General features: G+C 41.1%; 3 protein-coding genes across 3 annotated transcripts; 2 read left to right on the forward strand and 1 right to left on the reverse strand.

Moving 5' to 3' along the window:
* Nucleotides 1-7154: 7154 nt before the first annotated feature.
* LOC124133144 (neurogenic locus notch homolog protein 3-like) lies at nucleotides 7155-18135 on the forward strand. Its single transcript, XM_046497402.2, has 9 exons — nucleotides 7155-7266; nucleotides 7822-7894; nucleotides 8629-8820; nucleotides 10114-10260; nucleotides 12130-12243; nucleotides 12830-13012; nucleotides 14557-14706; nucleotides 16079-16192; nucleotides 17491-18135. The coding sequence occupies exons 2-9, from the start codon at nucleotides 7825-7827 to the stop codon at nucleotides 18057-18059; spliced, it is 1539 nt and encodes a 512-aa protein (XP_046353358.2). The 5' UTR covers nucleotides 7155-7266; nucleotides 7822-7824; the 3' UTR covers nucleotides 18060-18135.
* A 12833-nt stretch (nucleotides 18136-30968) lies between these two features.
* On the forward strand, nucleotides 30969-33944 carry LOC124133109 (toxin CSTX-20-like). The gene is made up of 2 exons (XM_046497360.2): nucleotides 30969-31118; nucleotides 33289-33944. The coding sequence occupies exons 1-2, from the start codon at nucleotides 31071-31073 to the stop codon at nucleotides 33721-33723; spliced, it is 483 nt and encodes a 160-aa protein (XP_046353316.2). The 5' UTR covers nucleotides 30969-31070; the 3' UTR covers nucleotides 33724-33944.
* A 10777-nt stretch (nucleotides 33945-44721) lies between these two features.
* On the reverse strand, nucleotides 44722-46453 carry LOC124133145 (prokineticin-2-like). Its single transcript, XM_046497403.2, has 2 exons — nucleotides 46327-46453; nucleotides 44722-45205 (listed from the first exon to the last, which is right to left on the reverse strand). Exons 1-2 carry the CDS (start codon nucleotides 46438-46440, stop codon nucleotides 44831-44833), a joined length of 489 nt encoding a protein of 162 aa, XP_046353359.1. The 5' UTR covers nucleotides 46441-46453; the 3' UTR covers nucleotides 44722-44830.
* Between the last annotated feature and the right edge of the window lie 10521 nt (nucleotides 46454-56974).

Here is a 56974-nt window from a genome sequence, read left to right on the forward strand (position 1 = left end):
TCTTTAAGATGGTGAACACTAGATTTTGAGCCTTTACCTTTAATCCTTTGTATCATATTCCAAACTTTAGACATCGGTGTTCGGGAATTTATTTTAGATACATAACTGCGCCAAGATTGGCGTTTATTTTGTTTGAAAGTACGACGAGCTTTTGCATTTAAAATTTTGAATTTATTTAGGTTGTGGACAGTTGGGTGATGGCGGAAATATTTCTCTGCCTTTTTTCTAGCTTTCCTAGCTTGTTTACAATCGGTGTTAAACCATGGTTTTCGTATATGTAGAATTTTAGAGGACTTTGGTATACATTCTTCAGCAATTGCATTTAAAACGTCAGAAAAAGCCTGCACAGGATCATCAACATCACTAAAACATCCAGGTCTGAGTTTATTTGTGCATAATGTCTGAAATAAAGACCAGTTAGCTTTTGTAAAATTCCATCTCGTTGAAGGTGGAATATCAGATGGAATGATTGCTTTAATGATAGTTGGAAAATGGTCACTTCCACAAAGGTCATTGTGGACTGACCATTCAAATTCGTTGAGAAGGTTAGAATCAGTTATAGACACATCTAGAGAAGAGTAGGTTCCAGTTGCAGGATGCAGATAAGTGCTCGAATCATCATTAAATATGCATAGGTCATTATTGGAGATAAAATCCTCAATTATTTTACCTTTGGTGTTAGTGTGTGTACCACCCCAGAGTGGGTTGTGGCCATTCAGATCACCCATGATTACACAGGGCTTGGGGAGTTGATCATAGAGATCTTGAAGGTCAGACAACTGAAGAGCTGATGAAGGCGGAAGATACAAAGAGCACAGAGTAAAAGCAATGTTCAAGGTAAGTCGTACTGCAACGGCTTGGAGATTGGTGTTAAGAATAAGAGGGCTATGAATAACATCATTCCTAACAACAATTGACGATCCTCCAGTGGCCTTATCCCCAGGAGGAGAAAAAGAATGAAATGCCTGAAACTGACGTAAATTAAAATGATCGGTCCGTTTTAGATAAGTTTCCTGCAGGCAGAATGCTGATGGTTTGAAATCCTGGACTAACAGATGTAGTTCATTGAAGTTAGTCCTCAGTCCTCTACAATTCCACTGTATAATGTTATGGGAATAACCTATCTCTTAGGTGGATTTATGGGGGATCTACCCCGTACTTTCTTGGAGGGCGACAGGCTGTGTGCCCTGGGATGGATGTTTTCAGACACATCCATGTCTTCAAGGGATCCAAACTTATTAAATAGTTGGATCTGGTTAATTGACCCCTTAGAGGCTCTTCCACTTTGACATTGTTTTGAATGATCTGTTCTTTGTTTGATTTTGGTTTTGACAATTGGCATCACATTTGTTACAGATTGAGTTTGTTGAGCGGGCTGAGAAGAGAATTGTTCCTGAGACAGAGAAGATGACTTTGCATGAACTGGAGAGAGAACTGGTGTATTAGAATGGTAATCTGGAGTTTGAGTGGACTGTTCTTGTGAGTATACTTGGGGTGTTTCTGTGTGCACCCACGTCAAGTCTGTCTGGCAGTTTATTATTGCAGTAGTTAATTTTGGGTTTGTTTGGGATACTGTTCTGGTGATATTTGCATAAGATTCTTTTAATTCTGGAGCCTGGACGAGTTGTTTTGCATCAGCAAAACTTATATTTCTGGTAAATTTGATTTTATTAATTTCCATTTGCTGTTTCCAGATAGGACAGATTTTGGAGAAGGAGGAATGATTCCCGGAACAGTTTGTGCATTTTTTAAAGTCGCTATCACAGTCATCAGTTGTATGTGTTTTCTCACCACAGTGGGCACATGTGACAGACAACGTGCATGTGTTGACGCCATGACCATACTTTTGACATTTGAAACATCTTAAAGGATTGGGGATGTAGATGTCAACATTTATATTACAGTAACCTGCCTTTATTGATTTTGGAGCATTTGGAGATGAAAAGGAAAAGAGATATGTATTAGTTGGTACAAGTTGTGAATCTTTACGGGTTGTGAACCGTTTGACATACAGAACACCTTGGTCTCTCATTTCAAATACTATCTCAGATTCAGTCATGTCTGTGAACAAGTGGTCTCTGTCTCTCACAATTCCCTTACTAGTGTTGAGCGTTCTGTGAGCGGTGACAACAACTGGAACGCCGACAAATGAAACAGTTGACAGAAGGTTCGTGGATTGTGATTTCTTACTACATTCTATTAGTATGGACCCTGATCTCAACCGTTTGATGTTTTTAACCTCGCCTGCAATACCATGAACTCCCTTAGAAATTGCAAAGGGGTTCAGCTTGAGAGGAGTCTTGTCAGTTGTCTCAATCACTAGAAATCGTGGCCAATATTCTATGGATTTTGAAGGACGTTGGTCATCATCAGTATCAAGTGGACGTTTTGTTTTTTTGGAGGGGGTTTCATAATCCATGTTGAGTTTTTTGTGTTTCATCATCCGAGCTCCCCACCCACCATGGAGTATCATAACGACAATGCTAAGAACAAGTGGATTTCCTACTTGCAGCACCAGGGATACAAGGATGACATACTCAAGCAGAAAAATCAAAAGTTAATTTTTCCACCAGATTTGCCCATGAGCCACCGCCTTCTGGGCATAGGACTCTAGGCAAATAACATACTTGAAATGCATATATTTGAGATACATTTATTTGAGAAACATACATTTGAAATTGAATTGAGTCAACATTTATAACTAACAGGGCCAAACCTCAAGTTGAACATAATTCCAAAAATATCATGTGTGCAAATACAATTATTAATGCACAGGGCTCGGCATGACCAGCCGATTGATAGGACCGGGCCCATCCTACCACCCGTCTAGGCGAAGTAAGGGTCAAAGTGGTATATTGGGCAAAGGAACGCTAATCCTGGAACCAGTGCCCTCAACCACCAGAATCCCGTCCTCCGCCGACACAGGGGCGCAACCCACGGCAAACAGGTTGCCCAATTCGGTCGCCTTGTACGACCAGCAATGGGGTGCTGTGGAAATATTCTACCCCGGTTCCACACGGGGGAAGAGCTATTAGCGTTACCCAGCACTCACCACGAGGAGGTTGCTCTTCACGAGTGCCAGGTGACGTAAGACAACCTGACGATCCCCTGCATGGGACGTCACACGTGGTCGGGACGTCACACGTGGTCGACCTGTCCAAGGGCGATCAGCAGTGGTACCCGTTTGCTGTAGACGCGTCTGTAAATCATAAACTGTCCGTCGACTACAACCCATCGTCCTTGCGACTTCAGCTATGGACGTTCACGTTGCACATTTGAAAGGCGTGGCATGACAAATGGCCCTAAAGACTTTTGTTTTCTTGTGTTTTTCTTTTTTTGTTAATGACTGCTAACACGTATGGCTGAAAACACGTGCGGTATTATGACCACGTGACCAGTTGCACGTGAAAAAACACTTTTGCCACTATAGTGCTGTGCACATGATTTTGATCGATTCACCTGCTCAAAAACGTGGCCATTACTGTTTAAATACACAAAAGGGCCTACAATGATAACTGGTCAAAATGTTAAAATTTTAGGATTGTGAAGTTTTTAATTTGGTTCAGTATAGTTTGATATATTTCGAAATTATTTCATTCAAGTATTCCATGCACAGGGCATGGCATGACCAGCCGATTGATAGAAACAGGCCAATTCTACCACCCGTCTAGGTGAAGTAAGGGTCAAAGTGGTGTGTTGGGCAAAGAAACACTGTTCCTGGCTCCAGTGCCCTCAACCACCAGAATCCCTTCCTCCACCGACACAGGGGCGCAACCCACGGCAAACAGGTTGCCCAATTCGGTCGCCTTTTACGACCAGCAATGGGGTGCTGTGGACACATTCTGCCCCAGTTCCACACGGGGGAACAGCTATTAGCGTTACCAAACACTCACCACATGGAGGTTGCTCTTCAGGGGTGCCCAAGAAATATCAGCCTGGCATTCAACAGACATGACAGATTGAGAAGTTGTGCGTGTCACAGCTGCTGAGTAAGTCACAGCTGTGGTGGGAGAGACAGAAGCCATGACCAAACGCTTAGCTTCTTGAAAGGTAATGTTTTTGTCATGTTTCAGCTTTACAATTTGAAGTTGAATTTTAAATTTAGGGTGGGACTTTGAGGCTGCCACATGGTCACCAGAGCAGTTTGCACAATAAGGGTTTTTCGTAAATCTAGTTTCCGTATTGTGGTCATCTTCACGACACTGATGACATATCTTGCAGGATTGAGCACAGTGCCTGAACTGCTGACATTTGTAACACCGAAGTGGGTTTGGAATGTATTGATCCACTTCGATGTTAAAATATCCTGCTTTGATACTTTTCACAATTGCCTTCAAAAAGTGCCTTAGAAATGGCAATAGGATTCAATTTCAAAGGTGTACCATCAATGGTGGAAACCACTAAAAATCTACCAGAAGAACACTTCAGGATGGTAGTGTTTTCATCCGAGGAATCTTCCAAAGAACGTTTGGTTGTTGTTTTTGGTGCCATTTTGAGTTTGTATATGGTTCACCATCCCAGCTCCCCACCCACCACGGAGTATCACAGGGACAATGCTATAAGCCAGTGGATCTCGAACTGGCAGCACTAAGGATACTGGAATGGTATACTCAAGCAGACGAATTAAGTAAAATTAATTAACCTCCCAGATTGGACCATGAGCCTCCGCCTTCTGGGCATGCGAGACATGTGAATGATTTGTCAATCAAAAAATCAAGTTTTGTTACATAAACAAGTGGTCAAGACCTAAAGTATAAAGGAAATTCGAATTCAAATTTTGTGCAAATACAAATAATGCACAGGGCTCGACATGACCTGCCGATTGAAAAGACCGGGCCCACCCTACCACCCGTCCAGGCGAAGTCAGGGTCGAAGTGGTGTATTGGTCAAAGGAACAGTATTCCTGGATCCAGTGCCCTCAATCACCAGACTATCGTCCTTCGCCGACAAAGGGACGCAACCAACGGCAAACGGGCTGCCCAATTTGGTCGCCTCATACGACCAGCAATTGGTTGCAGAGGACACATTCTACCCCGGGTGCACCCGAGGGAAGAGCGATTAGCATTACCCAGCACTCACCACGTGGAGGTTGCTCTTCATGAGTACCAAAAGTGACAGTAACGTAAACTAGTGAAACTTAATAATTCATTTCCACTTTGGATTCCTTTCAATGCTCTCTGAGATTACCTCTTTGATTGAGGCGAGCTGAGTTATGTCATCTAGTAGGATTTGTTGTTTGAATACATTATGTTATTACTTGACCAAAGTTTTATTGCTTTTAAACGAGGGCTGGTCCAAAAGTTCTAAGCCTGACTAATTTTCAACTATGGGACATAACAAAGTGAACTAGCCAATGTAGTACATTGCCTGAGTAGTTCATTGCAAGTGTATTTGGTCTGATGAGGCCTTTTGTATATTAGTGACAGCCAGTTGAACGTGATAGTGGTTCAAATCGACACAGAAATGGAAAAGAACGAGTACCGAGCAGTCATAAAGTTTTTGACTTTTGAGAAAAGTACTACCCAAGTAATTCATGACCGCATGTTTGTTTGTCTGTTTATTTGTTTATTGTTTAACGTGACTGACAGCAATATTCCAGTTATATGACGGCGGTTTGTAAATAATCTAGTCTGGACAAGACAATCCTGTGATCACAAGTGTATGAGGATAAGTTCCCCAGCAATTCCACTGTTAAACGTTGGGCAGCTATCTTCCACTTCTCCCGCACCAAGAAATCCAAATCTTCAAAATCAGCGAAGAAAATTTGGCCACTATATTCTGGGATGCAAAGGGTGTGATCCTTGTGACGATTACCAATGCCTGCTGATTTGCTTCATCGTCTGAGAGATTCCATCAAAGAAAAGCAGCGAGGAATTATTGTGGTATATTTAGGAGATAAACCTACCGTAGAGTAAATCTCTCTTATTTTAATTTGGAACCGGGCACTTTAATGAATAAATAAGGGGTTTCTACTCTACAGTGGGACTACATCAAATTACAAAACACAGTAGATTTATCTCAATTCTACCGTGACACTTTCTAACACTTTGAAAACGGTGCTCTCTTGCAATGCGTAACAACAGAAGGTCTGAAATCTTGGAACATTCCAAAAAGTGGTCACAGGTAGTTAAAAATATGTAACAAATATTACTAAGGTTTAACATTAAAATACCCATAGTCTTGAGTAGTTCTAAAAAAAGTGTTCAAAACACATATTTGTTTCAAAAAGAAGTTGACAAATAACCCTCCAAACTTAGTCCAAAGATAGATGTTTTAACTTCATCGCAACCTGTTGTGCACTGCTTGAACTCACCCAGTCATTTCTTGGAAATCGAATATGCCATTTCCATTGTAGAGGTGACAGGTTGTAGAAATAGTTTTTAAAATGCTAATCGAGTATATTCATGCGCACGTTTTTTGTATGAAAAGGTTTACTATATTTAAAAGGAGTTTCCGTTGCGAAAAGGACCCTCTTTTTAACCAATCAGAATCAAGCATTTGTCAATGTCATGGTAGAATTCTTCAATGTCATTTATATAGGCAAATCACTCAAAGTACTTTAGAATTAATTGGAAGATGTAGTTGTGGACAATATGTTTTCTAGTTACATGTATGACATGTAATTTTCTCATTTAACAATAAATACACACTCAAGGTAAAATAATAAAGTTTGTCACATTTTTATTTGCTGAATGTGTGCACAAGTTGCACTTGACCAGCAATTATATTGCATGTAATGTCTGATCTGAGTATTTGTTTCAGCCTGTAGAACAATGTTAGGTACCATACTGCACGAGTATGAAACAGTTTAATTATGTAGTCGTAAATATATGAGACTTGTCAGTTGTGCGGGGAAGCACATGCAATTATTTTACTTGTATCGAGAATTCCACTTAGGTGGTAGAGCTACGGAAATAATAAACATACAAGATTTGACAGTTCTGTTGGGAAGGACCTTCAATGCGTTCACAGAATGTAATGATATGGCATTATTGCAGACAAAATCAATCGACAGTACTGGATGTCCACGACAGCATGTGCAATACAAGACCTATAATGAGCAAACTTAATGAACGTACACTGTATCTGCAAGCAATAAGTCTGTCAAATAAATTTAACAATTCAATTATAATTACATGACAGCTGTGATGGTATTCCCTCTGAGTTAAGAGTATATAAGGGAGGTGCTGATCAAGTCCAACCATATGCACAAAGGCAACGCAAAGGAACGTCAGAGCACAAAGGAACGTCAGAACACAAGCAAAGGTAGGCTTGAATTTTTTACCCTGCTTCAAAATGTGAACTTTTAACATTCCTTCAAAGTATGTTCGTAATACAGCCAACGTTTATGCCTCCCTGGCGTTGAAATTTAGAATACCTAACTGTAATATATAACCTTATACAACTCAATCCTGGTGTCCCAGTCTGATGAATATTCCTTCAAAGTATTTTCGTAACCCAGCTTACATTTATTGCTGTGTCAATCAAGATGCTGCCACTTATGTAAAAGCCCAGGTTCGAGTGCCTGTGGATACAATGTGTGAAGCCCATTTCTGAAGCCCATTTCTGGTGTCCCCTGCCATGATATTGCTTGAATATTGCTAAGAGTGGCGTAAAATCCAACTCACTCACTCACTCACAACGTTACTTCTCTCTTGAATGTCCTTCCAATACGAATTTCAGTATTTTATTTATTATATTTTATTTATATAATTGTTTAGTTGAGCCTAAGTGAGGACCGATGGGAGATGAGAAGCACGAGCAATGCAGAAGACCTGACTAGATCGTTATGTTAATGGTCATGAAATGTATCTCTTGCAGACAATGACCGGACAAGTCCTCCTCCTTGTTCTTCTTCTTCTCATCCTTCCTCCAAATGCCTGTCGTAAATTTAGTAAGAACAATACTTTTGTTTGAAATTGTAATCACATTATTTCATCATTTTGCCATGAAGATGATCCATTTGTGAAGTAACCGGAGAGAGTGGTAAATGTGTTTATAAGGGTGGGTAAATTCCACGTGGGCCAAGAACTCGACGGTGTAAAAACGCGGCTCGCTCCTATCTCGTCCGAGTCCGAAACGAATCGTCCGACCCGGGCGCAAGAGATTTGGCGCTTTGACCATTACTGAACAATATCTTATCATCGTTATACCTCAGTCGTTAATTTTGCATTTGCCAGTTCGAGCAGAAATCCCGATTCATATGCATAAAGAAACAGAATTGCAATTGTGCAAACTGCGATGCCTATCTACTTTGTCTCAGTGTCCTGTCCCTACCTGTCACACAGATGTTATCAATGATGAAGTCCAGTTTATCCCAGACTGTCAATTGACATTCATTCTTAAATATTTTCTCCCCTTTGTTACAAAAAGTAAAATCCAATTGGCCAGGAATGGTGAGCTCAAAAGTAGACCTCTAAGACCTTTAAATTATTATATTTTTACAATTTCTATGTGAGTAAAATTCAACAAAATTTTAATGTATCATCATATAAAGTTGGCTCAGGGAATTGAATTCCTACGGGAAAATGCTTAAATGAACATATCCTCATTATGGTTAAACTAATTCTACTGTAGAAGTTTAACATTGAAAAATTCGATAGTAATTATCATTAACACGATTTGTAGCTCCACAAAGTGTCTGTAACCGTGTATACTCCGTGGCCGAGTTACACCTGCGATGGCCAAATGTTGGAAACCTAAACAAAGATGATACAGGAAATCATGGACACCCCATGAGCTCCTTTGATGGTGGGAGAATGTTAGATTATCCACCTGGTGTAGGTTCTTGCGGAGGAAGATATCCAATTTGGAGGAGAGGTAAATATGAACAATTGTATTTTGCATTCATATGTTGAAAAATCTGTTATCAGCCTAATCGGTCGTGACCTGCAATGTTTGCTTTATCCTTGTGATGGCAGTGTCAATTCGTCCTAGAAAATAGGTGTTTTAGTTGATTGTGACCCCTCCTTTTTTGGCCTGATAGTCAGCATCTGTGACAATGAAGCTGAAACTATACATACTTGTTCCCAACCAATTACAGCACCCGAATTCGAGTGTTCGAATCCGATTTTCAATAGGGCCGCAATGGCAGGTTCATTGAACAACCTCTATGTGGGAACTCATCAATTGTTTTCTGTCCATCGTGTTATGATAGCATAATCCCTTCGTTGTCACACCTACCTATGTTATCCCACTCATGTATGCCCTTGTTGTTACTGTTAATCCTCTACTGTTAATCCTCCACTTGCTATATATATTCTGCACTATGTCCCTCATTCAGTCTTGCTTGACAACGGTATAAGGATCTATACCGAAACGTCGCTTTTTACAGTATTAAAGAAGTTGTTATCCATAAAAATTGTGTCTATCTTGTCATCAATTGTTGTTCAAAATGTAATGATATTTGGTATATTTGTAGCTAGAAGTGGGGGTCGACATGTATTCCATGTTTTTCGATATTCTATATTTTTTACCTTGATTTTACCTTTGCTATTCTACCATTCTAACGTAGTGCATGGTCAAAATTTAGCCGTTTACTTTGAAAATATACTGATATTTGGCTTGAAGTGGGTCTCAAGACACATGTTCTATGTTTTGCAAAAGAATAAGTTTGGACCTTTATTTTACCTTCAAGTTTGAATTTTGACCATGCCCCTCTAATCTCTAAAAGTGCTTTTCTGGCACTATAAACAACATCCCCTCAGTACAACCACTTAACTAGTGACAACTGAATCTTCACATGCTTACTTCTGAATTTATTCTGGAGGTTTGATTTTCAATGTGGTCACCATATATTTCAAAGATATATGTCCACTGTTGTGAAACATTGTATAGCATATTCTCCTGAGAAGACATATAAGGGAGTTGAAACTTTGTGTAAAGTAAATTCTACTGTTGTAGATCATGTCCATTCCAACAATGTTTGTCAATACTACATTTGTTCATTCAGATTTATTATTTAGTTAATTGTTGTATATTTGGTAATACATTTTCCTTAGTATGTATGCATACACCATTCGAATAGCTATGCTGACATCATTATTTGTTGAGTGGCTATTAACTACATATCAAGCTATAGTGTACTGGTGCTATTCGTATAATTTCTTGCAGAGACAAGGACCGGAGTTTCAGTTGTATGTGTTCAAACCGAAACCAGCAACTGTTCCACCACATTCACAATTGACTCATTTATGTGTGGTAATGGGATTGAATGGTACAGTTTGGAGACCAATGTTACCGACAGTGTCTTCTGCTTTGGTAAGATCTGTTGTTCGCTTCTTGTTATTTGTTGTTTAAAGCCGCACTCAGCAATATTCGAGCTATATGACGGCAGTCAGTAAGTAATCGAGTCTGGGCCAGACTGGCCAGTGATTGGCATCATGAGCATCGTGCAACTGGAGGACACGACACGGCAAGCACATGTTTGTGCCCAATTATAACCAGGTATCCTCGCTGGTAAGTTGGGCGATATTGAAGGTTGTGCAATTGTGACTCTGGGTCTTAATTATGTACTTTGGGTATTTCTCCCAAATGAACTTGTCGTATACCTGAAATACTGTTCACAGTCTGGTAACGACCAATTCATTCGATCACCATAATGTAAATACAGTTCTAATCAATGTGTTCACAATAATTTGCGAGTGAGAGTTGCGTCCATTAGTCAGGATTCGTTTGCTGTCAGTTTGAATCCCACGCTCGTTGGCAAAACAAAGTGGTAATCTTAACGAGCTGTGTAACTTTGCTTTAGCTCCGACACAATGTTGACACGCCGTGACATAACTGACATATCGCTCAAACTGTAGTTCAACACATAGAGAAAGTTCACGAGTTTCGTAAAAATGGTATCTGACGAGAATGAGTGTGGTACTTTATGTATTACCCACGTTAGATATGTATTAAAGTGTAAATACAAAACAACTTTCGTTCGTTCACAGACCAAACTGAATCCGGTTGCAAAATTTGTCGGCTTGCAAGTCAGTGACAGCTTTGAACGAAGGGCAATATCACCATCGGATTAAGACAATACAACCGTGATCTCCTCACAGAGTTTAACGCTAAAGATCTATAGAGAATGTTAATGTTCACATTTGGGATGGTTTGGGCCACAAAATTAGAAGTCAGCCACGGAGTTGTCGAATAATTTGTATCGGAGCTGTTCATTTTTAGTGGTCCATGCATTTAGCAAAGGTACTAAAAGTCCCCATGGTCCCCAGTATGGTGGTCTACCTTCAGTTGCTGGCGATCGTAGTCCGTTTTTATCTTATATTGTTATCTATAGTGCTATTTTATTTTATAATTCCATACTAGTTATATATATCTTTCTGTGATAAATCTAGTTATGTTACTCTCCTTCGTTGGCAGGTTTTTATATAAGTTTCAATATATGTATTATGTTTAACTATTGATAGTCACGATATGACTGTAATATTGCCGATGTGACTTAAAATTTTAACTCACTCACCGGAGCATCAAACGTAATTCTAGATATCTGTCGCAATAGTTTAAACTGACTTCATTTCACCAGGCTTATCCTTTTATGATTAATCAAATCGAAAGTGGTCGGGTGCGTCACGCTCATAGGGACCCTCGATCTATCGATAGTACTGGTACATTACGAATGTATATAACTCGATTATATAATGTCTATAGTAGCTTTATGCATAACAAATGTAAAATGCCGAGCGAATTTGATGCGTGTGATTATCTTGTTTCGCTTAATACAGTGTTTAATTTGTAAGTATCTCTCGCTTTCATGAGTTTCCTTCAGTTCTGCCTCGAAGTTGTAATTTCTTTTGAAAAAGTGAATAACGTTTCGTGATTTTTCTAGGAATGAAAAAGGTAGTTCTGGTGTGACAGAGGTCACGGTTGTCTAATCAAAACGAATAAAACGAAGTCAGCATTGTACGACACACGTGTGACGTCCAGATTGAGTATCTCATCACCTTTATCTTCAGTCCTTGGGTAACAAAAACAATATCCCCTTAGAACTAGGATTTCGGTAATAAGTTCGGTCGCACTGCGATCGGAAAATGATCGCCTGACGCCATGATAGCGATCGAAAGACATGGGTTTTGAAGAGTAGCGTCATATTCATGGTGATATTAACGATTTGCTAATGTTTTTCAGCACCTAACTACTGTGGCAGTTCGCCATGTGCAAATGGAGGCACATGTGTAGCAGGCCGTGATGGTTTCACATGCCAATGTAAGGCAGGATTTACGGGTCCCACTTGTGATGGGGGTAAGTATTGCACGTCTTTTTCAATATTATCTCTTGATTGTCCTTAACTCAAACCGTTGGTGTAACAGGCTGGGTTGGATTCCTCACACTGGTACAAGTTGTTCAGCTTGACCTTAGTGCCTTTCGCCATCATTAAGTGGCGTAAAGTCTTACCCTCTCGCTCAAACAATTAGTAAGGAATAAATGAAGATTTAACCTTTTTCACTCAAATCACTTAATGTCGGGATAGAATAGTTTCGAAGCCTGCTTGTCATATGAGGCGAAAATATTAATCTCGGTGACTTTGTTGACTATGTTGACAATGTCATCGTGCCCTGACGGCGTGGAAGGTTGCAGACAATATCAGTCACTGGTTTTGTCTGACCCAGACTTGATTATGTCGAGTGAACCATGTGACAAATATTATAACGAAACGTAATATTTTGCGTGATTTCTAGGGTCAGTTTTCCCTTCTTGATAAAGTACACATGTACATTCAAGCTTGTTTCTTTGACCAAATAATCTGCAATAGTACGTGTACTGATATCAGTACAAGAACAGTTGCCCAAATTAGACAGGACTGATGAATACCTGCATATATTTGCAGATCCTTGTACCGTTTCTACAATGATACCACACATAGAGCTCAGAGGCCCAACAAACAACAAAACTTCTATGGTACTAGCTACATTTAAGGCTGGATGGTACGACTCCTACAATACCACAAGCATACTGACCCGACCTGTTACGGGCCCGGCATGTGGGTTCCCTTTTCCTCTGTGGGTCAAAGGTAGTTATATCAACTTTGATGTTATTATGTTACAAACACGTGTCCGCCTTCGTTCGTCTCTATGTGCTTTTGTTAGAATCCGTGTTAGAATTGGTACCCAGCAACCCAGCAACCCAGCTTCCCAAACGAAGCGACTTAATGGATCGCAAGGTAAAGCATGGTGGTACTTGTGCTCGTGGGTTTCACCGAAGCGGTAAACGTCTGAGACCTACATCACTTCGGGCTTTCCTCCCACATTAAGCTGACACGCCGTGATATGACTGGAATACTGTTAAAAAAAGGCGTTAAACCAGACTCACTCACTCACTCATGGTGGTACTTGATTGACAGCGCGTCAAAACATGGATCGTTGCTGTAAATATTATTCACTGGTTTGTCTGTAGATCATTTACAGGCCGCCGTCATATAGCTGAGTAATGCCTTATGACAACTGTGGCGGAATTGCCGTGACTCTGGCATTAAGAATGTAAACTTCATAATGTCTATATTTACCTTTGAGTCTGAATCAATTACTCCTGCCGCCCGTGGACCCGATGTAGAATGTGTCCTCAGTACGCCATTGCTGGTCGTTAAAGGTGACCGAACTGGACAACCTGTTTGCTGTGGATTGTGTCCCTGTGTCGGTGGAGGGCACTGGAGCCATGAACAGGTGTTCCTTTTGCCAAACACACCACTTGGACCCTTTCTTTACCTAGACGGGTCGTAGAATTGGCCCGATTCTATCAATCGGCTGGTATGTCAACCCTTGTGCCAGAAACACTTTTGTCATGAATTTAATAAATTAGGTTTTGTTTTGGGGATAATTATTGTTTGTTATTAATATTGATAATGAAATGCTTTCCAAGAGTCATATGCCAATAAGGGGGTGGCTCTGGTCCAGTCTGGTGATGTCAACCTCCGAATTCTATATGTCTCCAATTTTGTGTAATGGGCAGAACCAGCTGGACATTCATTTTGGTGGACAAATGTAGTTATTCGTGTTGTATTTGATGGAGTATACCACCCCTGTGTCACTGTTGTTGAAGACATTCGATAGTGGGCGGGGAGCAGGGATGCTGAGTATATTGCTTTCACCTTTCAACTATTTGCTTCACTTCGGAATGAAAAAAGAGAAGACTTGAAAATGACAGTTGAAAAGAAAGTATTTTTCAAAGCAATAATCCTTGGGCTCGTTTTCTGGTAACTGAGGCTTCTGATCCTCCATCAAGAAAACTCAATCCATTTGTAAAATCTAAAGCTGTTTCTGGAATTTGTGGTGCAGTCTTCGGTCTGGATCCCTACTTGTGGAGTGCACATTGAGACATTGTCACGCAAACTAGTGAAACTAATAAATCCAGTTTGAAACAGAAATTCCTCCTGCCAAAGCAGGAGATGAGTCAGGTATATATATCACCAAGTTATATATATTGCAGAATCCAGTGCCTTTAAGCCTGGCAGAAGTATTATTGGAACATCATTAAGCTTTTGTCATCTTAATGTTAACTTTAAGAACGAGACCTAACATTACAAAATATGTAATACGATTTTTTTTTTAAATGTTCTAGAGATTAGAGGCGACATGGCAATGATATGTGAATCCAGGCGAGGCGACGTCTGTTATGGCGCATACATGAATACACGGACCCAAACATGCAGTGGCGGTAGACGAGTATTCAGGTTGCCGATTCCGAGGAGCCCATTTTCCTACTGCTATGGTAAGCATACACATCCTATGAAACTTGTGTGCCGCAATCTGATTGTTGTTAAAATTTTAGACTTTGTACTGTGTATGAATAATTTTCTTGACTAGTATTATGCATTTTCTGTTAACAAATATATCAATCGTAGCGTTCGAGTTACTTTAATTTGTATTGCAACAAGACTAAGCCTGCAGACCTTGTTCTCAAGTAGCAATGCGTCTAACATCTTTACACTAGGTATTAATCGTTTGTGACGACAGGAAATTAGGGGGCACGGGTGGCCCAGTCGTCTAAGGCGCCGCGACTCGGTGTGCAGAGTTGCGTCCCTTGGGCCCGCACGAAATCTGATTGTGGGTTCGAATCCCGGTTCACTCCGATTATGTTCCATGTTTGACAGCACCATACCCGTGCTCGTTGGTTCCACCGAAGTGGTAAACGTCTGAGACCTGCATCACTTCGGGCTTTCCTCCCACATTAAGCTGTGATATAACTGGAATACGGTTAAAAGCGGTGTTAAACCGCACGCACTCACTCACGTCATGAAATTACGTCATACATTCTTAGGTTGTCAAATATAGTTGAGTCTTTACAACAATGTTCAACTTTAACAGCAAAGCCCATATTATACTTTCCACATTGATTTGAACGACAACATTGTGTTTTTAATTTTTGTTGTGCGACATTGTGACATCCTTAAATGTTGATGATGGTGATTGACACCTTTCCAGGCTCTGCTGCAAGGTTCAAACACATGTACAGCTCTCCCTCCCTCCTATCACATCGTACAGTTGGGGTTGAACCTTTTCAACCTATCTGTTCATCAATTGTAATATTCGCTAATTGCGATGTTTACTGTCCAACACTCACACTTCTCTAAAATGACATGTCCTTTGAATCCAATTGGCTGATTTGTTGCCATCGGTTCCCTTAACACCAATAACAAACGTGCGAAATGTTCAATTAAACATGCGTGCTGTAACACAAGCCATGTCTGCCGACACCCGGACATCTCCCGGTGGTGCTAGCTCTGAATTATGGATACAATTATAGTATTTTACTTTCATGAACGATGTACATTCGAACCCATCAACATATTATATAGCCACAAGTCGAGCAGTAGCCACATATCCATCCTTAATAGTTAAAATATTAATTACCATATCTTCGAATCTTACGCCGCAAATCATCAGCATTTGAATCGAATCACTGCATCTTGTAAATAAATGAGCTAGGACCATACTAACCGGTGATTGATATCATGAGCACTGCCCCGAGCCGTCGGAGGATAAACGCACACGATCTATGTACAGTAAGTGTTGTAGGGACCCGAGTCCCAGTGGGGTATCAACTCCTCAGCCCTCTGTAGAAATGTACTGTTATATTCCAGATGTAGACGCATGTGTCCTGCGTCCCTGTTTGAATAAAGGGACGTGTGTGCCGGAGGCAGACAGTTACACCTGCAAATGTAAACCAGACTTTTCGGGATCTCGATGTCAATCAGGTACCTATAGTCTTATTAGAAATCAGTTCATACATTGGGTATTGATAATAAAGTTGACCTGATAAACACATATCCGGATCATGGAATCAAGGGAATATGTTAATAGTATTGTCCCCAATAAACGTTCCCGTCAAGAAGGGAGGGTTTCTGTTTTTTATTTAACGCCGTACTCAGCAATATTCCAGCTATATGACGGCGGTCTGTAAGTAATCGAATCTTGACCAGACAAGCCAGTGATTGACCTCATGAGGATCCATCCATCCGGGGGGACCCACGTAATTGGGATACGAGGACATGTCAACGAGCATGTCCAGCCGATCCCGTTAGTTGCCTCTTACGACAAGGCATAGTCGCCTTTTACGCCAAGCATGGGTTGCTAAAGACCTGTTCTACCCCGGATCTTCACGGGTCAGAGGGTGACCTGATTAACGACATCCAGACTAATGCAGTTTCAATGATCACGCTTCTGCTTGTTGTGTTGTTTTATTGTGCCTCTGACTGTGGTCAACTCTTACATTATGAAAATTAAATATGACAACATGACGAACTATTTGAAATCATACTTGATTGTCTTGATGTCGCTGCAACAAAAACATCACTCTCTTTATCCGTCATCTTCCTGAGCCTTCAAAGTATCTTCTGCACAATGCACCGCCTCCGTGGTCTAGTGGTTCAGTAGTCGGGGGTTCTATCCCCTGCCGCATCATACCAAAAGACTTTAAAAGATGGTACTTGTTGTTACCCAGCCTGGCGCTCGGCATTAAGGGGCAAAAACAAGGACTAGTCAGCTCGGAATCACTATACTGTGTCTGTATTCATGTTAACCTGCGGCTTGGTATATCAGTTGGCTAGCACAATAATATCGGCATTAGTCTAGACTAGTCCGAGCAGCTATCACGCACACACGTGCATGCATGTCGCTGTATAAATGCAGTAATTAAACCCCATTTCATCTCACCTCAGAAAAAATCGCAATGAATATAACTGTCAAATATACGCGCCGGATCATCTTCACTTTGACCTTGATCCCGAGAGTCGCTTGGTTTCATTTACTTGTTTTTCGCCTTGCTTATTCTCTCCTACATGACGATGTACAGTAAAGTACGGTTATAACGAACTCAAAGGTACTACTAATTTTAGTTCGTTATAACCGTAGTTCGTTATAAGCATATATACAGCATAACTACAGCAAATAGTCGGGACCAAAAAAGTAAGTTCGTTATATCCGTCAATTTGTTATAAGCGTGTTCGTTATAACCGTAGTTTACTGTACTGAAATCTATTGTTCTATGTTGCAGTATGCAAACGAAATATACTGGACCTTCTCATCATAGAGGATGTTTCTACCTCTATCAGTCAAAGTGACTATGAGAAGATGAAGACCTTTGTGGTAGATACCATCAGTAACATAGACATAAATTCAACTAAAACTAACGTGGCTTTCATGGTTTTCTCGGGAAGAGCGGAAGTCGTGTTCCACTTGAATAAATACACCGACAAGGAAAGCGTCATGGCAGCCATCCGTTCCCAAACAAACACCGGCGGGAGTACCTTTCTTGGGCAGGCTATCAAACTAGCGATGTCTGAAGTCTTTGCAGAAAGCAATGGGGATCGATCTGACATTCCGAATATGGTTCTTCTCTTCACTGACGGGGAAAGTAGCGCTGATGAAGATGTGAGAAGCAGGATTGATGGGTTGAAAGCCAAGGCGGAAGTATTTGTGGTGACTGTCACCGCCCACGTGGACAACACTACCGTCGATGCCGTAGCTTCTTCCCCAGCTAACAGTCACATTTTCCACATCGATGCTCCCGAAACAGCGAGCAGCATCAAGAACGTCACCGCCGCCAGCGGGGCATGCACCTAATGACCTACGAAGATGATATTTAAAGAATTCTAACTTGTCTAATATCATCAGAAAATAAAGCAATGTTATTAAAGAACCATGTTAGTGTCATTTCTTTGTCGTGGTTGTTTAATATTTCCAAAATAACACATGTATGTAATGTAAAATGCAAAGAGAATGCATAATAAGAATCAATTCGAAAAACTGCTAGATCTTCAGCAATCTCATGATTTGACACTTATTCTAACCCAGAATCCCTTCGCTAAATATCTAGTGAGCTCAACACTCAAAAACTATTGAGTATGATTTCAGCTTTATTGGATATTTTTTTATCTCAACTCAACTGGATGTCTGGTATTCTCAACACTTTTGAAAACATTTGAAAGCTATTGAATATCTAGAACACTATCGAAAGGCAAGGAATCCCAACACTACTGAACATATAGACTAAGTGACTCGGTTAATTACAAGACAACACGGGATCGGGTGGTCAGGCGCGCTTACTTGGTTGATGCATGTCTTCGTATTCCAATGGCGTGGATCCATGCTCATGCTGTCGATCACTGGGTAGTATGGATTGTCTGGTCCAGACTCAGTAACTTACAGACCGCCGTCATAAAGCTGGCATATTGCTGAGTGCGGCGTTAAACAACACACAAATAAAACAAGACAACACAAATAAGCTGTTCACAGTCAATTAGATGACCGCCTCCGTGGTCTAGTGGTAGAGCGGAAGGTCCGGGGTTCGATCCCCGGCCGCGTCATACCAAAATACGTAAAAAGATGGTACTTGTTGTCTGACGCTCGACATTAAGGGGCTAAAACAAGGACTGGTCGGCTCGGAGTCAGTATACTGTGTCTGAGGGGGTATACATGTTAAACTGCGGCATGGTATCTCAGTTGGCTAGCACTATAAATCGTCATCAGTCCGGACTAGTACAACCAGCCACACACACACACACACACACACGTGCATGCACGTCGCTGTATAAGTGCAATAATCTTGGACGCGACGTTAAACCCCATTTCACCTCACTTCAACTCAATAAGGAGATAAACATACTGTTATGAAATTTGATGTCCCACTGTAGAGTAGATACAACTTATTTTATTTTAAATATCTATTTTGAAAATACAAAAACACGAGTTGCAGCTAAATAACAATGTTACTAAAGAAAGGAGCTGTGTAAATTAAAGCATCCCTAATATAATATGTTAGATTAAATAAAATATACCCAGTTCCGATACTAAAGTGAATAAAGATAGTAAAGTCAAACATCTCGATCAGGCAAGATAGAAAAGACATGGATGATGTTGGATACGTTAACTGAGTGTGAGGTTACACATGTATCGTATCGCTTGGGTTTGTGTTGAGTGACAATTTCATAATCTGGCTTATCAATATAGGGCATAAGACATCACCTGTGATGTCGAGTTACGAAAGAGTATAGGTATCATTACACAGCTTGTCGTGATGTCGAGTGACGAAAGAGTATAGGTATCATTACACAGCTTGTCGTGATGTCGAGTGACGACAGAGTATAGTATCATTACAGAGCTTGATGTGATGTCGAGTGACGACAGAGTATAGGTATCATTACACAGCTTGTCGTGATGTCGAGTGACGACAGAGTATAGGTATCATTACAGAGCTTGATGTGATGTCGAGTGACGACAGAGTATAGGTATCATTACAGAGCTTGATGTGATGTCGAGTGACGACAGAGTATAGGTATCATTACAGAGCTTGATGTGATGTCGAGTGACGACAGAGTATAGGTATCATTACAGAGCTTGATGTGATGTCGAGTGACGACGGAGTACAGGTATAATTACAGAGCTTGATGTGATGTCGAGTGACGACAGAGTATAGGTATCATTACAGAGCTTGATGTGATGTCGAGTGACGACAGAGTATAGGTATCATTACACAGCTTGTCGTGATGTCGAGTGACGACAGAGTATAGGTATAATTACACAGCTTGTTGTGATGTCGAGTGACGACAGAGTATAGTATCATTACAGAGCTTGATGTGATGTCGAGTGACGACGGAGTACAGGTATAATTACAGAGCTTGATGTGATGTCGAGTGACGACAGAGTATACTACGCCGACCCTGAGCGCCAACGTGGTCGGAGGGTCCAGGCCGACCCGCCTGTCGAGTTGCATGACGTTAACCCTTTTTGAAATTTTGGCCTCCATGCTTATTTTGGCAAGTCATGGCTTTACACAACGGAGCCCCTAAGGCCTGGAGAAAAAAGTGAAAAATCCAAAGTCTGAGCGCCAACGCGGTCGGAGGTTCAAGGCCGACGTTGAACATTTCACCTCATTTGACCTTAAAATATTGTGTCCACTGTTTCGAGGTTAGAGTTGAAATTGGTACGTGAACTGGTTAGTGATTTTACTTTCCCCCAGCGTGAGTGAGTGAGTGAGTTGGTTTTAACGCCGCTTTTAACACTATTCCAGTTATATCGCGGCGTGTCAGCTGAATGTGGGAGGAAAGCCCGAAGTGATGCAGGTCTCAGACGTTTACCACTTCGGTGAAACCCACGAGCACGGGTATGGTGCTGACAAACCTAGAAACATTCGAACCCAGAATCATAGGTTTCTGGCGTGCCCAAGGGACTTTCCCCCAGAACCCCTTACTGTCAATTACAGAACACAAGCTCAGTAATTCTGAAACTTCATTATCATCAAATTCATCTTTTATTTTTCTGCACATATCTCTATTGTCATTTCTTACTCTACAATATGCATGCAATGTGTATTTGTCACCAGGTAAACGTTATTTAAACATGAAAAGTGCTAAATTTTGTATAATTTATACATTCTTGATCATACCATAAACAACGTTTGAGTTGACCGACAGAGTTCTGTTCTGTAGACGACAAGATGGTGCACAGGTTTGTAGAGTACATGTTAGTTTATCCACAACAATATCTATATTTATGATTAACATTTCACGACACTGGTCCAAACTAAACTCAGTTAACAGCTGACTCAAGCGGTCATAAAATGTCTCTTTACGCTCCCTTCATGAATACCTGGGTATGCTACTATCCACGTCACAACTAGGTCCAGGTTCTGAGACCGGTGTCATTGGGGCAGCTGACAGTTACATTCAATAGAAAGACACCAGTGTCATCTCTTGTACGAACATTAAAGACAATAATATTAAAGAACAGATCAGTTAAGCACAATGTATAATCTACCATACTGACACCATTTTCTTTAAAACAAGTATATGATCCAAAGTTAGTTCCTGGGCAACTACCATTTAGCAATTGCACACTTAAAGTACCACAAACATTAATAAGATCTTCCCCCATAGACGTTCATAACATCATCTTTCTTCCGAGACCAAAGGAATCAGCTGAATATCGATGTTTTCGAAATTTATTGTTGTCATTTATAATATAATCCTGTAACTGGCCCATTCTGTCATTAAAGTCGGCAAGGAAGTATGACATCATGTAGGAAATTCAATAACAACCTCTGATAGGCACTGTTCTACGTGAAGATCCGGGTTAGAATAGGTCTTCAGCAACCTATGCTTGCCGTAAAAGGCGATTAACGGGATCGGGTGGTCAGGCTCTCTGACGTGATTGATGCATGTCATCGATCCCAGTTGCTTGGATCGATGCTCATGATGTCAATTACTGGATTGTCTGGTCCAGACTTGATTATTTACTGACCGCCATCATATAGCTGGAATATTGCCGAGTGCGCCGTTAAACAACAAACCAACAAACCAACAATACGTTATAAAATTGGGCTAGAGATCACCAGCAAGTTAGGCCACCATACCAGGGACCATTAGGACTTACGGTACATCTGCTTCCTGCATGGTACCCCAGCAGGATTTACACCATCCCTCTGGCTACTGGTGATTTTTATTTTTGTCTTAACATGTCTAACAAATATTCTTCGATTAAAATCCCGGAAAATGAAACATACTTAGAAGGAAGTGGGACTTACGCACCCTCTCTGGGGGACAATTTTTTTTACCCCCCCCCCCCCCCCCCCTTTTTTTATTTCGAAAAAAACTGTATTTCTGTATAAATTACCACCAAAGACAATAAATAGATCCTAATTTTGCACCCCCCCTTTTCAAAAAAGCTGTATCCGCCCATGCCCCCACACCCTCACCCAGTATCTCCATAGTGACACTAGTTAATATATGTTATGTCGTGCACTTATGTGATAACTTATAACATGGTTCGTGCTTGAAGCTCGTTATATGTTACCACGTGGCGACACGAAATGTAAACAGACACGTCAAAATATTATGTATGGATTTCTAGGTGTTACATTTTTGCTGGTACTGCCAGCTGTTGCTCTACGTAAGGAGCTCGATAGTTTAAAACTTTTTTGCATTAACACAATCTCATTAAATCAGATCTAAGTTCTCGCTGCCGCTAAATAAATATCTGAGGACACCCCATTACGGGTCACGTCAGAACGACATTTCGCAAACATTGACCGACCGATGAAATAACTGACAAGAAATTGACATTAGCCAATCAGAAGGCAGCTATCTCGACCTTTACGGCAATAGTTTCAAACTGGCGACTACGCTTCGAAACATATTTTGACGTATTCTCTATTACAAATTTAAAACTGGGCAAAACAACATTCTGGAATAGCTTATAGATGGCCTAGATTGTATGGGTATAATCATAAAACCCGTAACTGTCGTTCGGAATACCCTCTGTTAAATATTTCGTGGTTGCATGATTAGAAAACACATATGGACTGTCACTTTCAGGATCTGGTAAGCGACGCCCTGATTGGTGGAATGAAAGGTCGTGCTGACGTGACCCGTAATGGGATGTCCTCAGATCTTTATTTAGCGGCAGCGAGAACTTAGATCTGATTTCAATGAGATTTGCATTCACATTACCCTGTCATCCTACCCGGAACTCTCGCCCTGCTTAATGAGTCAAACAGAGGCAAATATCGAATGAAGTCACATGTCTCAAAAGACTTGTGAGCCATGTTTCCATGTGGATCAGGACCGAAGCCACAGAAACTCCAAAGAATCAAACTTTCCGAGCGTGGCCCACCATCAAACTGCTCTCCGCCGCCAGCGTCGCAAACCTTGCCAAATTTGTGTTTGTTGTTCAACGACGCAGGCAGCAATATTCCATCTATACAACGGCGGTATTTACGTTATCGAGCCTTGACTAGACAATCCAGCCTGACCACCCGATCCCATAAGGCGCCTCTTACGACAAGATCTAGAATAAGTTGCTGAAGATTTTGTGACCTGTGGATAATCCTCTGTAGCACCACGCGCCACCAGGGCAGACTAATGACATAGAATATGGACTGTTACATCTACAGTTGGACACGCCAGTACTTGATTTGGTTTTAAGAACTATAGACTCTATGTTGTTTAAGAGAGAAATATTATCACGCACGACGAAATCCCCGCATGTTAAATCGATTTGTGTCGTCGAGAAAAACTAAGGCTTAAATTTAATAAAAGAATACATATGCTAAACATTTTCAAGGCTCTCATTTAACGAACTAAATAGGGACATATCAGACGCTCTTTCTGCCACTGTATATGGAATTAAGGTATACATAAGGATATACATAAAGTATTTCTTCAAATTCAAATTTTCAAATTTCATATTAAGTGGCAGAAAGACCGTCTAAATAGGGACATATCAGACGCTCTTTCTGCCACTTTATATGGAATTAAGGTATACATGAGGATATACATAAAGTATTTCTTCAAATTCAAATTTTCAAATTTCATATTAAGTGGCAGAAAGACCGTCTGATAAAATCCCAAGTATCATAATCATTTTCGTCAATTAAATCTACACCGAGAAACAATGAAAGCATATCATCCTTGTGAAGCATATCTAGTTTTAAATATCAACATCAAGTTTATGAATCAGACATGAAAAAAAAAAAATGTCTGTCAGACAAAAAAAATCACAGTGCAAAACAATATGGCAATCATAGTCATAGAAATGTCTATTACAATGGTTACATTCTTTCGAAACTTTTGCTCTTGATCCGAATTTAATACAACGTTGCGGAGATACACCTTATCATTAACGTTGTAAACATGCGCCAGATGCGACGTGGAGATCACCAAAGTTCAGCCCGACAATAAGGATCATTAGACATCATTAGGGATTATTATATGAAGATCAGGAAACAAGCCTGATGTCACATGGTGATTCAAAATAGAATAAGCTGTTTTTGCTTGTATACATCGGCAGGGAGTGTTTCAGCGCCGACTTTTGATGAAGTATTCATATGTCTTGAGAATGAATTAACCCCATCCATTTTGGAGCTTGTCATCTAACACCTTTTCAAAACCAATCAGTCAGTATAGATGTTAGAGATATTTACTTATGCACATAAGCATGGTGCAATTACAGACGTTCAGTGAAGCGTCCCCAGCGGCGATGGGTCGGACGTCCATGACTACGAAGCATGTACAGCGATGAGGTGGATGTCGTCGAAGAAATGAATAAACATGGCTGACGTCCTTGGTGTAATTTCCCCCGGCGACATGAAGTTGAGCTGTCGACATCTGCTTCACGGACACCCTAGACTCTGGGCAGGAAGTTCTCGGATGACATAAAATTATTCTGGCGTCACGTATATTGATTTATGTGTTATCATACATAACCAACGCGAAGCAGATGGAGAGAGGCTTCAAATTAATATTGCCTATCATATATCGAATTTATGATTTCTTGTCAGTACCAGTTCATTTTACCTATAGTCACCATCACTTCCTCCAGCATTCTCCTCCTCTTCCTCCTCCTCATCAGTAGCAGCAACAGCAGCATATTGTCACGGGGTCCTGATGTATTTATCATTAAATGGTCCACACGAAGCCCAGATATTATAATAGTTGATGTTATTCAGACATAGTTGTTGTGTGAATTTGTTTGGGTGTTTGATTGTTGTTTAACGCCGCACTTAGCAATATTCTAGCTCTATGACAGCGGTCTGTAAAACAATCGAGGCTTGACAAGACAATCCAGTGATTGACATCATTGGCGTCGATCCACACATATGCATCAACCAAGTCAGCGAGCCTGACCACCCGATCCCGTTAGTCGCCTCTTAGGACAAGCGTGGGTTGCTGAAGATCTTTTCTAACCCTGATCTTCCCGGGTTGTTATGTGACTCAGTGAGGTAGTCTCGTTTCACGCAGCTTTGGAAATATTTCAGTTATATCAGGGGTGCTTGATTGTCATGGAAAGTCCGAAGTGATGAAGGTATAAGATGTGCAGATGTGCAATTAAAATACAAATAATACTGGCAAACAAACTAGGTCAAATTATGCGTCTTTTAGCCAGAAATGAGTCACAGAGATGTATTTTTTCTTGAATACATGTCACCAAACGCAGGCGAGCCCCTGCTCCCCTCCGCTGATGCGCGAGTCTAAGATGGAGCAAGAGACAAATCCCGACATTACAACCCTCTCTCCCCCACGCAGTTCTTCGTGATATAGTATGCTGGCCAGCCTCGTTCACTGATGGAAGCGGTTATCCATGGTGCATGTACATGCCATGAGACCCGTGAAGATCCGGGAAAGAATAGGTCTACAGCAACCCATGCTTGCCGTGAGAGACGACTAACGGGATCGGGTGGTCAGGCTCCCTGACTTGGTTGATGCATGTCATCGTATCCCAATTGCGTGGCTCGATGCGCGTGATGTCAATCACTGGATTGTGTGGTCCAGACTGGATTAATGCCAGACCGCCGTCATATAGCAGGAATATTGCTGGGTGCATGGTTAAACAAACAAACAAACAAACTATGTTCTTGTTGTTCGTACCATCAGAAGTGAGGGTACTGGCCCATTTGTGTTAATCATATTAATAAAAATAATACCATTAGTTCTGACATGTCGAATCGAATTTGTGCATTTATGTCTTGATGTAAATGTCAAATCGCCAATTGAAAGTTAGATGTCTAAAAAGAAATTAATCCTTGTGATCATGGTTTTTTATATTCACTGATTCAAACCATATACTCCAGTTTGAGCGTTGATCAAACGGATGTCGATACACCTCAGTGCATGTTATTCATTTGCGTCGGACAAGCCGTTTCTATGATTCAAGAATATGGCTTGGATGAGGCCATATTAAGATTCACTTGAGACAAACGAATGCCGGTGTTTCCTGTTTCAGACAGTATTGATGCCAGAACAAAGGTCAAGGGGTCGATTTCTTCAGATTTTACTTCTGTCATTATCGAATAAGTTTCATTACCTTCAACGATTTTTGGATATAAATTATACCTTGAGGCAGTCTCTTGTTTCATGTAATTGATTGCTGTGCGTGTTCAGTCCCAGTAAGCTTCAAGGAACGTCAGACATAGTTCGTGTTCAACCATTCCCTTACGAATTGATTATTTTCGTTATCAATGTTCAGATTATCATTTATCATGTCTTTACAGTACTCATGCTATCAACCACTTTTTTATCTAATCCAGATTAGATTATTTACATCTCGCCAGACTGTGACGTAAAACGAAATTCACTCAGTCTGTGAGACGAGACTTATTTCCCTGTGTCGTTACAGTGAGTGAGTGAGTGAGTTGGGTTTAACGCCGCTTTTAACATTATTCCAGTTATATCACGGCGTGTCAGCTTCATGTGGGAGGAAAGCCCGAAGTGATGCAGGTCTCAGACGTTTACCACTTCGGTGAAACCCACGAGCACGGGTATGGTGCTGACAAACCTAGAAACATAATCGGGGCGAACCGGGATTCGAACCCACAATCATAGGTTTCTGGCGTGTCAAGGGGACGCAACTCTGCACAGCGAATCGCGGCGCCTTAGACGACTGGGCCACCCGTGCCCCCCTGTGTCGTTACAACAGCCTTCTATTATAAGTTACTTCAAAAGACGGGCAAGAGTATGCACCCATGTTTAATGGTGGCTAGAAATGAAGCAGAAAGGAAATGGTTATTCGAATGTGATGTATTTGGTACGGGTAACGTACTTGGGTTTTGGGCCTTAACTTTGGAGTGTTTCGGCGACTGTTTTCAGCATCGTAATGTTTTGATAACGTTTGTAATATTTTGCTCATATTTTTCTCACATTTTGCCCGGCAGTATATTATCAGTTATGGTGTCTTTTGTTGCCGTATACTGTGTCATATTTGGTTAGCAGAGCCAAAAATATTTTTTTTCTGCTAACCTAATATGACACCGTATACGGCAACTTAAGACACCATAACGAATTTATTATGCCGAAAAGTTTACACTATTTGGTATCTTTGTCGCACATGTCATGTAGAAACTTAAAACACAAAACGTAACACTTACAACCTCAGACGTTAAGGGTCAAAGGGAGACTACTCTTCAAACCCCAGAGGCCAAACCTTGATGCTTTTAACTTTATATAATCTTATTAAAGTCACGAACGTGATAAAAAAAACATAAACGTCAATGCACATCAAAGTTAATTATATTAAAAAACAAAACAGTGTCGAATAACGAATTTCTGTACCAGAATTTTTATGTGAAATATGTGAGGTGGGTGGTGAAAAATCCAAGATGGCTGTTACTGACGGTATACGGTCTCATATCAGGTCAGTATCAATCATCTTGGATTTTTACTAACGGTATACGGTCTCAGACAAGGTAGGTATCAACCATCTTGGATTTTTACTAACGGTATACGGGCTCATGTGGGGTCAGAAGTTCTGCTCTCTGATTGGTCAATATCACTTTGAGGCATAATAATTGATGATGTGTGCTCTTATGTAACGTGCATACTATATCAATGCAAAGCGCACTGCCAGCATAAATGTTGCAATATATCATGGGTGAGTGAGTGAGTACGGTTTTACGCCGCTTTTAGCAATATACCACCAATATCACGGCGGGGACACCAGAAATGGGCTTACCCCATTGTACCCATGCGGAAATTCGAACCCGGACTTTCGTGACGAGCGAAAGCTGGACGCACTAGGCTACCCAACCGCCCCATTATGCTCACAGACTATGACCAAATCAATGTGTATATGTTGTAACACGGGTCACACAAACAGCAGCACAGCCCGTAGCTTATCTCACAGATGGAATTATTCCCACGGCTCACACACCGCCTCGCTCCACGGGAAGGCGGGCCTACGGTCGATGGTTATACAATTAATGCTCCAACTCAGATGTAACTATGATCACATGAATCGATTTATAACTGGGAAGTAATAATATTTATGATGATAATTACCACGTGGTTTTACACATAAATCAATCGTTCAAATGTATGCAAAATAAATCATTTGTCAGGACAGGATAGCTTCAAACTTTTTTATGCGTATGCGATAGGAGACAGCAAGCCGCGCACAATTTCTTTTCATTGTAGACTGTATGTCAGTCATATGGAATTAAAATAAGCAGAGAACACAAACTGTTTGGCAGAATAAGACTTCATGTAGTTGAATTTGTTTAACTTTCCTTATCATCCAAAACTGGCTCCCACAGGAGATATAGCTTGGATGAGATCAAGCGATATCTACACTGTAGATATCGCTGCAATGAAATTACATCACAATGCTTTGCGGACCATTGTGACGTCACTGGTTAATCAAATGACATCACTAATGGCTCTGCTACTGAAGCTGTTTGCAGTACTTTTTACACTGAAGACACTGCTAATTACTGTCTACAATTTGAAAAGGTTGAAAGAATGATGTTGGATGATAAATAAAATCTCACCCTCGTGTCTTTTGATATCAAATATATCAACACTCGTTGATAAAAGTGGCAAAAATCCTCGGCAAGCCTCGGGATTTTTCCATTTTTATCAACTCGTGTTGATATATTTGATATCAAAAGACACTCGGGTGAGATTCTCTATTTATCATCTTCAGTCAAATTTAACAGAAGCATCCTTAAAACTGTCGAAGGGAAAGAGAGTAACGTGTTTCTATAAACATATATTATTAAATTTATAAAAACAATAACGCAGTTACTTTTGTCTGGCGATGTTTTTATTGAGGAATGGGTCTGTGGCCTGTGAACTTTACGTCTTCTGACTGACTGACTGAGTTTGGTTTTACGCCGCTTTTAGCAATATTCCAGCAATATCACGGCGGGGGACACCAGAAATAGGCTTCACACATTGTACCCATGTCGGTAAATCGAACCCGGGTCTTTGGCGTGACGAGCGAACGCTTTAACCACTAGGCTACCCGACCGCCCCTTACGTCTTCTGATGTGCGGAGTGTATTTCACACTACTTTGTTTAGCAGAATAACGGTAATGACGTCAGAGCCTTACAGAAACAGAACACAATAACACCGACAATCTGAAAAAAACCTTCAAAGAGCATTCCTATTACTCGGATAAAGATATTCCTGAATGTCAAACAATAACTGAAAATATGAAATATGTTTTTTTTAAAAACCATAAATATATGCGGTTTCGTAAAGCTCATTTGACATCTCAGCATTTCTTATAAGATTTAAATATATCAAAAAATATATATATACAACCAAATACTATTTGTTTTGTATTTCAAATGACGTCAGTCTAGCGGGTCAGCGTTTGTCCTGATTTAACACAACTGAAAAATAGGAAAACTTTACTGAAAAAGCAAATGTGAAAACTAATACATGATTATTCAGGAACGTTAATCCAGTCGCAATGTGGTATTTTTGTACAATGATAAAATGACAAAGTCTTTATATGTTTCACATTATATTAAATGTATATCTATTAACGTATGCGGTCATTTTGATTTAAGGTGATAAATATGGAGTAGTTATGTACATGTTTTGTGCATTCTCAATGTTTTTTCGCTTTTATTGTACAAATCGATGCCTCTCAGGAGTTATCCGAGCGCGGGCACCCATCCAGCCACTCTCTGTCGCCAGCGTCGCTTATATTAATTCCCTTGATTCGTGAGCTGTGCGTACAAGGAAGTGATGGCTCATGAAGATATATCATAATGTTAACAATACAGTGAGTGAGTGAGTTTGATTTTACGCAGTTTTTAGCAATATTCCAGCAATATCACGGCGGGGGACACCAGAAATGGGCTTCACACATTGTACCCATGTCGGGAATCGAACCCGGGTCTTCCGCGTGACGAGCGGACGCTTTAACTACAAGGCTACACGACCACCCCTTTCATTTCGGAATTCAAGGCGTCTTAAAAAATATACTTGATTCATTTCATATATAGACTCTATTAATGATATGCAGTGCATTTCACGTTAAAGGAAAAGATGTTTTTTATCGTATGGCAGGAGTACTGCTGTGTGACGTTAGGCAACAAACAAACACTTTTGTATGCAATTTGTGTGAGTATCGGTAGCTGCCGGTATGGCAGGACATGCTTATCCTTTTCGCGAACACCGGGTGTCATCACTGCTGTTCAGTGAGGCTTTCCTATAAGTTTCACCACGATTTTGACTTTTACTCACAATTGAATTTATTTCGATTTAATTCCCTTGATTCTTTAGCTGTGCGCTGTCTGTACAAGAAAGTGATGGCTCATGAAATTATATCGTAATGTTAACAATACAGTGAGCGAGTGAGTGAGTTTCATTTTACGCCGCTTTTAGCAATATTCCAGCAATATCACGGCGGGGGACACCAAAATGCCCATGTCGGTAATCGAACCCGGGTCTTCGGCGTGACGAACGAACGCTTTAACCACAAGGCTACCCGACCGCAAATTGTTCGACAATCATGTTAAGACAAGAGTTTAATTAAGAAGTTAAACAATAAATATATTCCCATTCAGAAATAAAATTATTTTAGGCTGGTTAACATTTGTTCTTGCCGCATAACTAACCTCCATCTTAACCTCCAGGACTATTGAAATGCCTACTGACATATGGCACGGTGGACAGGCATGTCGTATCTCTGGGGTAAAAGGTGAAACGTGACGAAGGACGGGGTCATTCCCGTGAACAGTCGAGCCTGGTCCTATGCATTAAGTAACATCTTCATTCCATGGGTATAAAAGACCAACGGTACCTTGTGCCATCACCAACAACTTCGACAGACCCCAAGACCCTAGCAAGATGTTCAAGATCTTCATGTTCGCACTGTGCTTGGCCTGTGTGGCTGCGGTAAGTTGGCGTCTAATATCGTTATAAATATTTGTTTAAATAATATTTATTAAATGCCTTCTTGATGTTTATACTGATTTGTAGGGCTCAGTCGCATATCTTTGTTTGTTTGTTGTTTAACGCCGCACTCAGCAATATTCTAGCTATATGACGGCGGTCTGTAAATAATCGAGTCTGGACCAGACAATTCAGTGATTGACATCATGAGCATCGATCCACGCAATTGGGATACGATGACATGCATCAACCAAGTCAGCGAGCCTGACCACCCGATCCCGTTTTTGCCTTTTACGACAAGCATAGTCGCCTTTTACGGCAAGCATGGGTTGCTGAAGACCTATTCTACCCCAGATCTTCACGAGTCTAGTCGCATGTCTACACATGTTGGGAATCGGGTAGCATAGTCCGATCCGTTCTCAGTCTTCTCAAACTGAACACCAGATCCTCTTTATATAAAAACTCCTTGCTTCAATCATTAATCAAAATCATGTTATTAGAATATGTCAGTAGAGCAGACTAAAAAACTGACCAACATCGTGGAACAAGGGATTATGAACACCTGGGCCCTCTTGCACAAAGCGATCTTAGCGCTAAGATGATCTTAACTTCCATACTTTAACATAGGCTTACAATAGTCTTAGCGCTAAGATCGTTTTGTGTAAGTGGGCCCCGGTGTCACCACTATTTGATAGCGATTCCTTGACACATACTTTTGATGGAGCCGGAATCGTACAACGGATTCTGCTTTTAGGCCTTTCTTTTAGTTACTACTTTACCTTTAACGCAAAATGGATTTTGGTGTTTCGGTGGATAATCGAGTCTATTTTCTTGCATTGGCGTTCTGTATTGTATGATCATAGAATATGGTTTTGTCGCTTTTATTTGGTTTTCTAGATAAAAGTTTTTTGCCAGCATTTGATTTAAGCGATTCAAACTTAATGATAAATATTGTCCAGCAGTGAATATATATTACATGAAAGTATCTGTAGAATCCTTCACGTAAACTGCGTGCACTTGGTGAATTTAACGGAGATTATATATCTGAGATTATATTACCACAAAAGTCAATGTATACGAAGAGACGTTACTGTTAAGATTGACGGTGCGGCGTGAAACACTATTCATTCACTCACTCATTCAATATGTTAAGAGACCGCCTCCGTGGCCTAGTGGTTGAGCTTCCGCCCGGAGAGCGGAAGGTCCGGGGTTCGATCCCGGCCGCGTCATCCCAAAAGACGTTAAAAGATGGTACTTGTTGTTACCCTGTCTTGGCATTAAGGGTCTAAAACAAGGACTGGTCGGCTCGGAGTCAGTGTACTGTGTCTAAGTGGGGTATTCGTGTTAAACTTCGGCATGGTATGTCAGTGGGCTAGCACTATAAAATCGGCATTAGTCCGGAATAGTACAAGCAGCCACACACACAGTGCATGCACGTCGCTATATAAGTGCAATAATCTTGGACACGACGATATACCCTATTTCCCCACACCTCACCCATTATGTTAAGATTGTCTTATACCGTAGGCAGAGACACAGAACTCTCGACATAGAAGATAGTGTATTAAATTTAACTGCAGACCGTTTTCAAATATTCTTCACGAATAAACCCCACACGGTAACCTACACCAATTGTAATTTATGCATGCTTGAAAATTTTCCTGCAATTTATAATTAGTTTCATGAAGATCAATATTGACTACTCAAAATACAGTTATGTCAAAAGCTTCAGGACTAGTCCGTCTTATCCTGATGTGCATGGGATATAACCGTACCTTAATATAAATATGGAGCACGATCAGCTCAATTTATTCCAGACAATATAACGCAGCCAGGATGGCTACAGAGAAGTCAGTGATGATCCTCCTGCAGGTGGAAATAACGTAACGGTTGTTTTACGCTTTGAAAGATAAAACGTCGATGCGAGAGAATAGCCAGTCTTAATATTCTGACGAAACAGATTTATTTGGGCGTGAAAGGCAAAATATCGCTGAAATATTATGCATTGGTCACTGAAGAGCAGTGATCCCACCAGCTGTTCGCGAAAAGGCTTCCTGGTCCTGTCTGTAATTTCTCTTGTGTCTGTTTCGCCTGAGTTGGAGCTTAACCTGTAGAACCTAACTGGTTTCGTTTATTGTTTACGTTTCAATGTTTTTGACTGTGCTCTTTTCAGGCTGACCAAATGTGCAAGTCAGACAGTGAGTGTGGCAGTGACGAATGCTGCCTTCACCCCTTATTCCACAAACGCTTCCTCTTCGACTTCGACACCGTCCACACCACCGGCATGTGCTACCCCCGGGGCCAGGAGAAGGAGTTCTGCGAACCCCCCATGGTTCACGACCCCTTCAACCCCAACCTTCACGAATGGCACTGTCCTTGCATGAGCGGCCTGGAGTGTCATGGCGAGAAGGAACATCACGCGAACGGCATGCATACATACAGCAACCCACGTTGTCGAGCTACGACGATGCCTACGACAATGATGCCTATGACGATGATGCCGTCAACGATGATGCCTACGACAATGATGCCTACGACGATGATGCCTACGACGATGACCAATACCAACGGCGGGACACAGACGCCGATGCAACCGATAATGACCTGAAACAACAGCGAACAACAATGTCGACACTCAACTGACCTTCACTGTCGATATATTATTTGCCCTAATGGCAGGAAGGTTATTTTGGAAACTGGTTTGATGAAATCACGCTAACTGGGCAATGTACCGAAAGGAAACACAATTTCCATTGCTCCTGGGAGTTTCCAAATGATTTTGTACAATGAATATGGGCCGTGGGTGAAAATAAAACAATTGATCTCAAGCGTAATTGTTCGTGTTATACATGCCGAGATATCGGTTTTTGCGTTTTACGACGTTCACAATGCAATAACTATCAAACATGCCGAGATATCGGTTTTTGGCCGTTTTACGACATTCACAATGCAATAACTATCAAACGCCGTCTTTATTTCATAAGAATCCAACCTGTTCGGAAGGTCAATTTCGTGCGTTCTCAGTCCTTTTCACGGAAAGGAGATTTAATTACATACACTTTATGAAAGGTTGAGCACTACCAAATGAAAGCAATCTCAAATAAACAAACATAATGAAACTTCAGTACGAAGGTTTGTTATGTATAAATATCTCCCTCCCAACCATAAAGATAAACGACTTTGTTATAGTTTTTAAGCACCTTGCCTAATGTAAGCAGTTTGATTTTTGCAGCTCACATCAATTCCTTGTGACTTGACAATATTGCAGTTGAGTTTCACCCACCCCCAACCCCTTTTCCCCCTCCCATTGCAGGAAGCAGCGCACAGCATGCTATTAACCTGCTTCTGTAAACAGCTCTCTATCTTCCATTGCCGAACACGCGAGGAATTGATCTGATGTATTATTGGTAACGGTAAGCGCATAGTTAAATACCAGCGGCGAACACTAAAGTGAAGGAGATCCCATTCTTAACGCTTATCTATCCTCAACGGTACAATTGTGTGTATACCATGTCAAGCAGCATGTTTAAATTTAAATCGCTGTAAGCGAGGACGACAAAACGACTGCGACAACTGCAACTGCGTTGTGCTATTGACATCATCATTTAAATTTAGAATAAGTATTATACAAACTGTAAACTATATTGAAATCAATGTTAAAGCCATCAATGCACATTAATAGTCGGATTCACAGCTTCCGTTTTACAAATTGTTTTTCTGGTCAGGTGGGTTATTTTATTTTAAAAAACATGGCAGGTTACTCTAGTCAGTAGAGTTTACGGTGGCCCACTGGTTAAGGCCGCCGGAGCTCAGTGAGTACAATCTTGCTGCCAGATCCCGTTTGTTCGAATCCCGACTGTGATAATAGTTGTACCACAGCATACACGAGCTCGTAGATTTCAACGAACTGTGTTTGTTTGTTGTTTAATGCCGAACTCAGCAATATTCCAGCTATATGACAGTGGTCTGTAAGTAATGGATTCTGGATCAGACAAATCCAGTGGATGATATCGTGAGAGCCTGATGACCACCGGGTCCCGTTAGTTGACTCTAACTACCAGCGGGGGTTGCTGAAAGCCAATCCGGTTCTTCAAGGGGTTTCCACAAAGTGGAAAACTTCTACGACCCGCGCTACTGTTAGTGTTACTGCAACATGACGCTGACATGCCGTAACATGCCAAATTCAATTTAGTGCGACTAAATCTACAGACAACCTAACTCTGCATTGAAAACACAGTATGTTTAACCCCTAATTTTACAAGATGAGAAATTCAAGTTTCAGTCGGAATTGTTTTTTGGGGGGCAATGATCAATATGCTCTGTCGGGAGATGAGAAGCACGAAAATAATCAACAGCGAAAAGAACAAACGCTCTTCAATCTTCCGGCAGCAGAAGACATATGGTCAGTTGGGATCTGGGAAAATCGAAAATTAAAAAAATATCGGTGCGTTAATTGGGCCTGAAATAATCCACTACATACACTTTACTCGTGGCATAAACATCGATCATCACATTGGCCTCCAGGGTTAGATATCACACAAGGTCTGCCAGCTTACAACAGAGATCCGTCCTTGTCAAACAACAACCCATACAAAACAGCCAAAGTCACCAACGGATCCAAACTTAAGTCCGTTATACAACATGCATGCAGTACGCATGGATCTGGCCAATCTATATCCCAACGGAGCTCTATGATGGAGTGTTCTAAGTTCTCCAATGGATCCATCTAGTTGCGATTTATTGTGCTTCATGTGGCTGGATCCGTTTGAGCCAAAAACAAATGTTTAAATGTTTCTTTCGTGGAACATGTCAGGTATTTCAGAGGCGAATTAGACAACCAGTATGGATTTGGGGGGGCTTGAAGAAGCTTGGTATGTGACTGAGTGGGCGTATGTTGTTTCTCTGAACTGCATCTGGCATTTATCTTCGTCGAGAGCTGCAAGGTCCGCCATGAGCTGAACCAGTTGGAGGAAAAACTGGACATTTAACAAAGAGAATCTGCTTGCTGATGGATGGAATGTCAGTATCCTACTTTTTCATTTATGTTATGTATTTTCTCCGTTCTAAATACAGCAACACATGTACAGTCGCCTCTAAATTCATTCAGAGCATGAGGATGGGGTGAACCTCTCAGATGTATGTGTGTTCAAGTGGCGCTCTACGACAAGGGATCAATGTTAGGCCATGTTGTTTAGAGTTTTGCCGGTTTCAACAATATTTCAGTTATATCACGGCGTGTCAGCTCAATGGGTGTTTGCGTGCGTGCGAGCGAGCGTGTGTGCGCGTGCATGTGTATGTGTGTGTGTGTGTGTGGGGGGGGGGGGGGGGGGGGGGCGTCTATTTGTGTTAGGGAAAAGAAGAAGATGTTTATTTCTCATGAATCACCGTGGTGACATAAAGAAGTTGACAAGAGAGACATATATACAAGGAAATGAGACAATAGTTAGTGGAGCATACGCAGTCCATATTTTACATACTGGGCTAGTCGTAAGAGGAGAGGTTTATAAGAACAAGTCATAAGCGAAAAAAATTGTCAGTATTTGGATATTTACAATAATATAATGGAAGATATTTATTTCTTAAATGATCCAATTCATGGCATGCTAGTAAAAAATGGAAGTCATCACCAATTTTATTTTTACAGAGAGAGCAAAGCCTATCTTCCCTAATGAGGTTATACCATCGGCCAGTTTCAATTGTAAGTCGGTGGTTGGTGGTTCTGATTTTAGTAAGCCAGATGCGTAAATTATGAGGTAAATACAATACGTAGTCTTCTACAGAGAGGATATCTTTATACAGATTATAATAGTGTCCTTTTGAGGAATTTACTTTACTACTGCAGGGGCAGTGGGGCAAAACGTCGTATATTTTTGGGGAATCGATCATCTTTGTGAGAGCCCGTTGGGAATTAAAACCAGCGAATTCTGGCATCGAAGGGACACATCTAGACACATATAACAATGGCTACGTGGACGCCGGTCAAAACTGCCTCTGGCATACAGGACTGGTACAGTTGACAAAACATCAAAATTAATGCTTTAAATTTGGATGGAAGAGTGCTACACCCAGACTGCTTAGCCTGATGTTTCTTTTCTCAATTCCCTAATCTCAAGGGTCGGCCATCTCAACTCGACCCACACAGGTTCCATATCCAGAAGGATCCCGTGGTATATAAGGCATAAATTGGACAGTTGCTGTGCACAGTTATCTGCCTCTGTCATGGAAGGATCCGATTATTGTGAGTACGAATTCCAAATTCGACACGTTATGATCTATGAGATGCTGACACTCTACCCGAGCTGGTGAGTTTTTCAAGCTGGTAAATGACAAACTAGTTTAGTTGAGACGTTAAAACGTTTCTTCTTTTCTTTTCCGTTCGCGAACAACCGGTGTCATCACTGATTTTCAGCAATCCGTTCATAACTGACCCCGATATTTTGCCTTTCACGCCTACTTGAGGCCAAACGTTTTTTTGTCGGCATTATATGAAACAAACAATTTTTTTCAAAACAATCCCACCACTGGAATATCAAAAGCTCCCTAACTTTGCACTCAACAGCACACAAAATCGTTAATATTGCCATATTCCGTATATATTTCTAGGGCGGCAGGGGAGCCCACTGGTTAAAGTGTTTGGTCTCACGCCTAAGATCTGGGTTCCGTTACCCACCTTGGACAATGTGTGGTGTTCCCCGACGTGATTTTGCTGGAATATATTGCTGACAGCGGCGTAAAGTCATTCGAACTAACACACTCATTAACATTTTTACAGGTCTACAAGACGTTTTAGTCTATTTGTACCAGTATATGCACATATAGTGGCATGGTGACCGCGTGGGAAATTAAAGGAAGGTCCATGCTGAGATGAACTGATAGCCTCGTCTATGTACCCAAACCGTCTCTCTTGGTGCAAGGCCAGGACATTGTCGTGAATCACACTGACATTACATCTCGACCTCGCGCATGCACAATACGTGCAGCAAGCAATTACAAAAACTAGGTTTCTACAGTACTCACGGGGGAGACTATGACCGAATCAATAACACAAGTAGAAAAAACGGCAACATATGGCCAGCGTTACCATGGTGAATGTAATAAATACAGGACATTTCACGTGTCGAGTGAAATATTGTTCCTGTCATCGAGTTAAATGTATGCCACCCGTGAAAATATCTCCTTTTTCCGACGAGGGAAACATGATATTTCATTCGGCACGTGGAATATCCTATTTATTATATACTTTTTTGTAGTTGTCTACCGGAAAATTAAATTATTGCATTACAAATGTAAAACCTTCAAACGTAAATTCTCCTTACCTGACACACGGGGACGTTTCTACACCCTTTGTAGTTGCGACTTAAAAGTAGGTCCGTGTTTGCAAAATCTTGCACAAGATAAACAAAAGTAACAAAACATATTCAGGGTCACGAAAGTACTTTTTCATACATCTATATATGATCATATACGTACAAAACAACTTAAACCAAACATATTCTTGAAGTCTACAAGACCGCTGTTGGAAACGAAGATTAAATGCTGGCTCTTTGAGAAACGAACAGTCTTGATTGATGAGTTAAATGAGAACTTCATAGTTGATAACGAAACGTTTTCAAGAGAATAACAAACGACAAGAAGCGACATTCACCATCTGTTATTATTGTGCCTTAGCAATGTTGAACTAACGTAAAAAGGAAGTCCAAGTTTTATGTCCACTGCAATGAAAATATCACATTTCTCAACTCTAATCTTTCTCAGTCTCTAATATTGTTGTAATGGTATTTTGAAAACGGTACACTTACACAGGATATTGTTTTTGTGAGAGTTAGAATACTGACACATGTTAATCGTGACGATAAATTACATGCACAGCTGTTAAGGTTTCACTGCTATAATCTTATATTTGGTCCTAAAAATGTGAATATTTCCTATTTAGTTATTATATCGTATACGCCTGATTATCGATACATATATATTCACGAGAGTGAGTGAGTGAGTGAGTGATGTTATATTTCCCACAGATACTGGTGGGGTTAATTTCAGTAATGGACGATCTTTTCGTCCCGAAGGGCGATAACTCTCTTCACATGATGTTTTCCTCTGATTCATTCGTGACCAACTCGTGTTATTCCGGGACAAGCTGAATAGCGACTCGTGCCCCTCTCGTGGCCATTTTTGCGACCGGGTTCCGTCTTAGCGCAAACCTAAAACAACTGTCAACTCGTTGCGTAATCGTTCACACATTTACACAATTATATATATTTCAGATGCAATTTAAAGCACATCGGGACGTGCGGAATTATACAGTATGATCAAACACATTTAACTATGTCTTTGGTATATTTTTAGATGCAAGACATATGTAAAATCAAAAATTATTTCTGAGGGATTCTTTGACGAAGAATTTGAAATCATACTCGCATTCTGATTGGTTTGTCGTATTTTCGCACATAACATTCATCGATAGGGGGACGAGTCTTCTTGCAGGTTACGGAATGTGGCTAGTGGTGACGAACGCCTCTGATTAAGTTCACTAGGCAAATGTCTGCCTGTATACAAGGTAAAAGCGCTACGCCTTCTGCACGAACCAACAGGACAGGCACTTTACAGCTCAATGTGCGTTGTTCCCAGTTTGCTGGTTGTTTAACGCCGCACTCAGCAATATTCCAGCTGTATGACAGCGGTCTGTAAATATTCGAGTCTGGACCAGACAATCCAGTGATTAATATGGATCTCGATCTACGAAATTGGATACGATGACATCCATCAACCACGTCAGCGATCCTGACCACCCAACTCAGTTAGTCGCCCGTTAGACATACGGGTTTACAAACGTGCAAGGTAGTCTGTAAATTGGCACTCTGACGAAGCGTGAGAATTGGCACTCCGCCGTCGTATGGCAGGACATGCTTACCCTTTTTGTGAACACTCGGTGTCATAACTGATTTTCAGCGTTCCATTCATAATATTTCACAGCTATTTTGCCATTTATGCCCATAATTATCTGTTGAGGTGGATTATCGAGACTATTTTATGGCGTTGACGTTTCACATTTAATAAACTGGTATGATGCTCTTATTGAGTGAGTGAGTGAGTTGGATTTAACAGTATTCCAGTTATATCACCGCGTGTAAGCTTAATGTGGGAGGGAAGCCCGAAGTGATGCAGGTCTCAGACGTTTACCACTTCGGTGAAACCCACGAGCACGGGTATGGTGCTGACAAACCTAGAAACATAATCGGGGCGAACCGGGATTCGAACCCACAATTCTGGCGTGTCCAAGGGACCCAACTCTGCACAGCGAATCGCGGCGCCTTAGACGACTGGGCCACCCGTGCCCCCTGCTCTTATTGAAGCTACATATCAGTAATAAGCGGATGCCGGACAGTAAAAGCGGATGTCGAAGCTACTGGTAGTATATATGTCATACGGACTGATCGACAAGAGGCCAATCGCTGATTACAGCACATTTACAGATTGCAGATATATCTTAAATAACATTTGTATATTTGCCAGTGTCATTTTGAATGAATAAGCAGAAATTGATTGGTTTAAATATAAATACGTTTAAAAGAAATATGTTCATGAATTACAAAGCACCACTGGGAATATCTCACATGGAAGTAAAGAGCCATTCCGTAAATGTGTGGGCGGTATAGCGAGGGAGGTGTGGGCGGTATAGCCATTTTCGTTATGTGAGTGAATGTCTTCAATTACCTCATTAATACTGATTTGTTAGTTCTGAAATCCAGCTTCCCGGTTCAAAATCGGATTAATTTTGACTGTTTTAATAAAAATGATTTCGTATTCGATTAGATAGACTAACACGCAGCTAATCTCCTGTTCGTGGTGCATTTACAAAATGGTGACCCGTGAAAGTCCGGGTGAAAACTGATCTTCAGCAACCCATGCTTGTCATAACGGGATCGGATGGTCAGGCACGCTGACTTGATTGATGCATGTCATCGTATCCCAACTGCGTGGATCGATGTTCATGATATCAATCACTGGATTGTGTGGACCAGATTCGATTGTTTACAGACCGCCGTTATATACCTGGAATATTGCTGACTGTCCAGTGACCCTTCCTTGCACAATATGGAGTGCGGTTCGCGCAGTTATGTTGCCACCCCACACCATAACCGACCCACCGCCAGATCTGCCCTAAGATCTCAAGTTGTAATTTGCTTGGCGTTCATTTCTACGTCGCAAGACACGACCGCGCCTATGAAAGAAGTGGGTGATCATCTGAAAACATGACCCGTGACCAGCAACGATTACCCAAGTTTGTGTACGCTGTGTACACCATTGGCGTCTATTTGCAATGTGACGATTTATTAGAGACGGCACAACACGTGGTCGTCGAGCAAGGAGATAAGCTAGCAGCATGAAGACTGTTTCTTATCGTCTGACCCGTAACTCGTTCTCCAGTCGTCTGTTGAAAGTTTGCAGCAATGTGATCCACCGTTTGAGCTCGATTTCGAAGAGCATGCATGATGTTGGACTAATCTATTCTGTACTCTTCTCGTTGACCTGGGACACCCTGAACGGATTCGATCGTGTGTCGATCGTTTGGGTTTGTTGGTAACTGTTCCTTAGTCTGCTAATCACAGACAGTGACATATTGGACGTTCTGACCACTGCACGCTGACTTCTGCCAGTTTCCAGCATGTCAATAGCCCGCAGACGCTCCGCGCGTTGCAGACGCCGCATCGCTGATTCATGCACAAACAATGAATAAAATCAAGTAAATCACAACTGCATGATAAGCAGAATCAATAAGACTGACAGAAACAATTGTCCACAGAGATTATCGACCTTCCTTGAAAGTGTCAAGGTCATGATTGACACCTCACGCACTTGTGTCGCGTAACTGCGTGCGGCACGTGCAAACCAAAGATGTTTTTTGGTGATAAGGTTTAAAGCCATTACGTTCTTGCATAGGATGTTTGTCGTCAACGCTTAGCTTTGTTCTAATGCATGGTATTAACATTTATATTTCATGATCCCCTTCTTTTTCAAAGAGTATGTCATAGCTTGTTTCCAATATATTTCTGATCGGGCAAAATATTGCACTGACCAGATTTTTATAGAATTTAGTCCATATTGGTCACACATTGTTAGTGAAAGTCTATGTGAAGAACGAAAAATATCATTTTTTCGTTCTTTTCCCGACACCTTAACTCCTATAGTTAGTCAGGGAATTCTGATCTGATTATAAACCTGAACGTTTATGGCATAATATATAATTGAATTTGTGATTGTGTTACATGTACAGTTATGGCATTAGATATGCAGCAATCATATGGTGTGTGAGGTGTTGAATAAATATAGAATACTAAACGAGCTCCCGTGTAATACCAATTTTATGAAACGAGTGAATAGTTCTTGTATCTGACGAGCGAAAGCGAGTCAGATACCACAACTATTCACGAGTTTCATAAAATTGGTTTTACACGAGAGCGAGTTTAGTATTTTATTTATTACTTGTCATGTATAATGTTTTTAAAATTATACTGTTGAGTGTAAATAGGCTGACACCTACACGATCCATGGCATAATCCAATTGAGTTTAACAGAATAATACTTCAAACACGTCAAAGGTGGAAACGTATGAATTTAATATCATACAATGGTCCACCTTTAGAATTCAGGCGTTCGTCCCACAAAATTATCGTAGTGCTAAGGCTATCACAACTCACATAATTTAACTTAGACTAACGACTGTCGTTGCGCTAGAGTACGATCGCCTTGTGGAACGGGGCCTTGCACCTCAAAGTTTACAATCACGTCACAATACCCGATGACGTAATTTGTGGAATTTTGTTGCATGATCCATCGGCGAAACAATGCCATGTGACGTCAGCCTAGCAACAAGGTTGCTGGGGTAATCGAGTGTGCATAAGCTCCTCCCAGTGATCTATCATCTCCACACACAATGTCGTTGAATACGCCAAGGGATGTTGAGAGCTTTCAATATTTGTACGTGAAACGTGTTCCGAGAGTACATAAGCACGCGTTTTGGTATTACACAATGTGTAATAAAGCTGTATGTTTATTAAACGGGTGATCTCTTCACGGGCAAGTAATAAATGATAATATGGGGCATATTGCTTTGTCCTGCCATGACATTTGACTTGTACATACATCCATGTAGAATAACTGCATTTATTTTGTTTTAGTGATGAAATAATATAGTTATCTCCAAATATATGAATCGAAAATTACTGTCCTTCCTCCCCGATGACACTGTGGTTTTCTGGGTAAGATATACAAAAATCCGAAAGACAATATATAATAACCAGAATATGTGTCTTTTTCTTCTGCCACTGAGATACATGTAAACATGTTATTTGACAAGTAAAGACAATATCCTCTAATTATTGGAATATGCACATGCGAAGGACCTTGCCATAACATTACTTTGCTTTTATATTTGCACATTCTCTGAACCGCTGAGTTAATAAATCTGAAATGTTTTGAATATGATCTCAGTGATGTACAATTTGCTAGATAAATGATACTACTTTAGAAAGTGACCTCTTTAATCCATCACTCACATCTCTCTCATACCGGGGCAGGGGTGGCCCAGTCGTCTAAGGTGCTGCGACTCGCTGTGAAGAGTTGCGTCCCTTAGGCACACCAGAAAACTGTGGTTGTTGGTTCGAATACTGTTTCATCCCGCTTATGTTTCTAGGTTTGTCAGTCCCATACCCATACTCTGGGGTGTTAGCAAAGTGGTAAACGTCCTGCATCACTTGGGGCTTTCCTCGCTCATTAAAATGACACGCCATGATATAACTGAAATACTGTTATAAGCGGCGTAAAACCCAACTCACTCACACCCTCTCTCATTTTAGGGCTTTCTACCAGAAACGTACGTATTACACATCATCCTTTAAACTGTACAAATGTTTGTTTCTATCATTTGTGGCAAGAACAGCCAATACTAGTATCCTGCGTTCAACACTGTCGCGTGTCTTGTACTTTCCTGACAACGTTGATGATATTGTTCAGCTTATTACTTAGCCACTGTGGTACTGTTTTCTTCATGTTATATCAGCTTCCTATGAAGCTAACATATATACAGAGGATGTCGAGATTTTGTAAATTTGGAACTGAAATATATGTAACACTCACACCTTTCAAATCGTCATCCGGTACGTTATGATAAGCTAATTCATCCTGACGCAATGACCATAAAGTAAAAGGATGTTTCTCTAATATCTAATTCCAATGGTAATGGTATGTGAGCTCTTCCTGTACGTATCGCGTAAAATCTCGTTTCATCAAAAAACCTGTGTACAAGTTTCAGGAGCGCAAGATAAAAACTTGATCACTGAAAATCAGTGATAACACCAGGTGTTCGCCAAACACTCCTGTCATACGACTCTGAACAATTGATTTGGTTGAAACTAAAACGATATGTGTATTCTGAAATTGCGTCTGTTGCGTAAGAGATCAAGATCCCTGTGTGTACCAGCCGTGCCTTTTTTTAGGCTACTATTGCTGATATTGGTGTCATGTCATGGCACAAATGTGGAATACAACGTGCATCAATACAAGGAATGTCAGTCAGCAATTATCATATCATTCACAAAATATAGTGTACAACTTCTTGACTTGTTTATTACAGTACAAAGCAACGGATAATTTTGGGTAATATCTCGGATAACGTCGGGTTACCTCCGGTAATCTCGGTTAATATATTATGAAGATTAGTTGCTAGAACTTCCAGACTTTGGTTGACACTTGGGGTTGTGATGAGTGATGGCACCTCCGGTCTCGTCCACTGTCTCGCCCCGGCACTCCAGGCCAGTCATGCATGGGCAGTAGTCTTCAAACAGGTTGGGGTTAAAGATGTCGTGGTCCATGAACACGTGGCAAGAATCATTCTCCTTGCGCTCAGGCTCGCACTTGCCGCTGTTGTGGCTGCCAAAAAGATCGTTGAAGATGAAGCGCTTCTTCTTGCCTATGAATTTAGTAACGCAACAGTACCCCTCGCCGCAGTCAGTGGTCTTGGTGCATGCCCCCCCGGCGGCAACTCCACCGGTGACGACGACTGTCTGCACAGTGGTCGGCGGATCCTGGGCCTGGGGTGATAAAACATTACTCTTAGATATATTCAGCATGAAGAGGAGATAGATGGTGATGGCTTAACTGTACAGCCAAAGCAAGGCCTTCAATTGTTATTACATTGTGCTGCTTTCAGTTATACTCTGCCCAACCCATAGGGATAATCAGTTATGTCATTCTTTTAAAATATACACTTGACACATTATGATTTGTTTATTCTTTAACGCCGCACTCAGCAATATTCCAGCCATATGGCTGTGGTCTGTAAATAATCGAGTCGACCAGACAATCCAGTGATTGACATCATGAGCTACGATCCACGCAATTGGGATACAATTACCAAGTTAGCGTGCCTGACCACCCGATCCCGTATGTCGCCTCTTACGACAAGAATAGTCGCCTTTTACGGTTTTCATGGAAGAAAACTACACCGGATCTTCATGGGTAGACATATTATGAGACGCAAAACTGTATATCATGGAAGGAAATACTACCCCTATAGTGCTGGGAAAAACTGCAGTTAGTTTGTGTTTGTTTGTTTGTTTGTTTGTTTGTTTGTTTGTTCTTTAACGCCGCACTCAATATTTCAGCTGTCCAGGCAATACAGTGATTTACCTCATGATCATCGATCCACGCATTTTGTATACGATGACATAAATCAACCAAGTCAGCGAGCCTGACCACCCGATCCCGTTAGTCGCCTCTTTAGACAAGCATGGGTTGCTGAAGACAAGTAGGGCGTTGTATTATGTATGAAGCTCATGGGTTCGGGGTACTGACAAGCAAAATGATCGAATAAAGGTACAAGAATTCTTGCATGCATCTTCTGGGCGAATGCGGAACCTGCGCCCGAAAACTTTAAACCGCCATTCACGGTATCCACATATGTTCGTAAAGCTACAGTGGAATAGTATAAGATGTGGCGTATATTACATCTATGCGTTCCTTTAAAACCCCAAAATGGAGTTCAGCCCAGTTACATAAAACGAACTGTTCGATGCAAAAGTGCAGAGCATAGTTCTTTGAATAGTGATATAGTATGTACAATCACATATCTGGCAATTATTGAACTGCGCCTATCAAAAAACGGTGTCTCATTGGACTTAGCAGCTATAAATTTAATCATTACTCAACTCACCAGAGCAACTCCGAGAACAGCTAGAAAGACGATTGTGACTTTCATGGTGGTATCAGGTAATGACTGATTAAATGACCGTTTAGTTATATTAGACCATTCAGTGGGAATGGCCATCTGTGACCTAACATGTATACCTTAACATTATTGATAAGATTACCAGGAACGGCGATTTTCAAGAACATTCTTGTCTTGCGTGTTATGCAATCTACTTGATCTGTCAACTCCAATTCTAACGGGAGACCATAAATGCTGACTCTGAGGCGCTACCACTAATTCCGTTTTAATGGTTTAAAATGAATTACAAAATACGTTAAGAAGTGCGTATTAAAGCGTTGTGCCACTGAGGTGATATTAAACTAAATATTTGTGTTTTGTTTATTCTCCCCGACCGGGGTTCCGGGTCAGAACAGGCAGCCATTACCAGATGTTTGTCATAAGAACCATTTCATGGGATCGGGTGACTATGGTGTGTGACCCAGTTGATGGTGTGAACGTGTCCAGATGTCCCTCTGCTCTATCAACTTTAGGTATATCTGTTCCAAACTCGATCACGCAAGGGCCACAGTCGTGGTGGGTATGCTAAGCAACTCTCACTCACTCATATTTTAAAAAAATATCACATGAAGTCGTGTTACTGTTACATTTTTATACGATTAACCTTATGCAGCCTTGACCGTCTTTCCGACCACACAATGATATATCAGTTGCCATATCCTAAAATATAGGTTTCGTTTTACAGTGAAAAGAAAGGGTAAACCTTATTGAAATAAAAATCATAATTATAATCCATTTCTCTTGCACTTTTTCCATGCCAGATATTATGCTCAACGCGGACCACTATTATCCCAGTCAATGGATCAATGTGCTCTCGGTTTTCATTCTCAGCTCCATGTGGAGTATACAATGAAAGCAACATGTCGGTTGCAAGAAGGGTAATAGTCATATTACGATCATCCTACCGGATACCCAGTCACTGCTGGGTGATCACACGCATATTTCGAACAAACTCACTTGACTACAGTATATCGAACACACTTATAACGAACTGACGATATAACGAACTGTTGTTTTTCCCCGGCCATGTGCTGTTTATATGGTGTATACATGTATATGATTATAACGAACTACGGTTATAACGAAGTAAAAGTAGTGGTCCATCTTCGGTCATTATAATCGTTGTCTCCTGCAATATAGTAAAAGATTCTAGTGACTGCATGCATGATGAAACACGCACGCAAGCACGCGCACAAATAATTGACATAAAAGATCTTGAAATCATTCAAATCCATATGGGTACAACGCCACTTTTAACAGTATTCCAGTTATATTGCGGCGTGTCAGCTAAAAGTGGGAGGAAAGCCCGAAGTGATGCAGGTCTCAGACGTTTACCACTTCATTGAAACCCACGAGCAGGGGTACATGTGCTGACAAACCTAGAAACATAATCGGGGCGAACCGGGATTCGAACCCACAATCACAGGTTTCTGGCGTGCCGAATGGACGCAACATGGTTTGAAAAAAGGTAGGGGTGTTCCGCTGTTGTTTCTGTGTTGTTTTTGTATTGTGATCAGTAAGATAAGATTCTCAGCCGCAAGAGACAATATATATGTGTGCACAAACTGAGGTGCTCAAACATGTACCAAGTACAATATTGTACGATACAGTATTTTTAAAAAAAATCAAACCAATTTTCAATCTCTGAAACGATGAACACTTTCAAATTCCCACACAAACATAAATCCCGTTGTTTTTTGACGTTAAAACGGCTGGGATGCTATACACGTTTTTATTGCGTTTTTGACTATTACCTTCTATCGTGTCAGTTTGTGTTCTGTACGCAAACAAAGCTGAGCCTGGGCGAACGGAGTGACAGTTGGACCGACGGTTTTATCATTTCAAAAAAGATTTATCGCTCTTTGAGTGATGGTCATATTTACCCAACTAGGTAACTTACTCAGTCTACGTGGGTTGAAAATAATTAATGTTCTGAAGAGAAACTGAAAGCATATGCTTATAACAACTTCAGGTGTAATGTTCCAGATGATGTCTGTCTGTTACAGTAATATTTAGTTTTTTGAGAATCGGAAAATAATGAAAAGGGTTTAGATGAAAAAAAAAACCACGTTTTAGATTAACACAGATCGCGTTTTGATCTGCGCTATTGTTATTTCATGTATTTCTCTGAGAGAAACAGTGATTGGAAACTGGATGACATGTGTTGAATTCCTAAGATCTGGAGGTGAAATGGGGTTTAGCGTCTCTTTCAAGAATACTAAACGTTTATAGCGATGTGAGCGTGTCTGTGTGTTGTTTGTGTGTGCGTGTGTGATTACCCTGCCGGGGTTTAACATGGATACCCCACTCAGACACAGTATACTGACTCCGAACCCACCAGTCCTTGTCTTAGCCCCTTTATTCCGAGCACAGGGCAGGGGAACAACAAGTACCACCTTTCAACGTATTATTGTATGAACCATCGGGGATCGAACCATCGACCTGCAGTTCTTCGAGCTGACGCTATACCACCAGACCTCGGAGGCGGTACTTAGATCTGGCAGCGTGTACAATTACATGCGGCCGAGAACATACATGTATGGTTTGGTGACATAGCATGAGGCTATCATAACTTTGTTATATATATCATGTTAAAGATTCCAAATGGCAAGTCACGATCATGTAGATTAAAACTGCTTGAGTATTATTTCAGTTTATTAAAGCATTCACATTGAGTATAAACCACCCGTGGTTATTTACGATATAGATTAAGCCAACATGAACGGCATGGCGCTGACATACCAAGGATCCTGCTGGAAGCTAATCCTGGATTCGACCAAACGACCATCGGATCCTCGAAGGTCTAAGGGAGCATATCGTGGTTATGGGTGTCCAGGATCCTGGGCTAACATGACCCTGTCCAACAAAATGCACTATGGAGCATACCAATTCAAAGGCAAGAGTGCACATAAAACCTAGCTAACCGCTACTGGAAGCCCATGTCGGTGCCACGTAAGATCATGGTTCGTCTTCGGCAATCCATATTTACCGTAAAAGGCGACTATGCTTGTTGTAAAAGGCGACTAACGGGATCGGGTGGTCAGACACGCTGACTTGGTTGATGCATGTCAACTCAATTGCGTAAATCGATGCTCATGATGTCAATCAGTGGATTGTCTTGCCCAGACTCGATCGATTATTTACAGACCGCTGTCATATAGCTGGAATATTGCCGAGTGCGGCGTTAAACAACAGGCAAACAAACTGATCAAAATCAAGTCCGTATACGATATCAACTAGTGTTTTTTAATGATTCCGATAACTTTTTCCGTAACGTCCTCGTCGCAAAAGTCGTCTAGAATTTGCAACAATGAATGGTAAGTATACATACAAAATATCAAACTATCTTGAAATTATTGTTCCGTGATTGTGTCCTTCATGTTACTCGCACTATCGACCTCTGGTTTGGACCTGTCAAACCAGAGGTCGATAGTGCGAGTAACATGCCTTTGTAATGGAGCTGTATGCTTGCCGACAACGCCGCGAAATCCCAATTCACTTGCTTGGTTGTGTTTATCACACACACCACTAATACCACGCCATCGATCACTCGCATACCAATCACGGACATGATGAAAACCAGACGTCGAGTGGGAGTTGTAGCCTACACGGCTGTTGCTGCTGACGTTACTGATGCCAGATGTCGATCATGGCAGTATTAGGCAGAGATTTCCCGTACACTCGAGACCACTCATCAGTATCGTGTATCTCCACCACAGCTCACGGGCCTTCTGATAATGTCGCTGTCACGATATACGTTTCTGTACCGAGGGACATGATGTGGCATTCTAACATGGACATTGGTTTTTGTTTCAACAAAATCAGTGAACGCGCTATCGTGTAACTGGATTGTGTGGTCTATCACTTGATTGTCTGGTCAAGAATCGATTGTGTTTAGACCGCCGTGGTGCGGCAGGAGTCCTGCTGTGCGGCGTTGGAAAACAAAAAGATTACTTTTTTTATGCAAATTGTGTAAGTGGCGGGTCCTACCGAAACAGCGGGACATGCTTGATATCCTTTTCGCGAACACCTGGTGTCATGACTCATTTTCACCGCTATTTTGACTTTTACGCGCATGGGATCTGTTTTGGCAGGTAATCAAGACTGATTATTCTGTGCCGTTGACGTTTAATACTTAATGAGTGTTTGAATGAGTGTGGTTGAACGTGGTTGTTAGCACTATTCCAGCAATATCAAGGCGGGCTTCAAACCCGGGTCTTCGGCGCGGCGAGCCAACACTATAACCACGAGACTCCCCCACCGCCTTTTATATTACATGAGATATCAGCATTGTGTTTAGGTAGACTACCAATACGGGAAGGGAGATGCGGTTAGCACACTTCCTGTAACCTCCCTTTGAGGCGACAATCCTATCTCCGTTATCTAGTCAAGATCGATGGAAATGTGGTTGGAAGAGTTGTAAACATTACACAACCACCGAATAATTTCAACGTTTTTATTTTCAAAATGGACTCGTGAAGATCCGGGGTAGAATAGGCCTTCAGCAACCAATGCTTGCAGTAAAAGGCGACTATTCTGTCGTAATAGGCGACTAACGGGATTGGGTGGTCAGACTCGATTATTTCCAGACCGCCGTCATATAGCATGAATATTGTTGAGTGCGGCGTTAAACAACAAACAAACAAACAAAAGAGATCGGTTCGTTATACCACCTAACCTAAATATTGGCCTAGATGGTGGATGGTGGATGGTTTAGGGACTTGCCATTTCCTAGATGGACACCCCGGACGTTCCTAAACAAGCCAAACGGTTTGTAGAGGTCAACGACAGTGATATTGACAAATTCTTGGAGGACAATGAACATGTCAACACATTTAAATGAACTACGCTGAACATGAAAGTTGTGTAATCCTTCCTTTCCGATAAATTGAATAAGCAACGCCCAGTTAAAAACATTCCTCCCTTTGAACTGAACATGTTCTTATGCGAAGTTTATCATTCACTTGTGAACAGCAACTGGAAGTTCGTTCCGTAACTTCGTGCTGCAAAAACACTGATCACTTCGAGGTCAGGGTTGCACACCTTCCAAAATTTATATTTGACACTGACTGGTAGTAAAAATATTTGTTCATGGCATAAACATGTTTGTGGAATACATTACACTTGTTGAATAATTATTTTATGCAATTTGTTGGAGTTTACATTGCAGAAATCGCAAGGTGTTTCATTTCCACTCTGTAATTATGTAAGTCTGCTGTGGGCAAAATGACGACCGCTACACTGATGAATTGTTTGAGATAAACTGCACGAAAGCAGCTGGTAAATAGACAATGCAGAACTCAGAAAGCTCCCTGTCAACAATTCTCACCCTTTGCGATCAGCCTACCCCAATGAGGAACAGTTAGCCACAAAATCCAGAGACTTTTATAGAAACAGCTCCTAAATGTAACAAAGGAGTTGTTCATCCATTTTTCTTATCCTTACAGATAAGGATATCCTATGTCACCTACTGTGAATTACTCATGGTTCTTAATGCTGAATGGCGGAATATTGGGTTTAATATTCTCAGATATATAAACGTTTCAGTTGAACTAATTTACTATCATGGGATCATAATGTAGTTGGAGTATACTTCAGTGAAATTCCAGGAATGTTGATGTCGTTTCACACGCGTAGGAATACGACAAAAAGTGACTTCGCCTCATCCCTAAGGGTAAATGTAGGTGTTTCTTTTGAGCTTATATTTAAATTTGACGATGGGTAATAAAAGCACGGGTGGCCCAGTCGTCTAAGGCGCCGCGATTCGCTGTGCAGAGTCGCGTCCCTTGGGCACGCCAGAAACCTATGATTGTGGGTTGGATTCCCGGTTCGCCCCAATTATGTTTCTAACCCCGTGCTTGTGGGTTTCACCGAAGTGGTAAACGTCTGAGACCTGCATCACTTCGGGCTTTCCTCCGACATTAAGCTGACATGCCGCGATATAACTGTAATACTGTTAGAAGCGGCGTAAAACCTCACTCACTCACTCACTCACTCACTCACTCACTCACTCACTCACTCACTCACTCACTCACTCACTCACTCACTCACTCACTCACTCACTCACTCACTCACTCACTCACTCACTCACTCACTCACTCACTCACTCACTCACTCACTCACTCACTCACTCACTCACTCACTCACTCACTCACTCACTCACTCACTCACTCACTCACTCACTCACTCACTCACTCACTCACTCACTCACTCACTCACTCACTCACTCACTCACTCACTCACTCACTCACTCACTCACTCACTCACTCACTCACTCACTCACTCACTCACTCACTCACTCACTCACTCACTCACTCACTCACTCACTCACTCACTCACTCACTCACTCACTCACTCACTCACTCACTCACTCACTCACTCACTCACTCACTCACTCACTCACTCACTCACTCACTCACTCACTCACTCACTCACTACGATGATCAAGAGCAAGATCGGTGACTTTGTCCCCCCAATTATGGCACTGATCTTCGGTCTCCAGTGGACGGCACGTATATTCCAATAAAGGCTGCTTAAATTTCCCGCAAACATATTAGGCAATACTAGATACAGTATTTTCTAAGATTGTTCATACGTCGATAAGCTCAATTGTGATATATGGGGTTACGGATAGTTGGAAGCTCTTAAAAACATTGTTATTCATGTGCTTGTAAAACATTTCTTGGCGTTATATTATTAACAAATCTAATGTAATGGTCTATGGTGAATAAAGGAAACATCCAAAATACATAAAGAGTTATATAAGTGGAATATATAGTATTTGATAAAATTGCTTAATTTGCCATTTTCATCCGCAAACATGCTACAATATGATTCGTCTGAAGAATCGATTGGTTGGTCGGTTTGTTGCTTGTCGGAAGAGGCGATCGGGTGGTCAGGCTCGCTGAATTGGTCGATGCATGTCATCGATCCCAATTGCGTGGATCGATGCTCATGGTATCAATCACTTGATTGTCTGATCCAGACTCGATTATTTACAGACCATCGTCATATAGCCGGAATATTGCTGAGTGCGGCGTTAAACAACAAACAATGTATGAATTGTATGCCTCCAAAGCACGGGTATTTTGATATATCCCCTCAGCTTATCCTGGTGTTGAATTTTGTGTATTTATGAATGCTTGATGTTATCTATTTGTTTCCGTCTACCGACTCTGTGTAAACCTTAACTTTTTGACTTGTTTGTTAGGAAGGATGGGCTATAGTAATTGATATGAAGATTATCCGATGCTGTAAACAACCCTATAAGAGACGGCAGAGGAAGCAGGGTTAATCTGGATGACAGTGATATTGCGCTTATATAAGTATGCGCTAGGGTGTCCTTCGGAGTCACGTTTGCCGGTTTCATGTCACTGTAAGGATTAAGCCGGATCGATTGGCCGAAGACGCCTGGTCTTCTGTTAGTTGACTTTACGCATTGATTCTTCAACAGTGCTAACTGATCTAGGCTCTGTTCCATCCAGGACAGAGATATTCAGTTCAACCAAGATTACAGTTATCTCTATTAATATGTATTCAGCAAGATTGCAGTTATATATATTAAAACGTATTCAGCAAGATAACAGTTATATATCAAAACGTATTCAGAAAAATCTGTTATATATATACATCAAGGCGTTTTCAGCAAGATTACAGTTATATTTCAAAGCGTATTCAGCAAGATCACAGAGTTATATATCAAGGCGTATTCATCAAGATTACAGAGTTATATATAGCAAGGCGTATTCAGCAAGATTAGTTATATATCTCAAGGCGTATTCCACAAGATTATAGTTATAGATGCCAAGGCGTATACAGCAAGGTTACAGTTATATATTAAAGCGTATTCAGCAACATTACAGGGTTATATATATCAAGGCGTATTCAGCAACATTACAGAGTTATATATAGCAAGGCGTATTCAGCAAGATTAGTTATATATCTCAAGGCGTATTCCACAAGATTATAGTAACTGTTATAGATACCAAGGCGTATACAGCAAGATTACAGTTATATATCAAAACGTATTCAGCAACATTACAGAGTTATATATATCAAGGCGTATTCCAGCATGTTAATGAGACCATATAGACTGTTTCAAGACGTAACAGTGAGTGAATGAGTATGGTTTGGCGCCGCATTTAGCAATATTAATATTTCATGTGAAGAACAAACCCTTCTCATTTGCTGTCATAGGGCCAATTCGCCTAATGTGCCGGCACGCACTTACCCAGAAATGACATTCAGTAATTGCACCCATATAGAGAATTGAACCCTGGTTCGGCGTGACGTACGAACGCATTAACCACAAGGCTACCCAACCGCCCATTTCAGCCATATGAATCAAACAGGACTGAAAACAAAACAAGTTTTATTGTTTCAATGATGCACGCCAACACATGTATACATTTTGACAAAAAGGTTCAGCACCATTCTTTCATTATTTTCAAAACTCCCGAACTTCCATGTAAACTTAGGCAAGGGCCTGCATATAGCATTGATCTCATTTAAATAAATGCAAATGAGAATTGACAAACAAAAGCAACAAAACCCTTTCCATGTTCATAACAAATCTCTACCAAAAGCAAAGTCGATTGTAAAATTCCGACCAATTCACGAGCATGCGTCCATGAATAACTATCAAAAAGTGATGACACCAGAATTTAACGAAAAGGTATGCGTACCCTGCCCCGCCGATGGCATCAATAACAAACACATGCAAAGGCAAGTCAATTATTCACCTAAAAGAAACAAGGGAACTTATGGGGAATAGGGAATTGCGTTTTTGTCACTGATGCGTCAAAGTTTGAAACGTTTTGAAGCTTAACTGAGGCCTTGAATGTTGTAACGTCTTCTGATCAAGAGTCGTATGACGCTCTTTGAAATCTTGGTAGAAAGACCATGCTCGATTGTACCTAAAAAATGTGAAATGTAAACACCAAAGGGAGCAGCTGCAGGAATATTGCAGAAATTCTGATTCCTGTGCATAAAGAAACAGATCAGCTACCGGTAGAGCGACCACCTGGCTGACTGATTTTCAATGATACATTTATATGATTTTCATTTTACACCCAATGTTATTTCTTCCGGCAGATCTTCGAGACTGATTATACTCCTGCGTTGGCGCTATATATTCACAGGAATCAGTGGATTATCTGCATTATTAACAACAACAACAACAATAACAATAGCCACAAAACCTAACCATGGTCGAAAGAAATTTCATTGTTCATTGTTCGCTTCTGACTATATCATAAGCTTATGTTTACGAGTGAGTGAGTGAGTGTGTTTGGTTTAACGCCGCTTTTAACAGTATTACAGTTATATGACGGCGTGTCAGCTTAATGTGGGAGGAAAGCCCGAAGTCATGCAGGTCTCAGACGTTTACCACTTCGGTGAAACCCACGAGCACGGGTATGGTGCTGACAAACCTAGAAACATAATCGGGGCGAACACGGATTCGAACCCACAATCATAGGTTTCTGGCGTGCCTAAGGGACGCAACTCTGCACAGCGAATCGCGGCGCCTTAGACGACTGGGCCACCCGTGCCCCCTTATGTTTACGAATCACTATGATCAAATTGTCATTCGAAAAAGACGAGCGTGTCCAACTCCAAAGGAGCTCCCACAAGACGATCTGCGATAAATTTCGATTTTATCGGTGCGGTGCGGTGCTTTGCGGTGCGCGGTGCGGTGCGGTGCGCGGTGCGGTGCGGTGCGGTGTTTAACGCCGCACTCAGCAATATCCCAGCTATATGACGGCGGTCTGTACTAGTATATGATCGAGTCTGGACCAGACAATCCAGTGATGGACACCATGAGCATATCGATCCACGCAACTTGGATTGATGACATGCATCAACCAAGTGAGCGAGCCTGACCACCCGATCCCGTTAGTCGCCTCTTACGACAAGCATAGTCGCCTTTTACGGCAAGCAAGGGTTGCTGAAGACCTATTCTATCCCGGATCTTCACAGGTTCTATTTGACATATGATTTCGAGTATCGGTTTCAACAAATTGTTGATAAAACAAAATAAAACCATCGATTGGGAATCTCTAACCTCGACAGAAGATATACAGTCACCCGAAGCACCATCCCACCAATTTATATTTTTATTACCTATTAGAAATTCAATCGCGTCTCCCTATACGAAATGATATCTAAATGAACTAAGATATCTTATCTGAAAAAAGGGGAGAGAAAATGTCAAATGTAAAGTGATATCGACATTAATATTTTTCAATGATAGTTTAGATGTGGGCTTGATTAGCTTGGAGTCAACAATTGAAGAACAAAAATATGACACGGGGAATACGATCTCTCAAGTTGTGTACGTCAATATTCCCGATTGCACTGACGCTGTGCTCAGACGAGGAGACATCTTAATATCACAGATGACAATTCCGGAATGGATAACAATGATGCGAACACCTTCAGAAATCAATTACCCTACATTCCGAGGTTTGAGAAAGTAGGCGATAACACATCCAAACACATACGTACATGTACATTGCAACATCACCTCATGTAATGTAAGCTGTTTTTTGTTTTTGATCGCCTATTTATGGGTCGGATCAGTTATGGGGGATTA

This window comes from Haliotis rufescens, unplaced genomic scaffold, assembly GCF_023055435.1.
Source record: "Haliotis rufescens isolate VD_foot unplaced genomic scaffold, xgHalRufe1.0.p SCAF_23, whole genome shotgun sequence".
Classification (NCBI taxonomy): domain Eukaryota; kingdom Metazoa; phylum Mollusca; class Gastropoda; order Lepetellida; family Haliotidae; genus Haliotis; species Haliotis rufescens.

Excerpts from the sequence above, each read along its gene's own strand:
- LOC124133109 (XM_046497360.2), top strand. The coding sequence starts at position 31,071 with ATGTTCAAGATCTTCATGTTCGCACTGTGCTTGGCCTGTGTGGCTGCG. Across the intron at positions 31,119-33,288 it reads GCTTGGCCTGTGTGGCTGCG|GCTGACCAAATGTGCAAGTC; the intron begins GTAAGTTGGCGT and ends TGCTCTTTTCAG.
- LOC124133145 (XM_046497403.2), bottom strand. The coding sequence starts at position 46,440 with ATGGCCATTCCCACTGAATGGTCTAATATAACTAAACGGTCATTTAAT. Across the intron at positions 45,206-46,326 it reads CTGTTCTCGGAGTTGCTCTG|GCCCAGGATCCGCCGACCAC; the intron begins GTGAGTTGAGTA and ends TTATCACCCCAG.
- LOC124133144 (XM_046497402.2), top strand. The coding sequence starts at position 7,825 with ATGACCGGACAAGTCCTCCTCCTTGTTCTTCTTCTTCTCATCCTTCCT. Across the intron at positions 8,821-10,113 it reads ATATCCAATTTGGAGGAGAG|AGACAAGGACCGGAGTTTCA; the intron begins GTAAATATGAAC and ends AATTTCTTGCAG. Across the intron at positions 16,193-17,490 it reads GGGATCTCGATGTCAATCAG|TATGCAAACGAAATATACTG; the intron begins GTACCTATAGTC and ends TCTATGTTGCAG.